This window comes from Gossypium raimondii, chromosome 4, assembly GCF_025698545.1.
Source record: "Gossypium raimondii isolate GPD5lz chromosome 4, ASM2569854v1, whole genome shotgun sequence".
In the NCBI taxonomy this organism is placed as follows: domain Eukaryota; kingdom Viridiplantae; phylum Streptophyta; class Magnoliopsida; order Malvales; family Malvaceae; genus Gossypium; species Gossypium raimondii.
In genome coordinates, this window is record NC_068568.1 from 44011223 (window position 1) to 44070184 (window position 58962).

At 30.5% G+C, this 58962-nt stretch overlaps 5 protein-coding genes and 1 long non-coding RNA gene across 6 annotated transcripts; 4 read left to right on the forward strand and 2 right to left on the reverse strand.

The window, feature by feature from the left end:
* The first annotated feature begins 7093 nt into the window (after positions 1–7093).
* LOC105780809 (F-box protein CPR1) lies at positions 7094–10010 on the forward strand. The gene is made up of 3 exons (XM_012605317.2): positions 7094–7263; positions 7988–9185; positions 9381–10010. The coding sequence occupies exons 2-3, from the start codon at positions 8042–8044 to the stop codon at positions 9392–9394; spliced, it is 1158 nt and encodes a 385-aa protein (XP_012460771.1). The 5' UTR covers positions 7094–7263; positions 7988–8041; the 3' UTR covers positions 9395–10010.
* Positions 10011–15702: 5692 nt separating this feature from the next.
* LOC105780808 (UDP-glycosyltransferase 708C1) lies at positions 15703–17450 on the reverse strand. Its single transcript, XM_012605316.2, has one exon. It carries the CDS (start codon positions 17393–17395, stop codon positions 15893–15895), a length of 1503 nt encoding a protein of 500 aa, XP_012460770.2. The 5' UTR covers positions 17396–17450; the 3' UTR covers positions 15703–15892.
* Positions 17451–26637: 9187 nt separating this feature from the next.
* Positions 26638–30042, reverse strand: LOC105780969 (cyclic nucleotide-gated ion channel 2). Its single transcript, XM_012605522.2, has 7 exons — positions 29321–30042; positions 29022–29237; positions 28443–28705; positions 28024–28135; positions 27704–27940; positions 27452–27538; positions 26638–27306 (listed from the first exon to the last, which is right to left on the reverse strand). Exons 1-7 carry the CDS (start codon positions 29996–29998, stop codon positions 26812–26814), a joined length of 2088 nt encoding a protein of 695 aa, XP_012460976.1. The 5' UTR covers positions 29999–30042; the 3' UTR covers positions 26638–26811.
* A 7101-nt stretch (positions 30043–37143) lies between these two features.
* Positions 37144–41146, forward strand: LOC105780937 (uncharacterized). The gene is made up of 2 exons (XM_012605479.2): positions 37144–37268; positions 38732–41146. The coding sequence occupies exon 2, from the start codon at positions 38756–38758 to the stop codon at positions 40859–40861; it is 2106 nt and encodes a 701-aa protein (XP_012460933.1). The 5' UTR covers positions 37144–37268; positions 38732–38755; the 3' UTR covers positions 40862–41146.
* A 5946-nt stretch (positions 41147–47092) lies between these two features.
* Positions 47093–49765, forward strand: LOC128032003 (uncharacterized). Its single transcript, XR_008195361.1, has 2 exons — positions 47093–47221; positions 49375–49765. It is a non-coding gene; the product is annotated as an uncharacterized LOC128032003 (long non-coding RNA).
* LOC105780922 (uncharacterized) lies at positions 47098–49349 on the forward strand. The gene is given in 3 exon segments (XM_052629684.1): positions 47098–47238; positions 48007–48428; positions 48431–49349. Coding segments are annotated over 2 exon segments (804 nt in total). The 5' UTR covers positions 47098–47238; positions 48007–48067; the 3' UTR covers positions 48874–49349.
* Positions 49766–58962: the final 9197 nt, after the last annotated feature.

Below are 58962 nucleotides of genomic sequence, written 5' to 3' on the forward strand. Positions count from 1 at the left end.
TTTTCAGTTTTTTGAATGAATTCAACAAGTTTTCATCCATATGCTCTCTATTTTAGCTTTGCTTCAAAATCTGTTTTGTTTTTCTACTTTGTTTCTTCTACAAGTCACGATTCTTGCTCGACAAGCTTCTTGTTAAACTTGCTATTTGTTGCTCTCGGCTCCAACAGTTTTTTGTTCTGGCTTTTGGGTCGAGTATTGGGCTTTTAGGGATACGGTGAATGAGGAAGGGAATTGATGACAGATGATTATTGGAGATTTTACAATAATTTATTAGGGGTTATTATGAGGTTGAGGCTTTATGAGATGATGGCTTTAGGTTGGGGAATTGTGTAGGTGTTGTGGTGGTTGCGAGGGTTATTGAGATGAGGCTTGTGAGATAGTGAGTGGCGTTAGTAGAGAAGAGATGGCGAATGGGGAATTGTATGGTGGTCGTGGATAACAGTGAGGGTGGTGGTGAATGAGATGGCTATTGGTTGATGGAGGAAGACTGCAAAAAATGGGTTAGATTATTTTGCTTAGGAATGATTGGGTGCAAAAATCAAACCAAATGAAGGTCAACTGATGAGGAGTAGTGACAAGAGATAACATTGGCAATGAGCGGTGGTGAGAGGTGGCACACGGCTTGGTTGAAGAAGAAGATGTTGAAGACATCGAGTAATATCACATATGAATGTGCCTATGACCTTAGGCACCAACACCTGATAATAACTGCACTAATACCAAAAGAAAATTATAAACTAATGAACCCCTTAATTCAAAAGATTTCTCGAAGTACACAAATTGTATACAATAAAGTGGTAGATCAAAATTGGGATACTTAAGTGAAGGCTTCAAGCCTTCTTTTATAGCAAGGTTGAGGTGGCAATCTTTTGTCCCATGTCTATGTGGGATAAAAACAAGCCAACATCAACAAATCTCCACTTTTGGCGAGTTTGTCAATCCCACTCAACTTCCCGTATCTTCCACTTCTTAACTTCATAAAGTCACCTTCAATTGTACCTCAAAATGCGCTTTCAAGCACCATACACTCGAAGGTGTTCAAACTTGCAGGATGTTATCAAGTTCAAACAATGATTGAACTTTATTGCTTTTACTACCTTGGTCATCATATTTGCAGGAGTTTTAGCTATTGTAATCTTCTGAAGTAGATCTTTCCTTCTTCGAAGATTTCTCGCACAAAGTGATACTTCATTCTAATGTGTTTGCCTCTTGAATGGTAAACTTGGTTTTTCGCTAAATGGATAGTGCTTTGACTATTATAGTAAAGGTTAATGTGACATTAAACAACACCCAAGTTTTCCATCAACCCAAACAACCTCTTTAACAAATTTTGAAACTATTATATACTCTGCATCTATCATTAATGAAGCTACTATAGACTATAATGTAGACTTCTAACTTACCGGGCTTTAGCAATAGTAAATAGATACCCAATAGTAGATCGATATTTATCTAAATCACCAGCATAATCAAAATCGACATATCCAACTAAACACTGACTAAACATTTTATTTTGTTCAAAGATTAAACCAGCATTTACGATTTTCAGAAGATACTGTAGAATCTATTTCACAGCTTGCCAACGTCCTTTACCAAGATTATGCATATACCATTTCACAACTCCAACTACTTGTGAAATGTCTAGCCGAATACACACCACTTACATCAGGCTCCCAACTACATTAGTGACCGCGCCTTGGCGTGTGTGCATCAGGGCTAATAATCAATAGAAAAAAAAATTATAATATGGTAGTATATTGTAAGTGTGACAGGTTGAGTTGTAACATTTTTAGTTTTGCAATAGAACACTCGAGTATTCCAAGGATCAAATCCAAGAGGGTTCGAGGGACAAAGTGATTCCTAAGCGAAAAACATGCAAATAGGTAGTCTAGCTAACTAATTGCTAAGTACCATATTGCGCAAATGCATAGTCAAGGGCAATTTAGACTAATGGCCTACCTAACACTAAGGATAGCCAAATTGTAAAACAAGCAAAATTACACAATTAACAATTTAAGAAACACAAATGGTCGGTTGACTTCCATGTTGTTGATTAGTTTTCGAATTAGGGATTTAAAAGGCGTAAACTTCTAACTGGCTCAATTTTACCTCTTGGTCACCATTTTACCAAATTAGACAATTTAGTCTGGTTTATCTTTCGACCTTAACAAACTAACTCGGGATAAACAAATTAATGCTCAATAGGATTGCCTCTTGTTCTTACCTATCTATAAAATAGGGTGTTTCCATTTTTGATATATTTTCAATCAAATTTAGCTGAACTTTTTTTTTTACTTTTTAGGTGAAAAGATCACAATAATGCTCAATAAGATCTCTTCTTGATCTCACTTATCTATAAAAATAGAGTTTAAAAAATAATGTGTTTCCATTTTTTTTTATCTATTTTCGATCAAATTTAGCTGAAAATTTATTTATTTTTTTGGCTTTTTTAGGTGAAAGGGTCACAAAGAAATGCAAAACTCCAAAAAAGACTAAATTACACGTTGTATAAATGTTGATGGTTAAATTGTTTAGAATTAAGACTAAATTGACACAATATAGAAATTTTGAGGGTTAAAAATGCGATTATGTCAAATTTAGCTACCACATCACCTTTCCATTAGCCATTTTGTGGCTGGTGAACAAAAAGACAAAACCGAATAGTTGGGTGATCATTTTGTAACTTTTTATAATTGGGTGACAAAAAAACACTTACCAATAATTGGGTGACTACTAGTGTTTTTTTTTTTTTTTACCTTTTTTGGTTTGGATTGTCAAACAATGATCTAAAAAAGTAGAAGAATAGTGCTTAAAGCCCACGGTTCCGTTTTGAATGAAGCAGACCACTAGAGATAACATTGGTGTAAGAGGTGGTTAGGGTTATGAAAAGAAGAAGAGAGAATAAAAAAGGAGAAGAAGAATAACATAACTAAAGAAATAAAAGATAAAAGGAAAAGAAAAGGGAAAAGGAAAGTTAGAGCAAATAAAAGAAAAAGAAATAAATTCACTCAAAAGAAAAAAAGTATAGGGATTAGTTGTACAAATTAACTTGAAATTGATAATGTGTAACACTCCTAACCCGTATCCATTGCCAGAATAGGGTTATAGAGTATTACCGGAGTTTACAAATTAATTTACAAACATTTCATTTCATCAAGCATTCATATTTATAACCAATCAAAATCAAAACATTAATGAGCTACCGTTGGCCAATTTAACTTATTCATGCCATTATAACCAGAATCTAATCATCCAAAATTATTGATAGAACCAATGGATAGTGTGATATATCTTCGACAAGCTTCCAATCCCATCGAGCTTTCGATAATCATGTCAATGCATCTAATAATTATATTTATTACCAACAATAATTCAATTCCAATAATAAAACACATATTTATATAATATTCATCACCAAATAACATTTAATTTAATTAAAATTATACAGAATATAATTCATACGAACTTATCAGGCTAAATTGCAGAAATACCAAAATTCCCTGAATTTTGGTAATTTTCTATTTTCTTCGAATTTCCACCCAATCTTGATCTAAATTAATATTTCATTCAATTTATTAATTTAAATAATAAAACAATTCATTTCATGCAAGTTGGTCGCTTTTTGACATTTTTACAAATTTACCCTTACAATTTTACTTTTATTCAATTTAGTCCTTGAACCTAAAACATGCAAATTAGCCATTTTTAATGAAAACTCATGCTAGTTGAATAATCATATGTTTTCCTCCTCCTCCTCTCCACTCCACATCCTTAAATGTATATAACATGCTTATATGTAACATTATCTATAATTTCATTATTTACTTATTTGTTCATTCAAAGCTGTCCACTTGAGTCATAGTTACAAAATTATTTATATCTTGATCTACGTAACTCCAAATTGAGATCCGTTAATTTTATATGAAACTAGACTCACATATCTTCTTAATATAAAATTTTATAATTTTTGTTTAACCAATAAGTACATTTTATTCTTTAAATTCATCCCTATTCTGCTGTCTGACAGTTTTGACCATTCTTCACTAAAAATTAATTATCTCCTCGTACATGATTTGGATAATGTTCCGTCTATTTCTATTGAAAATATACTCATTCAAGATTTTAAACATATAAATTTAAGCCCTAATCATTTTTATCCAATTTTTTATGATTTTCCAAAGTTAGAACAGGGGAACTCGAAATCATTCTGACCTTATCTCACAAAATTTATTATAACTCATGATTTACAATTCCATTGCTTACACCGTTTCTTCTATGAGAAACTAGACTCAATAATATTTGATTCCATATTTTATTCATCCTTAATACAATTTCTACGGTTTATGGTGATTTTTCAAAGTTAACCTACCGCTGCTGTCCAAAACTGTTTCAGTGCAAGATGTTGATAATCAAATTTATAACACCCTCATTTCCTTTCTCTACAATATTTTCTATCAATTCCTCTTGTTTCCCTTCACTAACATATCAAGAACATAGAACCTTATATGATAAAACCCTACATTAACATCAATTTCATACTTTTTCAATAATATCAAACTCAAAAATATATTAAAATCTTGATGTTCTTACCCTGCTCTATTGATTTCAATCTTTAACTTTATTTTCTCTCTCCTCCAGCCTCTATTTCTTGAATCTAACTTGATATTCTAGCTCACTATGGTCTCCTTATCAATTTTCTCTCTTGGTGGCTATAGAAATTTCTTTGATTTCTAAGTGAAAATGGTGAACTTTTAGTGAGAGGACCAAATTGTAAAGAAAAGAAAGTTTCTTTCTTTCTTTCTTTTCTCTTCATACGTTGGAATGCATGGGAGAAGATGACGATTCTTCATATTTTCTTCCATATATATATACTCAATAAAATAATAATAAAATGATAAAATATCATTTAAAATTAAATAAAAATATTAATAAACTAATATTTATTTAATCTAAAATATCTCCAACATCATCATTATTTTCTAGATTTCTCTTTCTTCTAATTGACCATTTTTCCTTTAAATCTTTTAAAATTCCATCCTTGAGTCATCACTTAATTTGATAAAATTACTATTTAGTCCCTCATAATTCTTCGTCTATTCAATTTGGTCCCAATTCATCCATTTTCCTTAGTTTCTAGATTATTCCACCCTTAAAATATTTACACTATTGGTCTTTCAAATTTTTCATATTTACACTTTAACCCCTCAAATTTTGAGTATTTACTCTTGGGTAACAAAACTGTTCTCACTTTTGCAATTTAATCCTTTCTTTAATTAATATGTCAAAATATACTTCCCAATGTTGTCATAACTCAAAATTATCCTTTTGTCACTTTATTTCCTTACTATATCAAAGATAATATCTTACTGTAAAAATTTTCGGGGTATTACATTTCTCTCACTCTTAAAATAAATTTCGTCCTCAAAATTTCCTTGTTTTACTATATCAAGAATACCTACTCTCTTACTGTAATAATTTTCGAGATCACATATCAATTTAGACTTTTTAAATAAATTGAGTGCTCAAATGTCGAAATTTTCAAACGAAATTTTCACGAAATCATTCCGTGAAATTGTAGACCATAAAAATAAAATTTTTATCGTCGAATTTGTGGTCCTGAAACCACTGTTCCGACTAGACCCAAAAATCGGGCTGTTACATAGTGAGAATGACAACATTTGATGTCACATCAACTTGTCACTGCTGCGTTAACGAGAGTTGATAGTTGAGTGAATATAACATAATAAATCGATAATATTAATGATTACTTAATTAGTACTTTCTTAAAGTTTAGTGACAAAATATAAATATACTAAAATATAAATGATGAATTTTGTAGTTTGCCCCAACAATAATATTGAAACCCAAGGTTGTTTAGAAGCATTAAAGAACATTGCAACCAGAATGATAGATTCTGATCTCTCGTGTTTTTCTTGAAGCTAACTTCGTTGCAGATCACATATATAGCTAATATGCCTAATAATTCCAAACCTGAATTAATGAAATTTTGCTAGCCCACCTATGAAAGTTTTTAAAAATTTGAAAAGTCGGTGTGACTTAATTTTTAAACCCATCTAAACCTTATCTAATCCCAAACTCAAATCCTAATAACTATGGACACCATGCAACGAAACCCCTCAACTCAGCAGCTAAACTAAATACCCAATACCACCCTCATAATCATCTTCACTGAGAACTGCTCCCACGGTGCCAATGTTATCCCCTTCGAGCTTCAATGGCATGCTCTCATTGCACTTTTTAACATAGTTTAAGGACAAAGGAAAGAGAGAGTTGTTTGGGTGATAGAATAGTTGACGCCATTCAATGTATATGTAAAACTTAAATTCTTTAATTCTTCTACCAATGGTTCCTCTCCCCTGTATTAGAACAAACAAATCTCATGCACCTTCACTTCTAATACCAAACTGCAAAGCCAATAATTTTGTTCTTATCAACCCTTGCCTTCCTAATATGCTTATCAATCTAAGAAAATGGGTGCATTGAACCCAGTCTCTCTCAAAATTTATTTATTTTTACTTAAATACATAAAATATAAATTAATTCACAAAAATAATATTTAATTATTATACTGTTTAAAAGTTTTAAAACATAAAATTATAAATTAGTTAATACATATAAAAAATACAAATATTTTTAAATATTTATTTAATTTATAGTAATACATAATTTATCATATTTATCACAATTTTTCGTAACCCTTCAATTTTGAAGCATTTATGTTGATTTAATTTTTTTATGTATTTTAATTATTTTTCATATTATTTTTATGTCATGTATTAATTTATTACAATTTTTTTATAATCATTGGATTGTATTTACATAAAATCAAATTTAATATAATCAAAACATAAGATGGTGTAGTTTGTTTGATTAGCATCACCTTAATCTCATTGTTATTGTTTATAATTCAAAAGAGTATCACATTAATATTAGTTAAAAGAATCTAAGAGATAGTAGAAGTGCATGGAATAAAGCTTTCCTTTTCAAACATAATGATGTGTTTGTTTACCATTTCATGAATATATATATATATATATATATATATAGAAAATGATGTGCTGACAAACACAAACATACAACTCAAATGCCACAAAACAACACCATGCCTCTACATCTCAATTCCCCATCTCCTTTTCCTTCTCCACCGCTCTCTTCTCCATATCTTCTTTTCTTTGGCACCAACTTTTCTGTATGAAAAAAAGCCTCACTATTTTGGTTGATGCTGTTGGAGCCGATTTTGAGGTATCTTATCCACACTTTTTCTTCATTAATATTCATATATGCATGGAAGGGTGTTGTTCGAAACATTGCTAGAACAGACACAGTTTCTTCGTCTATATATATGTACGTATGTATACGGTGTGATGGGAAAATTTGCTATCATCTTTCACTTGGTAAGAAAGGGTAGTTTTTGAAAATTAAAAGATCATGCCAAGGGTGCTTTAGTGAATTTGCAACAAAAGTAGGATAAATATTCTGTGTTTGGAAAATTAAGGAAATAGGATGACGATGATGATGATGATACGGTAAACGTGTCACCATTTAGAGGCTTCTAAATCATAGAATAGGACAAAAGATATGCAAATGATTTGGAGGGAGCAAATCAAGTGGCTTAGTTTTATTGGTTTGCTAGGCTGCTTAGCATTAGAAGTGACCGAATTTGATAAGATCAGAATTTCCTTTTTATCTTCTCAATAAATTAATCCTTCAGGGTCTTATCTTAGCTTTTACTCACAAATTGAAACTTAGGAATTTGCAAAATCTAAGCCCTCATCTTAATAAAATAGTTGTAAACACACGTATTATGATAGGATACCACTTTATCATCAATTCATCATGGACAATTTATAAGAGGCATTCACCGTTGATGCATATAAAACTTTGATTAGAGGCGACAAACAAGCGGATTCGAATCGAATTATACAAGGTTCATAGGTCGGTTTTTGATGACTATGTTCATATGCAGGGTTCAGCTTCTCTAGTTATTGGCTGCAAGACAGGAGGAGAATAAGAGGCGATTATGGAGGTCATCGGTGATCTGCCGAGGGAATTGTTCCTCGAAATTCTCTTACGGCTGCCAGCCGAATCTTTGATGCGATGCAAGTATGTTTGCAAATATTGGCATTCTCTCATTACCAATCCTAAATTCATCCAACTGCACCTCAACTACAACTATAATAACAATGTATGCGTCCTTCTGAAGCGCTGCCTCGTCACATGTTTAGGACAGAAAGAAAACTTGCTGTCATTAGTCTGCGGGAATGGTTTTTCTTTCGAAAATTTAGATGTCGATTTGTCCTTGTATAGGAAGGAGCCATGTTTACAGCTTTTAGGTCATTGTGATGGCATTATTTGCCTATCAAACTACAGAGATTACATACTTCTCTGTAACCCTGCAACTAGGGAGTCCATGGTGCTCCCTGAGTCCTGTCTCCCTTGTTATCCCTGGATCCGAAGCTTGATATCTCAAACCACCGGGTTGGGGTTTGGTTATGATGCTAAGAGCCATTGCTTCAAGGTTGTTAGGATTGTTTCGTATTGGGAGGAGCTAAGAGGGAGTAACTTACCCCATTTTTCCAGGGCTGAAGTATACTCCATGGGAACGGATTCTTGGAAAGAAATCAACGTTACCGTCCCTGCACATGTCCGATATTCCCCGTGTTTCGAGACGTACTTTAATGGAGCATTCCATTGGTATGCCATGGATGATAACGGAAATGAAGTCATCCTTTCATTCAACATGGGAAACGAGGAGTTCCAAGTAATACCAATGCCGAGTTTCATCTCCATGCATGATCATTCAATTTGCAGGAATCTTTTAGTGTGGAACGATTGCATTGCTCTCGTAATCTACCCGGAAAGAGGGATCGAAAAATCGTTCGAGATATTTGTGATGAAGGAATATGGAGTGAAGGAATCTTGGACAAACGTATTAACGATCGGACCCCTTACAAGAGTGGAGAGGCCTTTGGTATTTCGGAAAATTGATGAGATTCTCATGGAGGGATCCCATGGACAAATGATGTCTTATAACCTTAGGAACAAAGAAGTCAAGGATCTTCCGATTTATGGGGTTCCAAAGTCATTTTCAACTCTTGTATACGTTAATAGCCTTGTTTCAGTCAAAGGAGGAAATCAAATGCTTGATCAAAGAGATAATACAGGTATATTTTCTTTTTGTTTTTCTGAACACTCTTCTTGTACACGTAAACATATACGCAAATTTCTGCTAATGTTCATAGTATCTTGAAATCTAAACGAAAAGTTGGAGCAATATAGCTCGAAATACTTGCATTAATTTTGTTGAAAGTACATCAAGTTCTGTCCATTGTCTTCCTAATCCTCGTTTTTTGTCTTAGATTTTGGTTGGTGAAGGTTTGGAGGACCAAACAAAGATGATGTTGCAGGATATGGATCCATGGATAAGAGAAAGGAAACAATGTCATCAATGGACAGAAATGATCATAAATGTACAGTGCAATGGCATGCTAAGTTTTGGGTTTATAAGAATCTTTGTTCTTTTTTCTTTTGAAGGTGAATCAGATGAATGGTAACGGTAATCTAATTCCGGCAGAAGAATTTAGTTATGAAATCAATGTGCATAGGATCAGAAAACAAAATACAGGCACCAAGGATGGCAAGCACAGGGAATTTAATTACAAGTTTCTGTACTAAAGATGTACGGAGGCCAGATCTGTCCAATTCTTTTGGTAATCAATCTCTTTCTCCTGACGTTTTTAACAATCAACCCCTTACAAGTACGCATGTTGTTTTTCTTATGGTTTTCGTATATGTACTCGTACTTATGTGTTTCAGTAGTTCTAATTAGGATAATTTATTGGTATTTTTAAAATATTTTTTTTTCTTTTCTACATATATATATTTGTATGTATGAGCTTCAATTCCAAAATCATCAGGCAGCCGATGATTTTCCATGTTAAGAATTTCTACGGAATGTGATTATTAGTGTTACAGGGTTAGGCCTTTCATTTTGTAAACTGCACGACTTTAGGAGATAAAGTGAGAATTTTTTGCAAAAATTCTTTAAGGCACCAAAAATATGACAAAAGCACACTCAAAATGAAAGAGCAACAAAAAAAAAAAGAAAAGCCCAAGGAACATAGCATGCCAACTGCTTGAGTAAATACTCTCAAATATATTCACAACTATAAATGGAGTAATTGCAAATGAAAGGGGAGACCTCTATTTATAGTTGAGTTCTCTCAAAAACAACGGTACAGATTAAGTTACATCGATAGACAAGATTAGAGCTTATCTACAATTGAGAGTCTTAAGAGATTTAAACTCTATATAATTTTATCCTTTTAGGATTTATCCTATTTACCCTGGTAACTCTAGTTTTACTGGAGTGCTTTACTGGACTACCGATGTTTCAAGTAGATAGGCTTCTCCACGGGTTCCACGATTTGGCTAGTTCATTTTGATCAAATGAACCCTATTTAATAAGTTGACATCTATGGGACGTTTTGTGCATAATGGTCACAAACTTTTATATTTTAGCTAATTTATCTATATCCTTGTCACAACATGTGACATTCACAAGGTAAATATTTTATACATATAAACTGCTATCTATCTGGCCATTTTGATGTCAATGCTAATTAAGTGTTAAACATATACACATAATTTGTTCTGTTCAATCATATAACATTTGAATAACCATATAAACATATCCATTCCATACGTTATGAACATGCCCCTTTCCATATATCTCATGGAAAAAATTAATTTTAAACAGTTAACCCGATGAACTAAAATATAAGATATAGATACGTGGGTAGTTACACCACACGAAGGCACCTTAGTGCGAAGCTTGTAGGCATAACTATCATATCATGTAATGTATCATCCCTCCACCACACCAAATAGCTCAATAGAGCGATAACTACACCACACCAAGGTCTCCGTAGAGATAAAGTTTGTAATCTGCAACAAATGCAGGATACCGACGTAAACAATAATATCTCTATCAAAACTTTTACTCCATAACATCCTTTACACATATCTTGTACTAGCGTGCGATCAACCCTATTGGCATGCCAATTGTATGTTATCTTATGTTCATCCGGGCTCTATAAAACATCAGTATCATTTATTACAATTCGTTCCATTCTTCACATTTTTGTACTGTTCCAATCACAATTCAAAATATAATTACATATCATTAATTCAGTCTACTTGATGCTCAAACAATATACATTTCTATATCTTTTAACAATATAACAGTATCATATATATCGTACACTCGTATATTGAATTTTACATTCATCCAATATTACACATCTTTATGTATTTATCACAACTATCATATTTTCCAATGTAGTCCTTTTTTCACTTTTTGTATCATTTTACAACCAATTCATAATACAATCACAATATGTAATTTCATAATTTAAACACATATAACACATTTACAAATACAACTACACCATATGAACTTACTAGGGCAAATAACAAAAGCGAAGAGTCAGAATTAATTCGTAATTTTCCATTTTCCTAGATTATCTACCGATTATTTATCTATATAATAACTAAGTTCAAGATATCAATTGAAAATAATTTATAATACTCAAATACATGCATATGAACTTTTGATTTCATTTTATACAATTTTTTAAACTTTGACATTTTATTCAATTTAGTCCGTAAAATAGAAATTATTATATCTTTCAAATTCAATCTTTATTTTACAATTAAAATTCAATTTCATCCCTGTAGAACCCTCTAAATACATAAATTTCAGAAATTTCATATTAAAATTACATTATTACATTTTAGTCCTTAAATTTGAAACTAACCAAAATTACTTTATAAATTAGTCTTTAAACACATCTAAGCTTATAATCAAACTATTAAATATCAAATGCTTCAATTTTCATCAATGTCAACTTTAAAAATCTTTAACAATTTTGAAAACGAAGATACAAGTTAACTAGATTAAGTTACAACGATCTCAAAAACATAAAAATTATTAAAAACAGGCTTGAATTGGACTTACATACATCAAGGAGAAGCTTGGCCGAACCTAAACCCTTCTAAAAATGGTGGTTTCGGTTGTGAGAAAGAAAATGAAAAAGATGAACCTGTGTTTTCATGTCTTCTTCTTTTATTCTTTTTATTTTTAATATAATTTATCATAAAATAATCAAAGAAAAAAGCACTAACCGTCCCTAGTGCTCCATTATGGTGAAATTGTCTTATAAACCTTTTCAAAACCATTAATTAAACCATTCAACTAATAAAATCAATACTAATTAATTTTTACAATTTTTACGATTTAGTCCTTTTCTCTTAATTAGCTATCCAAACTCTAAAATTTTCGGACCAAACTTCAATTCATCAATATAACAACTCTGTAAATATTTAATAATAATATTTACAGGCTCGATTTACAAAAACAAATTCTCGATACCTCATTTTCCAAAACCACTAACTCTAAGTCCAAACCACTTGTACTATAACTATCTGATCAATTAATAAAATCTATCAAATCACAATTCACTAAATCAATAAATTTAACTCATAAATTAATAATATTTACGGGCTCACTTGTCAAAATTGTGGTTTCGAAACTACTATTAACGAAACCACTGAAAAGCGGGTTGTTACACTAAGACTCTCAACTGAATTGCTTGAGGTGATTGGATAAACATGAAAGTCTTATTCTTATTTTGCTATTTGTTAGAGATAAATATCATATTTATTCAAGAGAATTTTGGAGCAATTGAAATCTTGATTATGAAGACTTTTGTATGATAAATACTCAGGATAATTAACGGAATAATTTCAACTTTTAAATAGGAATTTAAAGCCTATCAAAACATTGTTGATTAACCACTTGAAGAGGCCTATAAATAGGCTATTTTGTGCTGCACATCAAGAGCCGCTTTTTAGAGTGTACTTGTCGACAAATTTGGTGTGTTTTTGTGTTATTTATTGTATTGTTTGGGTAAGTGATTTGTGACAATTGAGATTAGTATTGAGGTTGCAATTACTTCTTTGTATAAGGGTAGATTGAACTTAAGCCAATAGGTAATCTAGACGATTCTTGAAAAAAACCATTCACAAGGTGAGGCTCCGTAGACGTAGAATCGTAGTGTCTGAACTGTTTCAATAAATATCGTGTGTTAATTCTCTCTTTACTTTATTCATTGCATTACTTTTTATTTAATCTTTCTGTTTGTTTTGTTCTAACGACAGTTGGAATGAAACTAGTTTTCAAAACTGATTAAATTCTCAAAAAAGTTATCACTTTCCACTGTATTAAAAGCTACCTTAAAGTGATTGAGCAAAATATCTTTTCCAAAATATTTAATTTTAAAATAAGTTTTATAATATTTATACAAAATTTATATAATTAAATAGATAAAATTTAATAATTTTAATCTTTATACATATATAAATATATTTATAATCGATAATATAACCTGACAATAGGAACAAAAGTGTCGCAAAAACATGTTTGTCAACAAACAAAGCCAAAATAATGCAAAAGCTTATTTTACAGCAAAAATATCAAGCAATGGGACAGATTATGATGAGAAATCCAGTGACTCCAAGTCGGGTAATTCACCAAGACCGGTTGTTCCGTCCATTTGATTACAACACCAATAGGGCAGGAGGAGGATGGCAAGCATGTGGACAATGAACCATCCATTTGTCTTCACGAATTTGGAAGTATACCTTTCGTGCCATCAGAAGGCAAACATGAGCTAATAACTCCCCACCTCTCCTAAGTTGTTGCCCATGCTCCACAATGAACTGCTTTGTTTATCATCTCCCATTTCTTTGAGTTTCAATGGATTGCAATTGCTCTGCAGGCCCGCATCCATAAACCAGAACCTCCATCAATGTTCCTGGCAAGAATGCCAAATGCAACGGCTGCAACCATGTCGGCTGACATGTAAGTCGACCAAAGAAAGAATCTGATCCATATACTCCTACAACATTTTCGATCTGAACCTAGTGTAATGCAGTATTACTTGTAATGAGAGAATCTCCCCTCTATTCCAAAGTTCAATTATTTATTCTTAAAAGGTTGACATTCCTTACAAATGAATGCAAATTTCATATTATTTGAAATATCTTACAATAAAAATAAATTGTCTTGTTTGAAAATTAAATTAAACTTTTTTAATATAATATTTATATTAATTTATAATAAGTGCAATGATGCAAATTTTAAGTAAATAGATTTAAAATTAAAATTAGAAAAATTGTAGTAAATATGAAATAAATTAAGATATAATAATAATAATAAGTCATGGTGTCATGAAAAATTATATGTACATTACATAGATATCAAACATATATATCAAAATCTACATAAAAATGTATTATTAACATGAGAAAATAATATGCGAATATATATAGTTGTTTTATAGATTGAATCAGTGTGACAAATTATATAAAATATGAGATAAATTGATACAAAATATGAACATAATTGTTTTCCCAGAATTAATATATATATCTCCATACCAGACCAAAATAAATATATACGACACTCACGCATGTTGGAATATAAACTAGAATAATATAAATCTAGAATTCAAACATGGGGCTAAATTAATCATATATGCCCCCAAAAAAAGTTTATTGGCCAAATAGGCCGGGTTTTTTTTTTTTAAAATTTAAGAAAATAGGTCAATTTTAGAGAGTCTGTGAAAGCACGTCCAGTTGGATGCGCTTTCTATAAAGGAGGGCGCTTTTCCTTTAAATCGTATTTTTTTGACTTTTTTTAATATAATAAGTATCTTTGGTCAAATGTTAGTGGTTTACTTCTTGAGTCTTGAGTTTGATTTTTCTCCCGCTCACATTTGTATTTTTTATTCATATTGTTTAAAATTTTTATTATTTTTAATTAATATTTTTAACATATCAGTTCCTTTGATTAATAATGATTTTATTCATAAGTCTCGGTTCAATTCCTCATATTCTAAACACATTTGTAATTTTTATTTCATATTGTTTCAAATTATTAGTATTAATTAATAAATATATTATATTTATATTTTTTTATTTTAATTCATCTTTTAATTAATATCTCTTTTATTCATAAAATCAAATAATTATTACAAATATCATTATTTTTAGTAAATATAATTTTTATATGTGTAATTTTATTTTTCAATACATATCATGAGTGTATTAAATTTTAGTATTATATATTCTTGTATGTGCATTTAAAATATTTCACATATAAAAATATTTAAAATATCAACCCACAATGTAGATGAAAAACAATGATATCTGAAATATTTTACATATAAAATTAATAATTATATTTAAAATAATTATTTCATTTTATAATATTAGAAATTACCATACCCACAATATATACGTGAAGAAAATAAATATTTGACATATAAATATTAAAAGAAAAATATATAAAAAAATTAGCTGATAGTTTATATTATATATAAAGGAGTTATTAATTTCAAATATTTTTATCATAATGATATATGTGAAATATGTATTTTATTATATAATTACATGTTTATTATTTGATTTTATAAATAAAATAGATATTAATTAAAAGATGAATTAAAAATAAAAAATTTGAAAATAATATATTTATTAATTAAAAATAAAAAAAAACTTGAAACAACATGAAATACAAATTACAAAGGTGTTTAAAAAAGAAAAAAAATATATCAGTTTAGGAAACATATTTGGTAGATGGGATAAAATTAGATATTCCTTGAACCCAGGTCACACACCTAGAACGTTCAACATATTGACCAGACTAAAACAGTTGACTAAAATTGCAAACTCATTGACTTGGATCATATTGTTGAAAAATAAATCATTAATGCGAATTAAACAATAAAAATCCCAAATCCCATGTCTAATTTTTACGAGTTCCTAAAACAGTCTGCACATTTTGCTTCAACGATTCAATGGTTTCCAGGATTGTGTTTTTGGAAGTCCCACCATTTCCAGTAGCTTTCTTAGCTTCATCCCCTACACTTTTAGCCTTGCTCTTCAGCTTCTCATCTGTCATCAACTCACTGATCTTTCTCTGAATCTCATCTTGTTTAACCAATCTCTGACCTCCCCATCCCCACGTTGCATCCCATATTCCAAGCCCAGCTTTCTCCAAAACCTCTGCATTTGTTCTTTGGTCCCCATGTTGAGGCCATGCCAGCACTGGAACCCCATTCCCAGCAGCTTCCATCACTGAGTTCCACCCACAATGGGTTACAAATCCTCCAATGGCTGCATTTCCCAGAATATCTTGCTGGTTCACCCATTCTTTTATTACCATACCTCTGTTCTTTGTTCTTTCGAGAAAGGAACTGCTTAATATCTCTCCCAAATCTTCTTTTTCATCTTTGTCAACTTTTTTCGTCTTCAGAACCCAAAGGAATCGATACCCACTTCTCTCTAATCCATCACTTAATTCCTTTATTTGATCTTTCGACATGGCCGTTCTGCTTCCGAAGCTTAAGAAAACGACTGATTCAGCTGGTTGGTCGTTCAGCCATGGAAGATATCGAGTTTGGCCGTTCATGTTGAGACCATAAGTTTCCAATGGTCCTATAGGGAGAATCGATGGGAGATTGCTTAAGGCTCTCTTGTTGTTGATTGCTGAAAGAGTTTCAGGCTCAAAGGATTCAAAGGTGTTCATTAGGATTCCATTGCAGAAAGGGAGAGCTTTAGCGTTTGAAACAAGGGTTGCTGTAAACCCATGATCGGCATTGAAGAATGGAGGTGGAATGCTTGATATCGGCAACGGGGTCAGCCCCGGGATCTCGATCTCGGTGGCACCATCGACGAGCTTAGCAGCATCCGATGTTGTCAGGACCGGTAGATACGCCATGAGTGAAAGAAACTTGAGAGAAGTGGTAGAAACAATGTAGTTTCGAACCCCGAGATCAACCGCAACTTTGTTGGCACCATTGGCGACCACAAGGTCTGCAAAAATGGCGGAAACCGGTGGAGTTAAAGAAGCTAACAATGGATGTATCTGATGTGCAGAGCGGCTAGTGGCTTCGAATTGGATGAAAAAAGGGTCATCCGAAATGGAACCCGAATGCTGCATTGGAGGGACATGGAATTCAATATGATTGATTTCTGGATGTTTGGAGAGAAAGGAAGAAATGTGTGTACATTCAGCGACTGAAACAGTAGGTTTGGTGGTGATCAAAGTTAGCTTACAGTTGTGGGATAATAGCAGCGAGGCGAGGCGGAGAAAAGGGGTCAGATGACCCATTCCGGCACTCGGAAAGAGCGCAATGTGCGGCTGAGATGTGACAGAACCTGGGGAAATCGACATTTTTGTGTGAGATGAATGTTTGAATTTCAAATTTAGATGGAAAGAACATGTGGAATTTATACATATAAGCATATGGATGACTCGTTTATTAATTTATCTTTTTTTTTTTTTAGAAAACGTTTAAAATTACTCCTAATCTCTCACCTCTTATACACAAGAGGATATTACATTTCGAGATACTCGAAGTATGTTCTCTTGCATTGACAACAATACACATACCAATCGAATCAACAAGTATTTACAAATTTAAAATGGTTAAAATAGGCTCAAATCCCTATACTTTTTGTATGTTTGAAATTTAACAATTACATTTTTATTTTTAGGGATTGTACTTTTCAATTTTTAAAATTTATATCTATTTGTCAATTATTTTTTATTAAATTCAAGGTCATTACAACATCATTTTTCTTGTTACATGACAACCAAATGAGTATTTTATATTTTAAGATGTAAGATAAATTTGATAATTCAATTCATTACATTATCTTTAATTGTTAATGATTTGAAAAGACCAAACCCTACAATTTGACATATTGATAATTAGGGGTGAGCAAAATTCAATTAGAAAAATTGAAAAAATTTAAATTTCGATTTATTCGAATCGAGTTAATCGAATTAATAAGATCAACTCATTTTTTTCGAATTTCGAATTTAAATAAAGTTGATTCAAATAATTCAAATAAATTGAACATTAAACTATTCCCTTCCCTTTTATCCAAAAAAATCAAATCCCCCGAAAATTTTTTATCACCCTTACCTCCAAAAAATTTTACTTTTCCTCCTCCTTTTACTCCCAAAAATCAAAATCCTCCAAAAAACTTTTATTTCTCCCCCTTTACCCCAAAAATTAAAATCATCTTAATTTTTTTCATCAATTGCTTTTATTTGTTCACTTCAATTTTTCTTTATACGATCATTTTTAAAAACTTTAAAGAAAAATATTTTTACATAAAAATAAAAAACACCAAAATTATTTTTAAATTTAACTCGAACAAATATACTCAATTCAATTTTAATTTCATCTCACTCAACTCGATTTGGGAAAATTTCAAATCGATTAGGATGATAAAATAGGAATCGTCAGCTCAATTAACTTGAATTTTTTTATTCGATTCGATCAAACGCTCATCCCTACTGATAGTTTTGTTTTACAACAGTTTGGGATTGTTTAAGACATTTTGCTGAAGTGGATGAACCTTGATACACGATTGATTTGCATTCGAGGAAAGATCAACGTTGGGCTATTGTTCATAAGTAATAGATCCATCATAGCCTATTGTCTTTAGCATGTCATTAAGAGTGCATTGATCGAGTATAATAAATTTTCATCATTAGTGAAGAAATAGCATAATCCCACATCTTAAAAATGTAAGGTTGTGAAGTGTTTGTACTATTATAAATGGAGGTGGTTTCCCTACTTTTAAATCATCTCAAAATTTGTTATTTCCTTCATAAAGTAAAATTTTTATTTTTTCTATTTGTAATGTGCGAAGACATAAGCGTAATTTGCCAAACCTCGTCAAAGTTCTGGTATTCTTTATTGTTTTTCTTTCACTATTTTGTAAGATACATTTGTAGTGATATATTGTGCTATTAAATTACATTAGAGGGAGATTCTGTCAGGAGGTTGGTTTTTAAGTGAGATCATCTATGACCCTTTCAATTGAACCTAATGTGTTTTTTTAGTACAACAACCTACTCTCTTTTATCCTATTTGCACACAATTAACGCATTATTACAATTGGTATAAGAGTAACGAATCTTATTCAAGAAGGACAACATCTTCAATTTGTTGAAATGCACGTATAATTGAGTTGTCAATGAAGACAATGAAGAGTGCATGTCAAACTTGTGAAACCTACCGAATAGAGATATCAAAGACTACATATTGAATTTGTTAAACTTGCCTACCCCACTCCTCCTATAAGGATGTCTATGCTAGTAACATCCCCAAAAATTTTCAGAGTCTTAAACAGTGATAAATATACAATAAATTAGTCAAAATTTTGAGAAAAGTCAGAAATTGGAAACTTAAAGAGTTATGAGACACAAAAGATACGTGCATAAGATATTTGGAAAGTATAAATATTAATATAAATTTTTGGGAACCGATTAAATTAATGGAAAGTATTGGGACAATGTGATAAAATTGGGTGTTGAAGGATTAAATTAAATTGATGAAAAAGGGGGAGGGACTAGAGGTGAAAATATACCAAAAGAAATAGGACACATGGATGTTATTATAGAAAAGTAGAAGGATAAAATGGTAAAAGAATTGAAAATATAATTATGAAAAAGTAATGGCTTAATTATAATTAAGTGAAAAGGGCAAGATGGTAAATAACATAAAAAGATATTTTTGTATAGATAAATTGATGGAGAAGTTTAGAAAAATGGAGAAAGAAAAAGATTAAAGAAAAAAGGCTATAAAGGCCATTAGCCATGGTACTTCCCGTCAGCCACCATTTTCCCACCAGTTTAACTTTTATTTTTCTTTCAATTTAGTCCCTCTCACCAAATACAAATCAATTAAGTTAGTTTCTTCTAAATTTCTTCAAGATTAGTGAGTAAAATTAGTAGCGAAGTGTAGTTATTAAAAGAAATGCATCCTTACTTGTCTCAGAGGAGAGAGAAAATAACAATTAGTGTTGAATACAAGTGATTAAGAAAAAGTGAAGGGAAGTGAGAAACAAGTAGAGAAATAAAGCAAAGGAGGAGCTAAAGGAGGAAGAAGAGGAAGAAAGCTTGATTCCATATTTTGAGTTGTAAGTACAACTAGATTCTTACTTGTTTTGATTATGAAGTTAATAGTTAGAATGAATATAATTTTAATATGGTATTTAATTACAAATTTATAAGTCGAAAAAGTGAATAATAAGGCTTGATAATTAAATATAATAAATAATGAATTGATTGTATTTATTAAGTAACATGTGATAAAGAAATTGAAAGAGATGTGAGAAAATATTTAAAGTGCATAAAAAATTCTAAATTATAGAGGATGTAAAAGTTGATGGAACTATATATTTATGTAATTAAATGTGAAGAGAAGCATGTGAAATAATGATATGTGAAATAATGTACAGATGTTTTATAAAAAAATGAAAGATAAGGATTAGTGTGTTAAAAGCGTAAAATAACATGAAAAGAAAGAATTAATAAAGATTAGCGATGAATTATGGAAATTATATTAATTGGTGAAACATGTTACATGTATTAAAGGAATTATAAATTCTATTTGTGGATTTGATGCCTCAAGGACAAAATTTAGAGAAAAAAATGAAAATGACGGTGAATGTGAATGTGATAAGAAATTATGGTGGAATATGGAAGTTAAATAGAGAAATGAAATATGTTATATGCGAAATTGAAAGAAAAGATATTGTTACATGAAATGTCATGATGAGGTATAAATTGTAAAATAAGTAAAAGTGATAGGTGAAATGTATAATAAGAATTCTTAGTGGAATTATGGAAGATTATTAAATATTGAGACAAGTTACATGTGTTAATGAAAAAGGAAGATATAATTATACGAAGTATTGTTATAAGGATAAATGGTAAAAAGTGTAAAAGTGACGTGTGTATATTATGACTTGCCCGAGTAGATGAGATAAGAACTGCTGGGATATTAGTGGCATGCCATTAAGGAACCTTAGCGTGCTCTCTGATTATTAGCATGTCAGTGCTCATCGATTAGCACATTTGTGCTTTCTGTTCATCCATTTCGGCGGTGTTATGTTCTGTCATGTATATCCTGTGTGTTCTATTAAGTCTACTAGGACTCTGAAACAGGTACAAAACTATTTTAGTGACTATTGAATTATATAGATTATATGTGTTGAAAAGTTATGAAATTGAGAAAAAGAAAAAGAAAATATATGGTTGAAATAAGTAAAGTAAATTATTAGAAATTTTACCTAAATGGAGTAAATGAGAATTTTAAGGAAATCATGTGATTCTAGTATTATGGAGATGTTAACTAAATCAATATGTTTAGTTGGTGTTTAATGAGTAAATAATAATAAATGTGGACCTAATTGTAAGAGTAAGTGAATTGATTGGTAAATTATGTATGATGAATACAAACAAGTCATTTAAATGTTTCTATGTGGTAAAAATAAATGAGTTATAATTTATAATATAGATTATGATCTAAATATTAGTTGTACGTACTAAGCTAGCAATAGCTTAACGTGTGTTCATGCGTGTAGGTTAAAAGTAGAGGAAAATGATTTTTGAAGATTGAAAGCACCTCATCTCATCACATTAGTGGATCCGAGGAAGGGGTAAAGTATTAATTTATGTCGTTTCAGTAAATAGCATGTACTTAGGTGTGTGTATTAAGGTTAAATGTGGTGGGACTTAAATGTGAAACTCAATGTTTGCTTAATTCATATGAAATAGTTTAAATGTTAATTAAGTAATATAAGAAAATTGGATTTTAAAATGCTTAATTACAATTTATATTTGAATTAAATTGGCTTAAAATTTTGAGATTTGAACAAGGGTTAAATTGGGTAAACTTTAGGAATTAATTTGGTAAATTATCCCTTGAATTTCAAACTTAAACACAGTTCCCAAAATCTATACAGCCGTGTTCCCTATTTTTTACAATGGTTATTTCACTTTAATATATTGTTCTAAATGCAAGAATGATTAAAAATTTTATTTTGGCTTATCCCAAATGCCAATAAATATATATACTGAAATAACGGAACTAATATGTGTAAATTATAATGTTATCTTAATCTGGTAATCAGGTTGGGTATAGTGTGTTACATTGCTAGATTTGTTAAGTATCTAGCCTAACTTTGCACAAACAATGGTGAGTATAACTAGTTTGTCCACACCTTATACAAGCCTTTCTAGTATGTACCCGATTCAATCTCAACCAAACAACGACGTAATTCTAGCGTCGAAGACGTCATCGAGTTTTGAGATTGCTATTACCACTTTGCTTTTGTTCAAATATCATCATCTTGACATCATCATTAAAAGTCACTGCAACATACTAAGGGTGGGTTTGGATGGGCAATTGAGTGCGGTGCGATGCGTTTAGATTACTTTTTGTCTCACGCTACAGTATCTAATCTTATCGCTACCGTTATTTTTACACTAACCACAAGTAAACGCACCACCCATCCAAACTCACCCTAAACATCTCCTCTCGTAGACCCAAAAATGTTATGTTAAATTGGCTGGTCATATTATCAATTAAGAATGTATAATATTAAAGTATTAGCATTAGGAATAATACTAACAAATTCAATAAATGTAAATAACACAACATCAAATAAAAAGACCATATTTTACTACAATAACAATAAAAATAAAGAAATATTTAAAATATTCAAGAAAAAAAATGAAAAAATTATTATATCATAACATTTGCAAAAAAGAACAAAAAAAGAAAAGAAAAAAAGCTCACATGATAAATTTGGCACAAAAAAAAAAAGCTCGTACTGATTGAAATTATCTTTTGAGAAGTCTATGGTTTGAATGTGTAAAGGACGGAGGGTTTTTAGGGTTTGAGAGAAGTTAAAATTAGAAGTGAGACTCGACACCCATAAGTGTTGAGATCAAGTTAATTAAGATCAAATCCGTATAAGTTGAAGTATTAGATCCTTAACATAATCTCTAAAAATGATCATGACCTTGATACTGGTGGATATCGAGGTTGGGGTACGGTTTTCTTATTATATCTCTTGATGATTCTCTTACATGAAAGTAGGATCTTGAGAACTATATTTATCAAATTTTGTTCAAATATAATTCACATAAACCTTAACACCCATGAATATCGAGGACATTTAATATTCAAAACACATGCATTTTAAAATTAAACTTCAAATGTATATATTTAACATTAAAAAATAATAATAATAAATAATTCCCCTCCTAATAATATGTTTTCTTTTTTTATGGTTGTTTGAATTGGATTGAACCATTTGGTTGAATCATTTGGATCGAGAATCGATCGGGATACCAATCCAAAGTCCAAAGAAAGTTATTAGACCAATTAATTTAAGAATCGATATGGACTTACTGAACAAGACAGTTGAATTGATTTTTTTATATATTTTTAATAATTTATCTTTAAATTCTAGATTTAATTAGGAAGCCCTCCAATGAGCTTCCACTTCTACGTAACAAGTTACTAAAATTGAGTTAGTTGAACTTGCCCCGATTTCTTTAATGTCAGATCCCTCGAGATTTCCAATCTTTTGTCGGATTACAGATGCAAATATTAATTGATTAATAGCTAGGTTAAATTCCATGCTACATCTATACACAAAATGTGTCCATTTTAGAAAAATGAAAAATCCACACCTAAAATAAATTTGAATGGTAATTAGTAATTACGTTACATTCTCATAAATTTAAATTTTGAAGACGATATTATTAAAAAAGACAATCATAAACCTCAAATATGTATTGTAAAATAGATATGAAGACGGACAAATTCAATATTAATACCACGCAAGAGGGTATAAAAATATGTTAAGTGCAGCAGTCTGCACATATTAAGAAATTAAGGTTAGATTAAACAAATACAAATTCCCTTAAATTACGCCAACTGAGAGTCTTGGAATTGGATCAATTTAGTTTATTAAACAAGATTTGCCGTTTACTCCATCCTTTTGTATTTTCCTGGAAAAAGAAATTAAAAGTTGAATGAGAAGTGAACGGATGGAGCAAATTTTAGTCATAACGCAGATGACTTGTGAGTGATATATGGAATTAACAAGCTAACATGGCATTACACATGTGATAATATGTTTAACGCATCAAATTTTGAAAATAACAGAAATTAACTTAATGAATTTAATAGTTACCATTTAGTCAGGACTAAAATTTTTAATTTCTAAAAGTATAAGGACTGAAAATGATCAAATCAAAATACAGGTTTTAAATCTATAACTTATGCAAAGAGTTGGACCTATTTTCTTTATGAGAGTTGTTGGGCCTAGGGTAGAGTCCATTTTGATTTAGGCTTAGACGAGAATAATAAGTTTGGTAAAATTAGTAATGCCCTTAGGCGATATTTTTAGAATAGTGTCACAATTTTTCAGTTCCAACGGTCCAATTGAAATATATATATATATACATGGTTTAACTAGTTAATAGTGAGTTAATTGGTTTTATTCTATTTTTTGAACTGTCAAGAACGTAGAAGAGGTAGGATGAGCAGTTAGTCAAATTTAATATGGATCGTACATGGACAGTAGTTGAAGTCGGCGGCTCCCCTAAGTTTCCCCATCTGGGATCTCTGGGGAAGAGGATCAAGTTGGCCCTTGCGAACAGCTTGATGCATTATCTCCCTTCAACCCTTTGAGTGAAATGCGACAAAAGGAAGGAAAATCTATGGACCAATCCCACTGTCTTCAACCCGTAGGAATTGCGAGATCGCCCCAAGGACACCTTCGGTATCCAGGGGTTGCGGACCGACCATAAAACCCTGTTGATGCCTCAAACGATTCTCGATCCGACCGACCAATCTAATTTAAATATCATTGATCTTTAAGTTATGACCAATAGATTGGGAGCACTACAACAAAAATGACCTTAAGCAATGCTCAAACATTGTTGCTTAAATGACAAATATCACTGCATTATAGCTTATGCAACGATTTTGTGGTCGTTGTGTATGTGGTTGTTGCCTAAACTTAAAAGCAACGCTTATTTCATTTTAAATAGCAGTTTATTTTATTAGCTAAGTTATTTTCTTCTTGCGTTTGTATTTGTATTTCCTCATGCTTGACCTTAAATAGATGATGAAGCAATTTCTTAAGAAGAACTGTGAGAGAAAATTCAAGAACTTCTGTTGAAATCTGTGCATCAACCAAGTCTATATTAGGTGCCTTTATATTCGATCTAACTGTCATGATAATTTAATTGTAAAGGATTTGGTGAACCATAGAAATGAAGCCACCTAACCTTCCTTCGAATCCCCCTTACCCTTCTGTGTAGTGTCTTTTATAGGAGGTTTATTCTCCAACCTCATCACTAAATAGAGGAAACTCACCTCTTTAAAGTTTAGATTTTCACTAAGGTCTTACGGGTACACTTGATAATTTGGGTTCCAGTTAGACCTGCTCATGGGTTGAGCCACTTGGCCCAGCCCAAAAGCCCGCTCGAAATGTGGAAGAGTTTAGGTAAAAATATAGGCCCAAAAAATGGGCTTAGACAAAAGAATAATGCCTGATTAAAAAACGAGCCAGACTTCGAGTAAGGCATTTTTGGCCCGGCCCGACCCGATTTCACTAAAGGACAAAAATTTGTTTTTTTTTAAATATTATTTTCTTGTTGTTTTCTCCCTATTTTGCTATCATTTTACTATTTTGTTGTTATTGTTTGGATATTGTATAAAACTTATTTTATTGTTAATTTTGTTATATTTTAAAGACATTTTTTAATTTTGTTATTATTTTAGAGACATTTGCTTGTTAAGTTGCATCTATCTTAGTGTTATTTAAGTATATATAGTTTTTAAAATTTATTTTGGGAAATATTTATTTTGATGTTTTTAGTATTTTTGATGTATTATACATTTTTTAAAATTATATAAAAATTAATATAGGCGGGCTAGGTTGGGCCCGGGTTTTAGCATTTTTACCCGGGTTAGGCTTGGGCAAAATTTTAGGCCCATTTTTCAGCCCGGGCCTAGCAAACCGGCCTAAATTTTTAGTTGAGCCCGGCCCGGCCCGGCCCATGCACACCTCTAGCTCCAGTGAAGAGAGTAATCTCCTTTTTACCCCTCAACTTTTATTTTAAACATATTAATTTTATTATATTATTTTTAAAATAAATATACTTTAATTATTATTTAAAATAATATAATTTGAATATATTTCATTAATCAATAATAATATAATTTTAATATTTTTATGCAAATCTAATTTTAATAATTTATAATTATTATTTAATATATATATAACTATATTTTGTCATTTTTAATTTTTATTACAATTATACACATTTTATTCTAATGTCATTTATTTTCTATTTTTTCACCGCCATTATTAAATTAAATCCAAACATATATTTCTCATTGTTACAATAACCAATTTCACTATCAATGTTATTTTATTTTTACCATAACCAATCTCGCGACTATCCATTTAAAATATACTTTTAAGTTTTCTTTTAGAATTATTGTTAAGAAAAATTTTAAAAATTAAATTGATATTTTAATTATAGTTCATCGTTAATACATAAAATTTAACGTTGAGGCTAATTAATACGTTTCGAAATATATAAAAGATAATTTACTTTTTTTTCCGATAAATGAATTGAAACAGAATCCACCGTTAAGTACAAGAGCTTCCCTGTTACTTTTGGAATCTTCCAGTTTATTCCATATTTCATGTAAAAACATAACATTAGTGGAGTACCATGTCCCATGATTTCCATGTTGGAAGAACCAAGAGTTTTATTTGATCAAAGTACAAAATTTACTAAGCAACGGCTGCTTTTTTTTCTTTTTATTCCAGATGATCATGTAATTTGATTGACATGAACATTGAAGCATATTGCAGCAACTGATGGTCTCTGCTGCTTCCCTGCTCTGTCCTGGAAGTAATCGGATTCGGACCTTTAACCCTCGTTCGGTAACGCCGCCAGGCGAGTTGTATGTTCACAGCGGCCCATGTTTGCCAATTTGATGAATAATATCTTGCTGTTCTCTTAAGCCTCTCGCTGGCGAATTTGTACTTGAAATGATACGTGATGTATCGGAGATGGTCCGAATCAAGACCAAACGCTTCAACCGATTCGACGCTAACGAATGTCGCAGATGAGGCCGGAAGACGGTCGATAAATGATTGGCGAAGACACCATGAGAGCAGCTCATCACCTATAAAGCCTCCTGCTTCGATTATACTCGTCGCAACCATGCCTTTGCTGAAGCTTTGAGTACGTTTAATGCGTCCATGAACTATAAATACCATTCTTTGCACCGGATCTCCTTCTCTAAATATCTATTTCATGAGGAAATCAACATGTTTAACAAACCTTGTATCGTTGGGGTAAGAGTATCAGATTCGAGTGCGTGTCCGACATTGGTATGTCGAAGATGATTGAAAATAAAGATTCCAAGTAAAAAAGAATTTCGTAAACTTATACCTTTTCATCTTTAGAGAAGACAAGAGGTTTAACTCGGTCACAAATGTTATCGAAAATAAGATCATCCAAGTTGTGGAACAAAGGAACCTGACAGAAAGAAGTTGCAATTCAATTGAATACGGGGACTCGTAAGATATAAACATATGCTCATTCTGCTCCAAATTTTCTTTGTATATTTGATGGATTCAATTAAGGGTCATGTGTTTTTTTCTTTTGTTAAAGTTGAGGGTCAATATCTCTAGTGTTCTGTACCTTTTTGATGAGGTCAAGGCAAAGATAACGCTTAATGTCCCGCCGAAGGCCTTCAGGCAAGTCTTTGATCAATTCCATTTCATCCTCTCCTCCCAAAGTGGCCCAGTTCTGGTGTTCAAAACGGCGAACTCTTTGTCTCAAACATGACGGTAACTGCCGACGCTTCATCCACCATTCCATGTCTCGACATCTCAGCTGCATTTGCCTCTTCTTCGCCATGACAGCATGCAAGAAAACCTTGATCATCAAAATAACCCACTGTCACTTAAGTTATGTTCCCATAGAAAATAGGGTAAATGAGTGAGGTTTGAGTCACCTACCTGGATGTTCCCTATGAGTAAAGTGAAGAGCAGCAATCCAGCTAGCACTAAGCATATACTGAATATCACTTCTAACCAGTTACTCGTTGGCTCTAGAATATTTCCAAAGGTGCTGCGAATTGAAACATGGTGTGTGAGAAAATACCAATGAATGGATATTAATCTTGTGAGTGGAACTTCCAAGATTGAGACTTAAAGCCAACGATGGAACGGTTATTCAGGCTTTTAGGACACCCTGCCCCAAGATTTTTCTCCAATTGAAATATGATGTTTAAGCGCACTGATATAGAACTAGAAGTTACAATTTTGTGAGTGACTTTGAACCTATATCTGATACAAATTTGAAACTTCTGTTACTTGGACACAGATATAAGTATCAGATGTGGGTATATGTCTCGCACGATGAAACCTAGGTTTACCTGAGAGTCATTAAGCCCCAAAATATGGGATAAAGGATCTTAACAGCAACAGAATTGCTAGAAACAACAGGAAGAGCCCACTCATAAATCCCATAATTGAATGGTCCTTTAACGTCTAAGCACAAAGGTTTTCCATTAACTTTTGTTGAGCCACTGCCACAAGACAAAGACAGTTTTCCGCACTGCTCATTTCTCGCACATTGTTGCCTGAGACACGAGGTTATGCGCTGCATAGTGAGCACATACCAACACCCTCCCGCAACCTGCATTATGCCAAAAATCAAACCAAACCTTTGTAAAAGTTTTGTGGGGAAGAGATGGTCGCATATTGGATATCAATGTTCTTTTTAATATTTTAATATGAATCTATATGATTTCTTGAAATTTTAATTCTATTTATTATTTGTAATAAATTTGAGTAACATAATCTAAATTGTTTTATCAAGAATAGTGAAGCGAATTTAGAAAATAGATACTTGAAAATTAATATTAACGTAATTTAAATATTATCAAAATCCATAATAATCAATCTTCCATCAGCTAACAAAAAGAAAATCAAGTTTATAGGGAAGACTTTACATGGGAAGCTATGAAGTAGGCAATGAGATTAAGGCCGAAACCCCACCAAATGGTGCCAAAGACATAACCAGTGACCTTCTTCATCCTTCTCATCAAGCAAATGGTGTGGTGAACTTTTGGGAGGAATTGGAACAAGAAACTCAAGAACAGTATATTCATTATATGCCTGATGTGCTCTTCCCTCATTAGTTTTGGTAAAACTAACCAGAACACTGCCTGCAAAACAACACAAGAAGGATGTTACGGTCCCATCGTGATGTTACAGTTGTTAATGTGGCATCACCTAAGATTAAACATACCTGAGGAACTGGGAGAATCACGAAGGCATCAAACCAGAAACCTTTAAGCGAACGAACATAATGAGAAGCAATGACACGAGCGTCCCACACCAGTTTCCCGCAACCGACGACGAGGGACTCCCTGGACACGTACGCCAACCTGAACTGAAGCCATATATGGAACAAATGCACAGCGTCGACACAAGTCCGAAGGACGGTAACAGTCACGGCAAGCCCACTATCCATGTACAAACAAGGCCATTCACCTCTGCCTATAGATACAGCATAAAAGAAGAGAGGATCAATGGCTAAGGCCATTGCACGAGCCAGCAGGATTGAACGGTTCCATTTCTGTACCCGCTTGCTCCTCGGGTCAAGCACTCCTCGTCGTCCGCCGAACGGACCGGAAGGCTGCCGAGTGGCTGCTTGAGTCGAGTTCTTCTGCAGGCAAGCTCGGGCGTGAATGGGAACGAGGGAAGAGCCGGCGTAGGCTTCCCATTCCGGAGGGTGTGCTTGGTCGCAGCTGGTGGAGTGGAAAACTGGGAGTCCCACTTGAGTGCAAGCGTAGCATTCAATGGGGTTGGGAATCAGGTTGTCTTCGTTGATGTCGCCGCTGCCATTATCAGAGCTCTCGGCCGGAGTTATTTGAAGGTGACTACGTGCAGTCCACCAGCTGGAGAAATTGGAGAGAGAAGGCATGGCGGGATGGTGGAACCATGGGAGAGAAAGGAAAGAAAAGGAAGTGTGATAAAAGAAAACAAGGAGAGAGGGAAAGGAATAGGAGAGGAAGGGAAGGAAAACAGTGTTATTTTAATTGGTATAATAACAATTTTAATCATCAAATTTTATATTTTTTTATCAATTTAACCTTAATTCTATATAAAATTTATAAAAAAAGTTAAAAGTTATTTTAAAATAAAAAAATCTATATAAAAAGTTATCGAAAAATAGTATCTTGAACATGTTGTTGTTGAAGAACTAATACGCATGAGAAATAAAAAAAAGTTATCATTCAATAGAATTTAATAATAAATTAAAAATAGAAAAAAATAGATCATTAAATGCTTTCTCAAAACCAAATTAGTAATATTTTTAAGTCGAGTTCCATGCTCTTGAAGAACATCTACAACTGATAGTATAAAGGCTTGTGAAAACGACTCTGATGACATGTTTTTAGCCAAACAATCATATTCGATTCAAGATTCTAAATCAATTAAATTATCTTTTAAATTGTAAAATTATATAATAAAATTTTTCTTTTCTTATAACAAATAGTTACGTTAAGAAATAGAATATTTAAAAACCAAAGAACCAATAAATTTGCTTGATGTTTTATATTTTCTATTTTTTAAATAATGGATATTGAATATTTCTATATAGATAATTTAGAGAGAGAATTTGGAGGGCTTAAAAAATTTTCCTCGTTTTCTCACTTTATCTATATTTGAAAATTTTATCTATTTTACTTTTTGTACTTCTAAATTTCAAAAAAAAATTTATCATTTTATATATAATTAAGGTCAAATTGAAAGAAAGTATAAAAACTGAAGATTAAAATTTTATTATACCAACTAAGTGTTACTTAATAGGGGTAATCAAAAACAATTTTGAAAACATTAGTGACCAAATCATAACTTTTTTAGTTAAGTGACCAAAACAAAATTTACTTATAGTTTAGTAACTGATAGTGTAGTCTATTTTAAAACATAATGTAACATAAAAATAATACTATATGATACTACATACCTATATAAACTCCCAATAGTTCGACTTTTGGTGGCAAATCTTGGTATAAAAATTTGGGGTCTAACTAAAATTTTAGTAAAATTAGGAGACTTAATGACAATGTTTTAAAAATTTTATAGGCATATTAAAACTTTAAAAATCAAATGAGAATTGACAAAAAATTTGAACGCACCAATTAATTTTTAAAAAATATTTAAAAGGTTTAACGATAATTTTTAAAATTTTGGACTTTAGTGATTGTAATCTGGGGTGATTGGACGGTTATTTGTTTACTTCGAACTTTTCTCGGTCTTTATGTATCTCACGTTTATCTTGATCTGATTTATATGCATATAACATTAATCATCTTACTACGGATCTAATTTTATTTAAAATTATAATATTCTAATCCAAAATATCCCCAGATATTATATAATTTTATATGGTTTTATTTTTTTACAAGATTAAATAAAATATATATTATAAAATTAAAAATATCTTATTAAAATGTATAAAAATAGTTAAAATCTTATTAATATTAAAAAATAATATAGGGGTACTTTTGGTAATTTGATTTTTGGACAGGGTAGTGTGGTTTGATCAAAACCCAAACTAGTGGGGTCATTTCTATGTATAGGATAACATGTTACGTAATAATTGATCCAGGCCAAGCTATATTACAACCATCATCACGTAAGACCTTCAACACTGCATAAGGAGAACCCTAGAAAATTTGAAGTCCAAATGGGAGCCCTATTGCAAACTTTGCCATTTCATCAGCAACATTGTTCCTTCTCTGTAAACATGTTCAACTTTTACTTCCCAATTCCTCCTTAACATCCTCCACAAAGATCTCACTATTGTATTTGGAAGCTCTTTTTTGTCAGTTCTGTGCAAATAATCAACAACTCGTTGATTCCCCAATTGGAGCACAATCCTTCAAGCACCTAACTTCCATGCTTGATTAAGACCATCAATAACCTCCCATGCTTCAGCTTCTGATGCATTGTAGACCTACAATGGATACTCAAGCTTTTATCCACCCCTGCACCTGCCTAGATATATACCTCCCTCACGTAGGCGCCCCACGCCATGCACCCATGAAAGGAGCTTCACCAAGACGTTACCAAGCACAGTTATCATATAAGATTAAATTTCATTGTTGTTTCTAACCTCATGCTCATTAAAAAATGGCCATATTTGGAGCATACCTTAGTTTGGATCTATTAAGAAGATAATCATGGATAAGGGGCACTTCAAGCCATCCATCTATAAATACCCCTTATTTTAAAGAAGAGCAAGACAAGCTAGCAAACATAGTACCCTTACTCTACTTGAGTGTGACTCGAACTCCTTGAGCCCACCATGTTTAGCAATTCTCTGTAATATCCTTGATGTTTTTTACACCTACCGTGTAAATTGTATTACTGTATCGGGTAACTTAACATGAAGAGTAATTTGTTTGCTTCTTCTTCAAACCGATGTTCAATTTGATATCTAAACATGAGTTTGAACAAGACAGTAAACAAAGATAATAAACAATAAAGGTAAAGAGAGATATAAGCACATGATATTTGTTAACACAATTCGAAAATAATTCTATTCTTTTGAGTCTCGCTTAGTGAAACAGTGTATTCAACAATTGGTCCAATCACCTATTGGTTAAAGCCCAATCTACTATTACACAAAAAGTAATTGAACCCCAACTTGTGACAACCACTCACCCAAATACCTTTTAATTGTCTAATAATCCAGGCCGATAATGATGTACCAATATTCATCAGCTTAATCCACAAGATAAAATCTTAAAAGATAAGGATAGCCAAATTTGATTATCATGATCTGGCGCAAGAGATAAAACACGTCCCGAGAATCATTTGTTTATGATGATCAATATAAACATAGAAGTCAGAATAAAAAATGTCAACATCCAACTCCACTTGATCTGTCTCAAAGTCATATATTAAATATGAGAGTGGATAGCCATATTTTATATGCTTTTTTAACTCAATCTTAAAAGATTATTTTCCAAAGGAAATCAAATATGCATGGTTGTTGGATTTTTGGATCATTCGCATCGCAAACAAACAAAGGATTTGTAGGGTAGTGTAAGCTGGAGGAACCTTCCACACTAAAACACAAAAATTATCCCAACTTTTTCTTTCTCATCTTCATCCAATCTTGTTCTTTAAGCTTTCCTTCTATTTTCTCAATTAGAAATCATGAATAATGTCTTTTCCAACCTCAACTTAAGTGAAAACCAAAACTTAGGGTAAAACTAAAATAATTTTATATATTTTTGTATATAATTGTAATTATAGAGAAATTGATATATTAATATTTATTAAATAGTTAAATTTTACATATGTCAATGATCCATTTAAATGGAATATAAAATATAATACTTGTTTCGTTAAAACATTAACCGTATAAAACTAAATTAGCTCGTAAGAAGTTGTTTATAAAAAGTAGCACTTTTTCTTTTTCATTAGTCTCTTCATGTTTCATCCACCCACAACTTCCATGGTGAGGATGAACTGCAACTTACATCTTCCTCATTTTTAAAGAGGTATTTTATGTTTTTTTTTTATCCTTATGTTTAAATGATAAATGATAACATGAATGTACCCTAGTACATAGATATAATAAGTTATTAAGGTCTTAATTTGTACGAATTAGTAGTTATATTTTTTGTCAGACACCTATCAATACAAGTTCGAATTGTATTACTCCCTTCTTTCACCCCTATGTCACATCAGATCTGATACTTGTGCTGTGATACTTAAATTATCAATATGTGTATTATTATAGTATCTAGAGTTATGGATAATATATTATTATGTGAAAAACTAAACAGAGCAACAAAAATATTTTATGCTAAATTAAATTTTAAAAAGCAAATAACTAAACCTAAACTACATATATTTAATAGAAAATAAGTAAATACTAAAGTTACATAAGCAAAAAGACCATATTCTCTATTAAAGTAACTACTAAAGTTATCTTCTTCAAAGAGCCTCCCATTTGAAATCAAGTTTCCTCCGCATGAAACCCTAATTGCAAAAATTTGACTAGATTTTCTTCAAATTTTCTTTCAAAAACTTCACTTTCTTAGCTTAAGATAAACCCAAACATTTCAGAAGCTAAGTTTGAAGAATCTCATGGTAGTCAAAATCAAGTTATTCAACATCTTATTCACCCCTAGAACTAGCCACTAACAAAGGCTATTGTATGGATCAACCTCCCTCAAAACGGAAACCAAATGGAGCAGACCTCCTCAAACTCCAAGGGAATTTAGCTCACTTCAGTCACAAAGACGGGTTAGGGGTGTTACAAGGCGTGTGGGCCATACGGACTTGTGAGCCCATTTTGAGTAAATTTATTTAAGGTCATGTTCCGAAATGTGTTCCAAGGTCAGTGATTCTGTAGATTCTGATATGTTATGTGTATGTGGTGCGTTAATTGGAAAAATTGTTGTTCTGATGTGTTTGCCTTTCTTAAAGCATGCTAGTCATATAAATTGTAGATTTGATTTGTAATTTGTGTGTATCGTTAGCATGTTTCCTTTCTCTTAAGCATATAAGAGCATGTTTATTCTGATTACATTTGAATATGTATTATGTTTCTTCATGTGCATTGGGGTGGGATATGATTATGGCGAATTTCTGCATAATATCTAGCAGCTTGACTACATATTTCTGTATAGCAACATATGATCACTATTTGGTGTGGGGAGTTGGATGAGTTTTAATTACCCTATTTGGTGTGTTGGGTGGGACGAAGATAGTGTGTAACGGATGGGGATAGGATCTGTTTTGTTTGATAATTTGCATCGTTAAACATGTCATACCATCTACATCTGCTCTATTATGTGAATTCGTGCATTAATTATTTTGCTATCTATTATGTTTTTAGGTCAAGTCACACACTAGGCTTCTAGCTCATCCAATTATTTATTCATTTCAGGTAATCCGTAGACTTAAGATTAGGCAGCGTTTGAGAACTTGAATTGATCACACACGCATAAGAAGGTTCACATGTATCATGTTGGGTTTTGTTTTTCAGATGCTTCCTTCTTCTTCTTTTCAATTATTTCATTCTCTCTCTCTTTTCATGTTACGTCAGCACCATATACAAATTGGTCCTTTTCTTTTATATGTATATATGACCCCCTAACTTTTTCTTTTTTCAAATCACGAACAGTCTCTGTTTCAACCAGCCAAAAACAAAAGTTTAATTAATTCTGAAAGTAACAATGAATTATTTAAATGTGGTTGAAAAATCTCAAAATGGGCTAATATAGAATTATCTATATAGACAGACAACTCCAACCTTACTCAATACCAAACTCAAACCAACAAACTACCACTTTTCTTTTCTTCAACTCATGTTTGCCTTCTAATGGCACATATGGGTTTAAGTCGAAAAATAGGATTTAATAAAGTCGAAAAATCTGATTTTTATCGGCCTAAAAATAATTTTGTAATTTTCAATTCAGCCCTTTGTCTTGCTTTTTGTTCCAATTTTTCTCGATTTTGTTTGTTTTTGAACTTTAACACTCTAATTACATCGTTGATAAAATTTAGGTAAACCCAATAAAATATTTATAAAAAGAAAGAAAAATAGATACATTAAACACGCAAAATTAACTTGCTATCAACTGTGTAACAAAGGTAATAAGCAAATAGGAAAAAAAATAGGCACACAAACTACTAATAATTGTAATAAACCATTCATAAAGTAGTTGTATATGATTGAAAAAAATGGTAAATTGCACATCTCATCACTCAAATATTTGTGAGATTTGATTTCGTCTTCTAACTTCAATTTAAACACCAAAGTTCGGAAATTTGAAATTTTTTATTTTTATTGGAAATTTATATTTACATCATGCAATCTTGAATATTTTTTTGGTAAATTATAATAATAGGACAAAGTTTGAATAACAAACGTAATTAGCGCGACTCAAACCTAAATCACACCTAAACCGTTGAACTCCTTTAACTATCAGATCATCACATAGGATTCCGCAATTTTAAATATTTTACAATTTACATCAACCACCTCAACGTCCATAGACATGTCGTCATTCAACATACGTCCCCAAAACTCAAAATCCGCCAAAAATTATAATACATGTTTCAAATTTTAAAATTTCGAACCGAACTTCTAAAAAATTATTAACCGGCTTCTAATTGAATTAAATCAGTTAACCGACTGATTAATTGAATTAAATCGATTTAATTAATTAATTTAGTTTTAATCAAAATTTGAAAATAACTAGATGGGGCACTTGTTATAGCACCTCAGCCAATACTTCCACATGTCAGTTTTGAGTGTTACGCCACTTAGGGAAGTGTTGGGATCACCATTGATTATCAAGACACCCGTCATCGATCTACAAGGTCATATCGCTACCCCTACGGAGAGACCAGATGTGACCCTACCACTAACATAATGCTTACACATGGCATCTCTAATGCTTCATAACAGTCTATGCTCGCTCTGTTTTCTCAACATCCAGATCTTCCCCCGCCACTTTACTATGACTAACTCTCTATCTTCAATGGGTGAACCATCTTTCACGTCCACCAATCCTTGGTTCTTACTGATTTCAGTATCAACACACATGAATATATGACGAGTGTTATCTTTAATCTAAAATTATGAGGAGAAATGTCTAAACGAACCAAACAAAATTAGTCTTAACTGAATTAATTAAATTAATTTTTTTTAAATTAATTGAACCAAAATTTATATGTTTTTACGAAGTATAAAAAATATCAAAAAAGAATAAATTGATAATGTTTATTTAACCGAATTAACTGAATTAAAACTACGTATAATTTATATTAATAATGATTAAGTTTAATTAATTTAATTAATTACTCAATTTCAAACTAATTAATTCAATTTTATCCGAAATTTTAACACCTTAAAATCATTAAAACTCAAAACTGTCGAAACTTGAATATCACAAAAGTTTTCAAACCCCACCACCACCTGCTAACACGTCCACCATGGGTTTCACACCATTGTGCATCCAAATCCAAAAGAAAAGTAAGCCAGCTGGATCAGAATATCTTTATAAAAAGGAAAATGTATGAACCACTTTATATATATGATTTGAACATCACTAAACACTCTAACCACCACTTTCCATCTCATCTGTTTCTTCAACTCACTGCCACCCACAACATCAATGGTGAGGGCATGAACAACTTCAACATACATCTTTCTCCAGGTATTTTAGGGTTTCCTTTTGTTATTTAGTAACATGAAATGTATCATTTTGTATTTTATTTTTAATAAAGGAAGAAGGATTGAGTTTTTCATATTCAAATTTTGGACCTAATGTACATTGATACAATAAAAAAACTCCATGTCATGTATCATCTACATAAAAGTATATAATATATATTACTTTTCATTTGGTTTATATATGATGTAATTAATATCATACAAAATTAAATACACCATAGTGTAAATATTAAAATAATATTGTTTACGTTTAGGATTTACGGTAGTAAAATATATAATTAATTAATATTAAATAAATATATTTATAATTTTAAAAATAAAAAATTGATAGATCTAAATGGGTTTGAGCTAACCATTTATAAACATTGGTAAACTTAGGTAAAATTTGAGGTTCGTAATTTGGGTTAAGCAGAGCCTAAAAACTATGTATAATATTGACACCATACACCATGTATAGACTATAAACCCCACTCAACACATACACATATTTGGATTTAAAGTAAATCTCAATATATGAAATTTTGTTATTTTCTAAATTTATTTTTGAATTCAATATTTGTTTGCTAAATTAGAATTGAAAGCTAAATCAATGAAAATAAAAGTAAGTTAATTCAAGAGTCATTTGTGAATACTTAAGTATTAGACTAATTATTTGTTTAACAATTTTTTCTATTCTATAAATTAAAAAAAGGATGGATTGAGTTAATTTACTTCATTTATTATTATAACTATTACTTATTTTCTACTAATTTTATCTATATTCCATTAATATAATATTTAAAAATTATAATATCAATCAATATTTAAGAGAAAAGTACAACTAATATATATATAAAAGATATAATGATTTATTTGGCCTTCCAGTTTTATAAAAATAATTTTTATTTAATTTTTCGCTTTTTTTAGTTCTTAACTTGAATTGTTTATCAAATCAACTTAAAATAGATGGAAAAGTTAACGTCGGTTTAATTTTGTTGACGGTGGCATCCATGTGACAATCCACGCGTATGCCACATTAGTAATTAATTATTTTTAAAAAAATTAAAATATATATAATTATTAAAATAATTCTAATATTTTTAAAATTTAAAATTTTAAAAAATTAATTAATTGATGATGTGTATCTACATGACAATCCGTATGTATACCACATCAACAAAGTGTTTGTTAACTTTTTCATTAATTCTGGAGTAATTTGATAGATAACACAAATTTAAAAACTATAAAAAGTGAATAATAATAAGTGATGAAACATGGGATGATGTTAAAAGAGGGACACGAGTGGGGGGGAGAATGGGTATCACCATGAAGATTCAACCCTCCAATAACAATAACATGAAAAGATTTATACTTAAATGGGGATACTGGTTCAAAATCCAAGTAAGTTGGCGGAAATTTAGTTCATTGATTGACGTCCTAATATCAGTAGTCTTTGGCAATTTGCAGGTTCAAGAATTTTGAAAAAGAGGTATGGCATTGTCAGAAACACTTTTTCAAGTTTGGGATGAGTGGGAGATCCGAGCACTCCTCTTACTCAGCTTGTCATTACAAGCAATACTCACCACACTAGGTTCGGTACGAAAACATTCAAAAAGTACATTGATCAGGTTGTTTGTTTGGTCGGCATACATGTCAGCAGACACGGTGGCAAGTGTTGCATTAGGCATTCTTGCCAGGAGCATCGATGGAGCTGAGCCTGGAAACAATAACAAGAACAAGAATTCAAGCAACTCGATCCAGTTATTGTGGACGCCATTCCTTATCCTGCACCTTGGGGGCCCCGACACCATTACCGCTTACTCTTTAGAAGATAACGAATTGTGGCCAAGGCATTTTCTGGGGATTGTAGTTCAGATTGGACTTGCAATGTATGTGGCTTTCAAATCTTGGCGTCACAGTCAACTTAAATGGATTGCCGTTCCAGTAATCCTTATTGGGACTGTGAAGTATGTGGAGAAGGGTTTCGTGCTGATAATTTCGGGTACCAAAGCCTTTAGAAATATCTTGCTATCAGATCCTGAGCCTGGACGTGACTATCCGGAAGATGTGAGAAAGAAAAAATCGGATCCCAACTTCGTACCATCGCCCATGCGACCATGTGTGTCGTCTCAAGGATATTCTGGATATCCAGATGATTCTCTCTCTCAAGCTTTTTACTTATACAATAGGCTCTCGTATTTATATTTAGATCTTATCCTCAGTTATTCTGAGCGCCAAGATTGTCACTCTATGATCTGCAGCAAGTCATCGGAAGAAGCCTTTGAATTGGTGGAAGGTGAGCTTGGCTTTTTGTACGATGAACTATATACAAAAGTAGCGGCACTCCACCTTCGATACCGCGGCTACTTGCGCCGATGTTTCACCCTTTTTTTATGTTTTTTTTCATTGGTTTCATTCATGATTTTCATTGATCACACAAGCCCACCAGCTGACATTTCAATAACGTACTTGCTACTAATCGGAGCAATCACTCTCGAGGTTTACGGGTTCGTGTTCCTTATTCTATCTGACTGGACAAAGGTATGGCTGCTGGGTTATTTCAAGTTAAAGAAAGTAAGAAGTGGTAAGAGATGGTCGAGAAAGATATCAAAATACAACTTGATCAAGTTTTGCCTCAGACAACAGGACGACAGCATGTGGATCAAATTTCTAGGCAAACTTCGCATCAAGGAAATGGTGACCAAACATCTAAATGTAGAGCATGAAGATGTGGATGCTGAATTGAAAAGCTTCATCTTCCAACAGCTAAAAGAGAGAAGTGAGAATGTCAATAGTTTGCTTGATATCAATCTATGCAAGAAACTATTGAGTTACAGAGGTGATAATGTGCTTGAAAAACTGGAATGCTTGGATCTTCTTAAATGGAGCACAATTGATGTAGAATTTGACCATAGCCTTCTTCTTTGGCACATTGCTACCCAAATTTGCTACTATGAAGATGTCAAGCGGCTTAAAGGATCCAATTCTCTGGAAAACCTTAACAAATGCTCCAAACTCAGCAAAGGGTTATCAGATTATATGATGTATCTTCTTGTCATGTATCCAAATATGCTACCTAAAGGGATTGGTGAGATTAGATACATAGATACATGTGCTGAAGCCACTAGATTTTTCCAAAAAATGAGAAAGACCATTGGAACTAAGATTGATGAAGCTTGCCATGAGTTGTATGAAGTTGACACAGATTTATTGGAAGAACTTAAAGGAGATACATCCAAATCTGTTCTCTTCTATGGAAGCCGACTTGCAAAGCAACTGCAAACTTTGGGATCACGGGAGGATTGGGGATTTGAGAAAAAGTGGGATATGATAAACGAAGTATGGGTGGAAATGTTGGCGTATGCTGCAGTTCATTGTGGGTGGAAAGAGCATGGGCAACAGTTGAGGAGAGGAGGGGAGTTATTAACTCATGTTTGCGTTCTAATGGCACATTTAGGTTTAAGTGAACAGTACCAAATCCAGAAAGAAAACTCTGAAACCCATGAAGATAAACTGATAGAGTGTCCACCTGCATGTGATCCTTTCTTAAAGCTTTTACGTGCTCTAGGTTTCACTCCCCGAAGGACAATAAATTAATCAAATTTGAATGATTAAGTCTTTAGTTCATGTTCTTTTGAGTATGTTTGTGTTGGATATGTGTTAATCGAGCTTTGTTTAAATTAGATTGCCTATCAACCCTATGAGATGAACTATCTGTTAAGAATGTTCATCGTTTTAAGTGTGGTTTAGGTTTGAATTCTATTAGTCGCGTTGGTTATTTAGGCTTTGCCTTATTATTGTAATTCACCAAAAAAAAAATTGAGTGTGTACTAAGTTTGTTTGTTTAAATTAAATGATTTGTTATATTAATTTTTTTAATTATGTGTTATTTGCGGATTAGTTGTATGTATTAATTAAATTATTTTTGTATGATGGTCTGACAGTCAAGTGTATTCATCGTTTCAGGTGTGGTTTGAGTTCTAGTTCCGCCAGTTGTGTTAGTTGTTCGGGCTTTGCCCTATTATTATAATTTACCAAAAAAAATTTTGAATGTGTACTAAGTTTGTTTGTTTAAATTAAATGATTTGTTATATTAATTTTTTAATATGTGTGATCTACGGATTAGTTGTATAAATTAATTAATTTTTTAAAATTTTAATTTTTAAATTAATATTTTACAAATAATATGATTAAAAAATTAAAACACAATAATATATATTTTAAATAAATATATGTAACAATTATCCTAATTTAATTAATTAATCTATTATCACTAGACTTGATTATAGGTCGGGCTACTCGTTCAGACCCGAAGGCCCACTCAAAAATTAGGAGGGTTTGAGAAAAAATATTAGGCCCAAAAAACAAATTAGGTATGTTTAAAATATGGATCGTGCTCGGGCTTAAATATTCAAGACCCGAGTCTGCCCGTTTTCAGTTTATAATACTTTATATTAGTTATTTTTATATATTGTGTTTTTTATAACACATTAAAAAAATAAACTTATACTAAATATATAATACTACTCTAACGTAAACATTAAAATAATGTTAAGATGACTATATAAAAATTTTCAATAAATAAAAAATGTATAAAATTATTAAATATTAAAATAATATAATATAAATATTTGTTTAAAAAAATTTAAAGATAACATGGGCAGGCCTAAAATAAACTTGGGTTAGTCTTTTGCAAATCTGGGCGGGTTTGGGTAAAATTTTAGGTCAGATTTCAGGCCGGCACGGGCTTGGGCAAGCATAAAGTATGTTAATATCATACTTAGACCCGGCTCGGCTAATGAGCGCCTCTAATTATCACCATCAATTTTTTTAGGGTAAACTACCTAGTTGGATCATCTAACTTTTAGGGCGCTTTCATTTTGGTCAAAAGAGAATTATTTTCTCAAAATATTGATTGGGATAAAAAAAATAAAGGATTAACGTGAAAGAGCAGTAGAAACTAAAATAATGCATTAAAAAATTATCAAATTGTACTTGTTTATCACATTGTCAAAATTTTAAATTTCTTTTTTAATATTAAAATTTTAAATTTCAAATCATAAAAATCAATTAAATAAATTATTGAAAATTTTTATCCTCGGATAATATTAACTAATTTGTTATTGTAATTTGAAATTAATTAAATTAGTCTCCTTCTAAATTTTAAAATTTTATTTTAGGTTTCCATATTATTCTTAATGAAATCAACTCAATAACTCATATTTAAATTTAATAATTCTCCATGAAACTTAAATTTTCTTTGATTATATAATTCGAATCTTCGATAATAAGCTAAAAGAAAAAATCATTGCAACCAATTAAACGAATTGCTTTTTCTTCGTTTGGATAAAGAAGTGATGAAAATATTCTGGTTTTGTTTGACATGAAAGATAAAATTAATTAATTTAATTAATGTAAAGATTTTTCTTTACTTTTAGCTTAGTATGAAAGACTTTAGATCATATAATCAAAATATATTTGGGTTTCATGTACACTAATTAAAGATAATTTAATTGAGTTGATTTTAGTTTGAAACATAAAATAAAATTTAAAAATTTAAAATGAGACTAAATTAATTAATTTAAAATTTTCAATAACTTATTTAATTGATTTTGATATTTTAAAATTTAAAATTTCAATATTGAAAAAATTTTAGAACTTCCGCAATAGGGTAAACAAGTACAATTCGACCGTTTTTAAAACATTATTTTAGTTTCTACCGCTTTCTACTTTAATCCTTAATGTTTTTTACCCGATCAATACTTTAAAAGATACGGATACCAATAACCTATTTACAGGTTAATACAAAAGCTCTTCGGTAGCTATTTGAATTATCTTCAACAATTATTCTATAAATTCCTTTATATCCAAGCAAATTCAAATAAGTTTAACCTTCAAATAAGATAAAGATAATGTTTGCGTTCAATCAACCTTTCTTCTCTCTTCTTCCGTTCGAAATTAAATTCATCAACTAAATGAAAAATAATTATTAGTTAAAAATAGGAAACATAAAAATATAAAATTGTCACTGAAATTGACTTAACAATTAAAAATTCAATTATTAGTTAAAAATAGGAAATAGGAAAATTACATTTAATTATAGTACAAATAAGGCTTAATCAAGTCAAAATCAAGGGGACAACATCGTTATCATGTTTCAAGAGGATGAACTAGCTAATAATGATTCACAAAGATTAGGGATAGGCTAATTTTAGATGATTTATAGATATTTACATACGAAACATAAATTTTAATATAATATAATTTGATTGGCGTTGGTATTATTGTCAATGCAGGAGGACGTGGGTTCGAGTGTGTTAAAATACATTATCCTCCTATTTAAAGGTTGGGAAGGGATTATAGGTAGTTCTAGATATTGTATAAAAAAATTGATATTATAAGAACCTATAATGAAATTAATATTAAAAATAATAATATAATAATATAATGAATAAATAATCCATCGTTTAGTAGGTATATTGCTAATCATATAATAAATATATATTATTTTATTTGGTTAAACTGAGTGAAACATAATGAAAATATTGACTTGAAACTTTTAATCGTTGAAAATGATTTTTTTTTCTAAAATAACTATTTTCACTATTTACAAAAAAAAAGGAAATTTTTTAATAAAAAAAGTAAATAAATTGATTAGATTTGTTTTGGGCTAAGAATGATGTGGTTCAAGTGGCAATATGGATTCAAGTCCAACCATATACAGTGTTTTTTTTTAAGCACCTGATAAAGAGTTTGTACTCGTGAATTGGTCGATCTTTTAGGTATTTGAGATCTCGACAAAGTTAAAAGACAAAACTCTAACTGAAAACAATATGTATTATGTTTAAAGTCTAATTGTAGACTCGATTCTCAACAACCAAAAAAATAAAAATATCTTAGTTTATATAACATGAATTACTAATATAATGAATGGGTACACCATAAATTTGGTTCTTGTTCATATACCTATTTTCAATTTTGCTATCAACTTATCTCTCGGTTGCGCTCTAGAAATGTTTAGATTAAACATGATTTTCAGAGATTAAAATATCAGTCAACTAATACTTAAATTTACTTTTAAAAGTCGATTCTATTTTCGAATCAATTCTCAATGATTTAAAAGATGAAAATGTGAGTTAACTAATATTTAAATTTAATAACCATTTATTAGAAAAGAGTTGATGAATACCAAGAGAAAGAGGAGAAGAAGAAAGAACCCTAAATAAGAGATCACACTGTTGAGCTCTTAAGATGTAATTTTCAAGCAACTAAGATGATTTTGTCTACAAAATAGAAAAAATAAAATTAAATAAAATAAAACCATAAAACGTACTATGAAGAAAAAAATTGGGTTTCAAGAATTCAAACGGTAATCTTGAGAGTGAAAAGCAAAAAATCTGGAAGACGGAAATACGATTGCTTAAGATTAAACCCAAGTTCTTATGTTTATAACATAATACTTTTGTCGTTAGACCAAAAAATGATAATAGGTTTTTCTAAGTAAATATTTATGAGTATCGAGATTAATATAAAATTTTAATTATTAAGCTCCTCTAACTTTTGAACATTAAAGAGCTTTTAGGTGTTTTTATCTTTTAATAATTTTATAATTTTTAAACTAAATAATCATATATATACACTGAAGTTATATAAAAAAATAAAACAATTCTTAAGTGATATGATTTATAAATTGTCATTTGTCACGTGTTGTCTGTTGGGAAAAAAATAATTTTTGAAAACTTTGATGCATATTCTCGATTAGTAAAGGTGGAGAGTTGAATCATAAAGTTATGGTTTTATATTCTATTCCATGAAACATTTACCACGGTATACCATATGCTCAAAATGAATGAGTGATAATAAAAAATTGATGCTTAAAATAAGCCACTTGTTAATATTTGTTGAGGAAAAAAAAAGCTTAGCTCCCACATTGGTTAAATACCAAATGTGGGATATGTATATATGGGAGAACCTGATTGAAAGTTATTGAATGGTTAAACTTGAAATTTTGGCTCGTGCCTAAGGGGGTGTAGATCCAAATCCATTGGGGTTAGGGCGCATCTACACGACATGGGCGGCACAAAATAATATTGTATTTTTAACAATATTTATATTTATTGTTCACAATATTGATGCATTTAAACGTACTCTATTTTCACTATATACGTTATATTTTTACACAATAGTTTTATAATTTCAGCTTTAGGCTTAGGGTGGGTTTAGATGGGCAGTGCGTTTACCTACGGTTAGTGTAAAAACAGCGGTGGTGGTGAGATTAGATACTGTAGCGATACTGTAGCGTGAGACAAAAAGTAAGCTAAACGCACCACACCGCACCCAACCGCCCATCCAAACCCACCCTTAGTTTAGATGGGCGGTGTGTTTACCTCCGGTGAGGTTAAAAACAGCGGTGGCGGTGAGATTAGTTACTGTAGCGGTGAGATTGGATATTGTAGCCATGAGATTAGAAACAATGGTGGAGTGTGTTTTTAGATTCAAACGCAGCTGTAGCGGTGAGGTGAGAATAAAAAATGACTATTAAGGACATCATATTAGAATTGATATATAATAGAAGTTTTTAAATTATTTTACTTTTATAAAATTATTAAAATATGTGAATTTATAAATTAATTTAACAAAATATTAAAATGTATCTTCTAATATTTTTATTATAAATATTTTAATAAATTATATAATCAATTTAAATTATTTAATAGATAAAATGATAATTATTTTTAATTTTTATAGTTAAATATTCTTTTATAAAATGATAAATATTATTTTCACAAATAGTAACATTATACTTGGATCAAATTTTGAATTATCTAAACGGATGGTTTTTAATTAAAAAAATATAATAACATAAGACATAACAAGTTTCATTATTACTAGAAATTAGGTTATGATACAAAATGTTTTTATAAAAAAATAAGATTGGGAAAGAAATTAGTTTAACTTTCAATGATAAAATGGTAAAATAATAAATAAAAGTATGAGTATTTTTGTCTGTTAAAAATACCAACTGCCCCAGTGAATTTTAATTGCTGCTAAAATCTCCAGCTGATTTACAGCATATCAACGTGGTGGAAATGCATTTTCATTGAACTGTCATGCTGAACCAAACAGCATAGCAGTGAGGTTGGTAGCAGTTATTTACCCCAACTGCACCTCAGTGGCATTAAAAACCAAACCAAAGGAGGCCTTAGTCTCTAGAATATGCTCGAAATTTATATACATATATGCTGACACGTGACACCCACCTATTATGCTTCTTTCCTTTTATTCACTTTACAAAAATGATTAAATTCAGTTTTGATCGTTCTAAAATGCTTAAATTTGATATTTAATCATTAATACTTTATTTTTGACCAATTATTATATTTTTATAATATTATTAACTAATTTAAATTGTTAATATTGTTAAATTTTCAATTAAATAGTCTATATTGTTAATATTTTTATTTTTATAATGGTTATATATATATATATATATATATATATATATATATATATTGAAAGTGGATATTTAATCCAAAATACTAAATTACATATATTTGTTTGAATTGAATTGGCCAATCGAGTTAGGTATCGATCTGGAGATGGACATCATATTAATTGATCTGTGAACTGGTACGAATTAGACTTAAAAACTCATTAAATTAAGTTTTTATTTTTTAAATATATTTTATAATTTTTTAATAATTTCTTTAATCCAATCATATAAGCCAATGACTTAATTAATTTCGCTATCAATCTTATTTTAAAAACTTTAATTAAAAATATATTTTAATCTTTAAATATTAAATTTGTTCCCATGACCACCATGCTTGATTCTTGATCCCTTTTTTTCAATTTTAGCAGACAAATCAAAAAACTCCCAGATTCGGGGGAAATACAGTTAAAAGCGTATAGAAAAGAGACAAGGAGAGCTCTTCGTCTTCTTCCTCCCAGTGCTCTGTAAGATGCTTTTAATTGTAAAGATCATACCCTTTAATTGGTTAAGTTTTGTTTCAGTTCATTGCTGGTTTGTTTCCGAATTGTTGACCTTGTCTTTTCGTTTCAATTTCTGTTTCTTTCTGGGATTTATGTTAGTTCTTTCTTTTCTAGGTACTTTCATTTTCTTCCTTATATCTACTAGTGATTCAACTTCTAGGTGATTTTGGCTCTTTTATATATAAATTGTCAATAGCAGTTTTAGAATGAAATTTTCTGATTTAAGATGCTTTGTCATTCTTAAGGATAGGGTATTTATTTATAACATTGATATGAAATGAAATTGTATGATAACTTATTTTAGCTTGTCTTGGCCTGGAATATGTTGAAATTGAAACCAAATCGTCTGTCAAGGGAAATTTTCATAAACCTAGTGTCAATAGCTTGAAAGTTGAAAAGAGGTAAGTTTGCATCAATCAGAGGGTTTTTAGGGCATTCTATTTATGTCAAGTAATCTTCTTCTATGTTACTCTGTGTGAGTGTTTTGATATAAGCATATATCCGACATGGTTTTAGTGTGTAATATATACATGAGCAAATCTTATTACTCTTCTCCCTTTTGACTTTTAGTGTGTAATATACATGTGTATTAATGGTAGGGTTAATTCAAAATGGACTGCTAGATTGGTAAACAAACATTAGCTGCATACCATTAACATGGAAATGCTTCCTGAAGTATGTCTGCCTCAAGTGCCTAGGTTGTCTTTTGGTAACTGCGCTGTTTTATATGACATGTTGTAATTATTTAGGTTCTGTGTCTGCTACAAGAATGATGTTGTCTACGTAATCATCTGTGTTCATCCTATCAGCATGTGGAGTTTTGCATCTAACCGCATTGCCGGAACTGTTGGGTGTAAACACGATTCTCTAAAACGAACTCACACTACATTAGTGTGTTCAGACAATGAAAGCTCTTCTGTTGTTAGCAGGGATGAGGGTTTAGAGTGCCCGATATGTTGTGAGTCCTTCAACATCGTAGAAAATGTGCCCTATGTTTTATGGTGTGGTCATACCCTTTGCAAAAACTGCGTCCTAGGACTTCAATGGGCTGCTGTGAAATTTCCCACTCTACCAGTTCAACTTCCGCTTTCCATCTCCTGCCCATGGTGCAATCTCTTGTCTTTTCGTCTTGTTTATAGGGGAAATCTCATGTTCCCTAGGAAGAACTATTTCTACTTTGGATGGTTGAGAGCATGAATTGTACTAGGCGGAAGTCTCGTTATCCTTTGTGTGAAGATCATCAGCCAGACTGGTCATCAAACAACAATTTAGCATCAGGAAATCAAGTGACTCGGGGTAACCATGGAAGGGGACAAAGTCCACATCATTACGAGTCATCAGAATCAAGCCGCAGTTATGCTCGTTTTTCCAATGACTTCAATTTCGAAAGAATACATTCTTTCCTTTGGAAATCTCTTACGTTCTTCATACATCTGTCAGCCAAGTTCCCATTTGTGATCATATTTCTCTTGATCACCCTGTATGCAATTCCAGCCAGTGCAGCCATCTTGGCTCTCTATGTACTTATTACTGTTCTGTTTGGTCTCCCTTCGTTTCTCATTTTATACTTCGCCTATCCTTGTCTAGACTGGCTAGTGAACGAGATCATCACATGACATGGTATTAGTTTCATGTTCAGCAATCATTGTGAATATAAGTTTGCACCTATACCGCAACACATCTTTACCCGAAGACCATTAAATCTCCAATTCAATGACTTTCCAAGGTCCGAGTTTATAGCATTTCTTCTTCAAAGGTACTCAACATCTTTTCCTATTTAGTATATATATATATATATATATATATATATCAATCACCTTGTGAATGATTGCTATTATTCTTATTTTCGGGATGAGCACGGATTTTCTCATCCAATGGCAATCAAATTCCCAGACACAGCATAAAGTGCTCTATTGACAACAGCGTTCTTGGTTAGTATACAGTTGAAATGGTTATGTAAGTGCACATGTAGTTGTACTTAGTTAAAGACTGTTGTTACTGGATCTATATGTTATAGGTGTATGATATTTTCTGCTTATGCTTGTTTTTTCTCCTTTTTGGCTTGGATGAAAGCAATGAATAATTTGCATAATGTGTCATGATCAAAAAATTTGCAGCTAGGTTACACGGTCGGTTTGAGTATTGGAAGATTCTTAAAAAGTCATAATGCTACATTCCAGAATGAGATTATGGCGTTTGGATTTCAACATCCCGGCTATCCTATAATCTCACATTACAGCCATACCTAATCTCATTACACCCTCTTTCTTAGGTAATCTGAGATTATGGGCGTAATCTGAATTTTAAGACAAAATTACCCTCTTTTTTAATTATATTTATCAATATAATCCTTTCTAGTCAAAAGTTGTTCCTTGTCAGCAACCATCTGCGGCTTCTCAATCTCCAAGTCCTCTTGAGATTTGAGGGTCTTCCCCCTTTCCTCCTTGTTTAGAAACCTTTTATTGCATGTGTTCCTTGTTCTGCATCTAAGCATTTTTTTTTTCTTTTCATTAATTTCCAGATTAAATTCTCCAAGAAAATTATATATAACTCTCAAGAACAATACAAGTAAAAGACCAAACGGAAAAAAAAATATATATATATATATGAACATAAAAGGAGAGCATTAGTTGGTTAATTTGGTTTGGTTTATTCACTTTTGAAAATTGATTTATTCAGTTAGTTAGGTCAATTTTCGGTTTTAACTGAATTTACCGATCTTTAGTCTTATTTTAAATACATTTATAAAACATAAATAAAATATATTTATAAATGAATTTAAAATTATATCTGATATAAGTGAATTTGTAAAACAAAATTTTTATAACAAGGACAATATAGTAAAATTTGTTTTCAGGTAATTTTATATTTTGTCAACCAAACTCTTAAATTTTACATTTTAGCCGGATAAGTCAATCACATTTTACCTGTAATATTACATTTTCGTAATCCTATGACGGAATGTAATCTAATATAATCTAATATCCGGCGCACCAAATGACCTGTGAGAGTTATTGTTGTCGATGATGTCTCTTTCACTTTTTTTGTATTCTTCCTTTGATTTTCAAAGATCATAAACATTAGACCAATTTGTAGATAGTTACAATTTTATGGTTGAAAGAAAATAATATTTACTAGATAACAATTTATTCAAGTTTTCGGTGAATTTCTTAAAATAAGCCTTTCATTTGTTTCAACCATACAAAATATTATCTTAGAAGGAATTTTTTTTTGGTACAAGAAGAAGGATAAAAATCATAACTAGGTTAAGTAAGGCCATGCTATTTCAGAACAATTATCGTGTAGTAGTTGAAGAATTTCATCCGACAGTTGAAGAACCACAATAAAATACAAAAGAAGTAAGAGGTTGATAAATATTCTTAATTGATATTTTAATTGAAACACATGATGATTTGTTAATTTCAGTTGTGGAGATCAAATAATAATTATTTGTGTAATTAAACAGTATTATCTAATTACATAAATTACTTGTGGATATCAAATAATAATTATTTGTGTAAAATTATTTATTTCATTTGTCTCTTTTCTTTCGCTCCACATACTTTTTCTCTTAAATTTGTAAACTACGCTCAAATCCACGTCATTGTGATTGGTGCAGAAATCAATTGAGTTAAAGCTTAATTGATTATCCAAGTAAAATTTTAAATATAAGTAAATTAATGCAGTTTTTTTTTTTTTGTTTACTTAATAATATATTAAGAAAAGCAAAAATAATATATTATTTAATTTAAAACAAATCAAATAATGTTGGGCCTGGAGTTTGAATTCGAAGTCCAATCTATTTTCTCAAATATCAAATGGGCTTTGGTTAATGGGCTGATAACATTAAAACATGTTTTAAGGTTGTAATCTAAACACAAGTTGGAAAACAAAATTATATTTGAATTAGGGCAAACTCCACTAAGGTCACTAAACTATTAATAAGTTTACGTTTTGGTTACTTAACTTCAAAAGGTTATAAAACAGTCACTCAATTATTCGAAAGTTTTCATTTAAGTCACTAGACTGTTAAAATCGTTATTGTATGATATTCTTCATTTGTACTGCTTGCACCAATTGAATTTTTTTTCCTTCTCTTTTATATTTCAATTTTTTTCATGAAACAATTTTGAATGTCACAAGTCTGCGAACCAAAATCCAAACAGTTTTTTTCTTCGATCTACGACATTGACTACCAGATCAACTTGTATCTAAGGTATGTTCTTCTACTCATCAATAGGTACTAATCAATCGTACTAATTGTTAAATCGTCGCTTGGAGCTTACTAGCCTAACTTTCAAAAAAAAAAAATAGCCCAATGACTTAAATAAAACTTTCGAATAGTTTAGAACTTAAATGAAAATTTTTGAATAATTCAATGACTATTTTATAATTTTTTTAAGTTAAGTGACCGAAACGTAAACTTACTAATATCTTAATGGGTAAACTACAATAGTAGTCAATCAACTATTAATAAATTTCTTTTTTGATCACCTGACTCTAAAATGTTATAAAATGATCACCCAACAATTATGATTTAATTAGATGACAAAACAATTACTATAATAGTTTACCCTAGTTTAATGAGTTGAACTATTTCTAACTTCATCAATTTATATTTGGTTTTATATATAAAAAAAATTAGGGGGAGTTTGGATGTGTGGTGCGGTGCGGTGCGTTTAGTTTACTTTTTGTCTCACGCTACAGTATTATTATAATATTTAATCTCACCGTCACCACTATTTTTACACTAACTACAAGTAAACGCACCGTCCATCCAAACTCAACCTTAGAGTTAGCAAAAAAGGATGGGTTACCAGTGAAACTATTTAGGAAAGCTCCACCCTTAGAATCAGCCAAAAAGGATGGGTTAGGAGTGAAACTATTTAGGAAAGTTCCTGATGATCCCTCCAAATGGTTAGCTTTCATCTCAGTTTCAGTTTTTTTTTTTTTTAACCATTAATTGGCCTATTTCCTAATCATTTTTATTTTGTATCATTATATTCTTTTATTTTATTAAATATGCATTTATTAAAAATAACAAATTAACTTATCCAATGTAAAATTAAATTATTTTTGCACATAAATTTAACCTTTGAGTTTGTCAATATAATTATATTTGTCATTTATGTAAAATTTTGAATGTATTCGGTATCTTTATTATCTCAATCTAAACTATCTATATTAATATATATTTAACGATTAGACATTTTAATTTACTTCAAGCTTTACATTCATGATCTACGTAAATAAAACATGAAATATGACACATAAATTATTAAAATATTAAGTCATAATGATTTATTTGACCTCTAACTTTACAAAAAAAATTAGCCGTTTATTCAATTTTTCACATTTTTAGTCCTTAAACCTGCCTTTTTTTTTTGTTAAATCGCCCCAAAACAGATAAAAAAATTCATATTTTTTTTAATTTTGCTGACGTGGCATACAAGTGGATGACACATCAGCATTTTTTTAAATTTTTAAAAATTTTAAAAAATATAAAAAATATTTTTTGACATTTTTTAATTTTTTAAAATTTAATTAGATGCTAACATATCATCCCACGCCAGCAATATTAACTTTTTCATCTGTTTTAGGGTGATTTGATAAAAAAATACAAATTTAATAACTAAAAGAAACAAAATAAAAAAAATAAAAAACTAACCTCTCTTTGATTAAATACTTATTGCAATTAACTTCTTCAAAGAAAATAGATGGACCCAATCAATGTAATGGATGATAAAAAGTTTTAGAAACAAGTTTAATATCGTGTGATGGTTTGGTTGTTAAGGATGTTTACTGCCTCAGGTGTAGTCTGGGTTCGAGTCACGTTTGTTATTCGAGTCGCCTCAAGTTTGAGTGTGCTAAAATGCATTATCATCCTATTTATGAATTAAAGAGAGATTATGAGAAATTTTAAATATAATGTCAAAAATAATAAATATGATCACAATGGGGTAAAAAAAGAAAAAGAAAAAGAAAAGTGGTAAGTTTTTATGTGAGAATTATGAGTTTCTTTTTTGAGAACACCAAGAGCTGCCCATCCCCACCCACCAATGTTTGCATGTGCAACAAATTGGATCCATGTCTGCACATGCTCCCCTTCTTTTTGCTTAACATTGAAGCAAATAAGTTAATTAAAAGCTGCTAAAATAACCCTACATGTTTGGATTTTACTAAGGGCCCTTCTTTCAAGGACCATGAAGACAACAAATAACAATTAGACCCACCAAATTAGAAGATAAATGAAGTAATAAAAAAATTTCTCAACAAAATATTTTAATTTTACAAGTAAATTTCAAATATTGTCACATGCTTGAAATTTCATTTTTTTTTCTAGAGTAGCAATGGATTGAATCTAAACTTTCATGATGTCTCGAGAATTGTTTTTATAATTATTTAAAAAAAAAGTTATTGTTGAATGTAAACTTAAATTAATTTTTTTTATTATTAAATGATTTTTTTTAAAAGTTAAATAATAATTTAAAGGGTAAACTATAAAAATAATCACTTTTGTTTGCCTCAAATTACATTTTAGTCATTTAGGTTTGAAATGTTACGCTTTAGTTACTTATTACGTTATCGTTTTGTTACGAAGTGGTCGCCTTATCATTAAACTTCGTTACCTTCCCAACGGCAGTCCTATGTGACTGTCCAAATGGGTTTTAAATGCCAATTTGGATGTCTTATGTGGCAGTCCAAATTAAATTTATGTAATTAAAAATATATTTTCATCTTAGCAACTGGACAACCAAGTTGGTATTTAAAACCCATTTGGACTGCCATATAGGAGGTAACGGAGTTTAATGATAGAGTGACCACTCCGTAACAAAACGATAAAATAAGTGACTAAACCGTTTTCAAATATAAATGACTAAAATATAATTTAAGACAAACAAAAGTGACTGTTTTTATAATTTACCATCTAGCTAAACACATTCTTATATTTTACACTTGTTTATAATTTAGAAATGGGTTGGCTTTGGACATACAAAAACTTGTCTTGTGAAACAATATATGACCAAGAAAGTCAAGAAGAAGCAAGATTTTGAAGCCCAAGGAAGTGAAGTAATTAATTTCCAAAACCATCAAGGACCCAATTTTGTGGTTGGGTGGTCAACTTCCTCAACTAAACCTACCAAATTTACATGAATAAAATAAGTTGGTGTTCTTTTTTTTTTAAAAATTTTGTGGCCATCAACTCTTTATTCATATTATTTCATATTGAATAATGATGACATGAATAAAGAAAGATGTTAAGATCAGAATCATAGTGCATTGGTGGGGATTTGAAGGAGAATCCAAGGTGAATTTTTCTCATCTATATTTTATCATAAAATATGAGAAAAGAGGGTATGAAAATAATAAATCCGATTTCGATCTTTTCTTCTTGAAAGAAATTTCAAATCCAACTAAAATGTTAAAAATCAAGAGGAAAAACTGGTTTTTTCATTCTCCTATTGAAAAGGAATATAGATAAGGTAAAATCACAGTTTCATTCAATTCATTCTCGTAAAATATAAAATTTGTGTCAATTTTAGTTTTAACAATTATGATTTTTAATGTAATTAATTTGTACTATAATTATATATATAAAATTAGATCAACCCAACATCAAGACCACATTTTTAGTAAATAGAGTCGGTTTGACTTTTTTAATAAAAATATTTTATTTATTTAATAGATATTAATATTCGGGTTAGTATTTTGGTATACAAACAGTGTATTCTTTATTTCACAAATAATTTTAAAAATTATAATGTATCTATTTCTTTAAAATATTTATTTTTTAATATTTTACTATACCTCTATAGACACTTGTTAACCTCTTGACTAAAGGCAACGTCAGGAAATTTGTTAAGGAGGGCAAAATTGAATTGTATACTTTTACGATAACAAAATTACAATTTCACCATTTTAATAATCTATTAAATTAAAAATTTTCTTTTAATGAGTTAAATTACAATTTTACTATATATTAATTTAAAATTTATAATTATAAAGAGACTAAAAATGAAAGTTTTCATTTTAGGGGTTGGGCTCCTACTAGCCTCCCTTGACTCCGCTTTTGCTCCTCACTCTACTTGTAAAGTCTAAAAACTCTACACGTATCAAATATTTTCCATTAATACTAACATAAAAATTAAAATAAATTTTATTAATTTTAAAAGGATAAATCTCAAAATTCTACATGAACTTTAATTTAATGTGTAATTGTATACACGAACTTTAATTTGGTGCAATTATACACGTGAAACTTTAATTGTGATTCAAATGTATACTTGAAACTTTAATTTTGATTTAATCATGCACATTCGAGAAATAAATACATCAATTTATTTTTATATTGGATAAATATAATTATTCATGTATATAATATATAAACATAAAATGATATTATATCAATAATTGTGTTAATAATTTACAAAATGTGATCAAATCAAAAGTTTATGTATAAAACTGTGCATAAAGTTAAAATTTATATATATAATTACGCATTAAATCATAATTTATGTATAATTTTGAAATTTTCGATCTTAAAAAGTAAATGTAAGTTATGATGTCCACATATATTTCTAATAAAACTTTTACACTCCATTGTATTTACTTTTTACCTTTTGTCAAAAAGACCTTTTATTTTCTTTTCTGTTTTAAAGCTGCAGTTCCATATATTGATGCGATCATACCATGCAACTTTCACTTTTTCATTTTCTTTATTTTAAAAAGATTTTAACATATAACTCGATTAGTATGCGTATTATTGTTGATGTAGGGAGACGTAAGTTTGGGTACGTTGAAATACATTATCCTCCTATTTATGAGTTAGAAAGGGATTACAGGTAATTCTAGACATTATATCAAAAATAATAAATATAATCAGAATATATAACGAGATACACATATATATATATATATATATATATATATATATTGTATAGAAGGTAAGCTTTATGTTGGGAAAGCCAATTGCCCATCCTTCAAGTTTGTGAGATGCCAAATCTCTATTTATTATTATTTTCCATTTGATTTGGTGGCCAAGCCTTAACCAATGCCAATGCTTAAAAAGATAAAACAACATTTATTTATGTAAAGCTATCCATATATCTTCTCTTAGCTTGAATTACAATCATTAGGGGCCGGATTGTAATAAGCTTGCAGGATCAGTTTGTAGGCCAAGTTTGTCTACGAGTTCGCTTTCTTGCACAAACTAGCTAGGTTCACTTTTCTGCACAAGTCAAGTTCGCATAAGATTCTATAAACACGTGTTTAGTCTACAATAAGATATATGTCTATATATATGAAGTCTAGGTAGTTAATATGTCAAATCAATGAACAATGTTCGTATCAACAAAATTACACTTTAAAATTTTTTAATATATTTATATCGTGTTTATATTATTTGTTTCATTCCATATTTTATATTGAAATATATATTAAAATTTGAAATATTAACAAGAATGCCTCTCATCAGTTGATTAAAATATGGGGAAATAACGAAAACAAAATGAAAAATGTGTTTGTAATCTATTTTATCAATTGATAGTTTCAAATGTTCTGGAACAATCCATTTTATTATGGAACTGTGTCTTAGTTTAGAAGAAACCAGCCCATTTAATTCATTTTCAAGCTGTTTAATATTATTATTATTATTATTATTTGATATTTAAAAGATTTAAATAAAAATAAATAAACTTTTAAACTTGTTCTAGAAAATAATTTCTAGATAAGAGCCTCGAACCCAAAATAATTTTACTTTAATATTAAAATCAAGAGCTTTTATGGATAAAAATCATGAAACAAGAGGATTATTTAATTATAAAAACAATTTATTTAAATAAAATGTAGGAATTCAAGAGTTTTTTAATATATCAAAAAAAGGGTAAACTACAAAAGTAGTCAATGTATCAGATTACATTTTAGTCACTTATGTTTGAAATGTTACGTTTTAGTTTTGTTACGAAATGGTCACTCTACCATTAAGCTCCATTACCTCCCTAACGACGGCCCTACGTGGCAGTCCAAATGGGTTTTAAATATCGACTTGGATGTCCTACACGGCGGTCACAAATTAACTTTATTTAATTAAAAACTTATTTTCCTGGCAACTAAACATCTAAGTTGGCATTTAAAACCCATTTGGACTACCACTAGAGAGGTAACGGTAGAGTGACCACTTCGTAACAAAACAATAACGTAAGTGACTAAAACGTAATATTTCAAACTATCAAATCCAACTAATTAAAATGAAACAAAGATGATAGTAGTTCATATTTAAATCCCACCAAGAAATAAAATAGTTCTAGCATTGGATCCCATAAAATAATAATAATAATAATAAATAGAGGTCAAAATCAAAGGATGCCCCTAAGCCACTTAATTCTGGTCGGTTCCATAGAAAATAGATGGAAATTGGGATCCCTAGCTATTAACCAAGTCATCTCCCCCTAACCCAACCAACATAACATAAAAAAAGTTGCTGACATGATCCTTCATATTTGTCTTTATTTATTAATAAATCACTGTTGAAAATCCCCAAAACTGGTTCTTTTGAATAAGTCCCCCAAAGGACTTAAAATAAAGGACTAATTTATTATTTTTATAAAATTATTTATTTAATTGAAGATTAAATTTTCTTACTTAGGACAACCCCACACAACTAACATGTTAGGGTGTCGCCTCTCTATCTATGCCACCCATTCCCAATATTCTTCTAGTTTGACATTTAGACCCTAATTTTTTATTTAAAACAACTTACCCAAATAAATATTTTTTGTTTAATATTACTATAGCGAGAACGAAAGAAAAGGAAACGCTACTAGAAATGGAAAAGGTGTAATTATGTTTTTTGTCCTTATACTTTTAAACTTTTGAAATTCAGTCCTTTTGTTTTTTATTTCGAGTAATTTGGTCATTTTACTTATCTGATTTTAGAAAAAGTATAATCTAGTAGATAATATTGTTAATTGACTTGTGTTAAACATGTAGCTTTAAAATTTAATACCTTTGAATATACGACATATTTAAATTTAACGGAAATCATTAAAAATGTCGCGAGTAGAAGAATTAAATTTCTAGAAATAAAAGTTGGTGGGCAAAATGTATAAAAAAAACACTTTAATGGTTATTAATTTTCACATCATATAAGTGAAAAATAGGTTTAATTTTATTAAAGAAAATAACAGCCTTTATCTATGATAGAATATGTTTAAAGATTTATCTAATAAGAAAGTGACTTCTTTTAAGAAATGGATATTTCCTTTTTTAAAACGTGGTCGTGTTGCTTTAAAACATTTATATCACAAACGTCATTTTTTTAATGTTGGATTTTAAAATAAATAAATAAATAAATTGGTATTTTTTGGTTCACGATGTTATAAATAAATATAAGGATGTATAATGGCACAAGAAAAATGAGCTTTGTAAGAAGAGCAATCAAAATTAATTATCTTTGAATTTTGTATGTTAGTCTTATGGTCAGGGAGTTTATCGTTTTAAGTGTAATTTGGGTTTAAGGCATTAGTCGCGTTACGGTTAAGGTTTTGTCTTTCTTTTGTAATTCAAAAAAAAAGGCTTAATGATCAGTTTGGTCACTAACGTTTACATGTTTTGTCAAAATGGTCCTAATTGTATTTTTGAGCCTTTTTTGGCTATCAACCTTTTTTTTTTTTTCAATCTGTTTTTTTTCTAACAGATTTAATGAA

Excerpts from the sequence above, each read along its gene's own strand:
- LOC105780809 (XM_012605317.2), top strand. The coding sequence starts at position 8,042 with ATGGAGGTCATCGGTGATCTGCCGAGGGAATTGTTCCTCGAAATTCTC.
- LOC105780808 (XM_012605316.2), bottom strand. The coding sequence starts at position 17,395 with ATGCTTATATGTATAAATTCCACATGTTCTTTCCATCTAAATTTGAAA.
- LOC105780969 (XM_012605522.2), bottom strand. The coding sequence starts at position 29,998 with ATGCCTTCTCTCTCCAATTTCTCCAGCTGGTGGACTGCACGTAGTCAC. Across the intron at positions 27,539-27,703 it reads GCCTTGACCTCATCAAAAAG|GTTCCTTTGTTCCACAACTT; the intron begins GTACAGAACACT and ends TCTTTCTGTCAG. Across the intron at positions 27,307-27,451 it reads TCTTCTCTAAAGATGAAAAG|ATATTTAGAGAAGGAGATCC; the intron begins GTATAAGTTTAC and ends CTCATGAAATAG.
- LOC105780937 (XM_012605479.2), top strand. The coding sequence starts at position 38,756 with ATGGCATTGTCAGAAACACTTTTTCAAGTTTGGGATGAGTGGGAGATC.